General features: G+C 39.0%; 3 protein-coding genes across 4 annotated transcripts; 2 read left to right on the plus strand and 1 right to left on the minus strand.

Moving 5' to 3' along the window:
- Positions 1–397: 397 nt before the first annotated feature.
- camk1b (calcium/calmodulin-dependent protein kinase Ib) lies at positions 398–38,086 on the minus strand. The gene is made up of 12 exons (XM_053484023.1): positions 37,991–38,086; positions 31,348–31,458; positions 14,263–14,394; positions 9,631–9,705; positions 5,665–5,803; positions 5,167–5,293; positions 4,909–4,984; positions 3,893–4,005; positions 3,483–3,561; positions 2,738–2,825; positions 2,344–2,497; positions 398–2,085 (listed from the first exon to the last, which is right to left on the minus strand). The coding sequence occupies exons 2-12, from the start codon at positions 31,431–31,433 to the stop codon at positions 1,979–1,981; spliced, it is 1,176 nt and encodes a 391-aa protein (XP_053339998.1). The 5' UTR covers positions 31,434–31,458; positions 37,991–38,086; the 3' UTR covers positions 398–1,978.
- A 5,442-nt stretch (positions 38,087–43,528) lies between these two features.
- Positions 43,529–59,547, plus strand: nek4 (NIMA-related kinase 4). 2 transcript variants are annotated; one of them, XM_053483567.1, is made up of 16 exons: positions 43,529–43,762; positions 45,693–45,959; positions 46,052–46,249; positions 47,594–47,701; positions 49,257–49,411; positions 49,490–49,616; positions 50,262–50,804; positions 50,884–50,937; positions 52,250–52,369; positions 52,455–52,601; positions 53,503–53,569; positions 55,553–55,659; positions 55,805–55,896; positions 55,976–56,193; positions 56,851–56,984; positions 59,206–59,547. In XM_053483567.1, the coding sequence occupies exons 1-16, from the start codon at positions 43,676–43,678 to the stop codon at positions 59,302–59,304; spliced, it is 2,523 nt and encodes an 840-aa protein (XP_053339542.1). In that variant the 5' UTR covers positions 43,529–43,675; the 3' UTR covers positions 59,305–59,547. The 2 variants fall into 2 exon arrangements, with proteins under 2 accessions (XP_053339542.1, XP_053339543.1); XM_053483568.1 differs by lacking the exon at positions 43,529–43,762 and having other exon boundaries at positions 45,774–45,897.
- Positions 59,548–68,474: 8,927 nt separating this feature from the next.
- Positions 68,475–70,756, plus strand: LOC128511016 (MAD2L1-binding protein-like). The gene is made up of 3 exons (XM_053483623.1): positions 68,475–68,485; positions 69,883–70,106; positions 70,226–70,756. The coding sequence occupies exons 2-3, from the start codon at positions 69,894–69,896 to the stop codon at positions 70,754–70,756; spliced, it is 744 nt and encodes a 247-aa protein (XP_053339598.1). The 5' UTR covers positions 68,475–68,485; positions 69,883–69,893.
- Positions 70,757–72,089: the final 1,333 nt, after the last annotated feature.

Here is a 72,089-nt window from a genome sequence, read left to right on the forward strand (position 1 = left end):
CTCAGATTCAGAACGGAGCATGTGGTTCAAACTGCTTGGACATCTTGAACGGCAGACATTTTGAAAGTGATGCATGAAATTATATTCTAATTTTAAAAAAATGTAAAAAGCGTGTACTCCCTGTACAGTGTACAGTACAGTGTACTCCCTGTTGTCCCTTTGTTCCAGATGTACACCTTGTGGTTTTCATCACTGGTGACGAATTGTTCTAATAGTATATGATCTCATGTGACACAAACCAAAAAAGTAAGCACGAATAATAATAATAATAATAAATATGCACAACAGAGCATCATAAGGTTGTAAGAACAAAAAGTGATTTAGTATATACAGTAACCTGATGAATGCATGACAGAAAATGGTGTACGGAAAAACAAATCAAATGGGACGCATGAGGTACAAGAAAATTTCTTTAATAATGCCGTTCTTTTTTTTTCTTTTTCTTTTTTTTTTTTTGTATAGATTCAGTGGTGCAATAGCATTATTAGAAATATTACAGCAGACCCCCATGTCAAGGGCAATAATAATTTCCTGTGTGTAAATATATATGTGTGTGTGTGGCAGCCTGGGAAAACCCTTCACATGAGGACAGTTTTGTAATTTCTACTGTAAGTAGTTCTGAAAAAAGTTTACCTGATTTAATATGCATGTTCCTCTTGTCTCACTATGAAACCTGAACAACTTGTTTTAAGCGTTTAAAGCACTTATCTGGTTTGTTTTTATGCTGTTTCAGTGAAATATATTTACAGTTTTAACCATAGTGACAGTTTTATTTTGTTTTGTTTTTCCCCAGGCCACCACACTAATATTTCATATTAATATTAATCTGTCATCTAATGAATCCTGTACCATTTATTTAAAACCCCAAAATCCTTAACATACCTTCATCCCCTGAGTAAAGCCATCATTAAAAGAAACAGTATCATATAAAAACATTTATATGAATGGTAACAGACAAACATGCACATACTGTACAAACACATACACGGGTTTAGACATTTCAAGCATCCTGCACCCAGGCGTAAAAACCAAGCATAAAAAACCTGAACAACGGCAACCACGAAGGCACTGAAGACTGTGTCTGACGCGTGACAAACAACAAAAGAAGTTCCATGAAGCAATGACGCAGACACTATTGATTAGAATCAAACATGGACAAGATGTGTACAAGTATAACTCTGCACAAATAATGTCACATAGACCAGGTGCATGTTTGTGTAATGGCAGTGTTAAAATGCTTTCATGTGCATGAACTAATGGGAATTTCAGCTTTACCTTTGGTGCATAAAGCCACAAGAAATATTTGTAGACCAAATCTTCCCACAAGGATAGGAATATCTGACAATGTTGATTAATTTGGGTGGTTTATTAAACTAATAATAAAAAAATAAAATAAAAGCATGTAAAAGTTAGATTTTTTGTTGCTGAAGCTGAGGTTCAGGTTAGATTTACGTGCAGCACAGCATTAGTTATGATCTCAAGGTAACACAAAAGTGTGTACTCTGAATCGCATATGAAACTGCCTTTGATGTGCAGGCGAAATAAAAATAAATTAAAAAATAGTTTGAGTGAAAATTTTTTTGGACCCATTTTACAACCCACCTTAAAACCATTTTTTTTTTTTTAACCAAGACAGAAGGATGAAACATTATGTAGTTTGCTAAACAGAAGATAAAACTGTCCAGTCTCAGTCCGTTACCCATAATGCAGCTGTGGTACGCGCCTCTACTTCCTTTTTTCCTTTCTCCCTATCTTCCCTTCTTTTTCAGAAACCCATAACTCTGTAAACAGAATCCGTCTGTTGGCATAGCGACCCCCTTTCCCACCTGGAATTCTTTAGACTGCGGCGCCACCTAGTGGCCAAGCGCTGGAGTCCTATAAACTCAGTATTCCTGGCCAGACTGGGGGGTGTGTGGTAGGACTCCAGTAGAAACACGGGACAGTCAAGTCATTGGTTGGAGAAGGATGATTGGCAGGCTCAGACCCGGCTGGTTGGGTGGACGCGGAAGGCACAGTTCGGGATGCTGTCGTGCCCCGCCCCCTCGCCGGCGCTTTCGGAGCAGCCGTTATTGTCCCTCTGGGTGGCTACAAAGACACAGAAACTTATTATTAGATTATTTCATTGTTTTGTTAACAGTTTCCTACATCACCCACAATGCACTGTGAGTACGTGAGGATAGTGGTGCAGCCCTCTTTAATCTACCCAAGCATCCTACAAAGATTCAACTTATTATGCCAATACCACCATCACCGACTGCAGCGAGTTTGTGCCAATGTCTCCACTACTCCAAAACGACTTCTCAACAAACTTAATCAGTATACGAGTTTAGTATGGGAGCTGACCGCTTTGCTCGTCCTCTTCCTCCTCGGTTCCCTCGGGCAGCAGGAGACGCTCACTGCAGGGGCTGTGGGGTGACAGCTGGCTCTGCCCCTCTTGACTGGTGCCCAGCTGGAGGCGACGCATGTGCCGGACCACGGCCGTAGCATTAAACGCTTGCTGAGGGAGACAGATGAGAGAGAGAGAGATGGAGATTAGACATTAGAAGCCTGTGCTTAGAGAGGAAATCTCCCGATCAGCCGTGCTTGTCTTGTTAATCAGATAGGATTACATCTAAACATGATTCATATGTTTATTTTGCTATGTTATGTTGTATTACCTTATGAATCCGGCTCTATTTTCGACCCACTGTGTCATTTAGCAGTAAAGCACTATACAAGGATGATTAACAGCACTGACCTTCCATTTGCTCTTGGCGAAGTTCTTCTTGATCTGAGCGCTCACAGACTCATGGATGTTCTTGTCCAGGGCTGTATCACCGGCAATCCTTAAAAAAAAACACAAAAAAACAATAATAAATCGAATTCTTCTGTCAGTTCCTCTCAAATGAGATCCAATTTAGTCATCTGGCTGTATTTCTGCCAAGGAAAGCAAAGGCTTTAAAGCCGCTTGGACGCGGCCAAAACAGAACCGGATCGAGGCGGATTAGCAATGTGTTCTGTTTTGAGGAAGAAAAAAAAAAAAGAATATTCAGCTCACGTTCAACAGAACAATTATTTTGACAAGCGATGAAAAAGTGATTTACAGCGCTTTGCTATGAAAGTCATTAAAACGCAAAGAATTTTCCTGTTTTTTGGCTTAAAGCTGCAGTTTGTTATTTTCAATTCTGCCCTGTAATTGCTCTAGATATGATTTTTTTATCAAAGGCTTGTTTTGATTTTTTTTTTTTTCTGGGCTGGAATTAGCCCCGCCCCCACAGAGTTGGGGATAAGTCAAAAGGTGTGTGTGTGTTCACATGGGCAGCAGAGGGCAATAAAAAATTATAAACTGCTTTTTAAATTTTTATTCAGTTAATCTTCTATTTTTCTGCTCGTTAGTCACAAAACATGAACACAACAAATTTCAACATAAAATAAAGACATGAATAATTTATACGCTTCAAAATGAATTATCAAAAGTTTTACTAAAATGTACGTTTTCATACCATGGATGCTGCAGGGCTTGGTCGCACGTGTAGCGCTGATTCGGGTCTCTCTCCATCAGATGGACGATGAAGTCCTTAGCTGAGAATCAAATCACAATTACTGTACAGCTCAGTCCATGATGTCAGTGTCTGACCCTTTTCCCTAAGGTCACCTTCTAACACAGACCAGGTGTAGGATGGGAAAAAAAATTTAAAAACTGGCCTGGATTCAACATCTGTCAAAGTTTAATTCTCCCTAAGCCTGATTTAGTAATAAAATCAAGAGTTCGAGACTATGTTATTATTACTATTATTATTATTAATGAGCTCTTTGGCATTAGTTCAAAGGGACAGAGCAACGTCTGGACAGAAATAATAAAAGAGGCCAGATGTAGAGCAGAGAGACTGTGAGAAGATGGAAAACCAGCTACCTGAATCAGAGATGTCGTCCCAATATGGCGAGTCGAACTCGTATTCGGCTTTCAGGATCTGCTCAAACAGCTTGGCATCGTTCTCGTCGTAAAATGGAGGATAGCCACACAAACTGAGAGCGAGACAGAGAGACGACGTGTGAGGACTTAAAAGGCTCGATCTTATTTACTGAAAACAGGGACTGAAAGACAGCACATCTTGCATTTTTTTTAAAACAAAGAAAGTGTTTTTTTTAGGGAGAATATTCATGATGCAAGAGGAATACAACACTTTATAATGTACTATTATCCAAAACACAAGAATTGTTCAAGTCAAACCGGGACTTTGGGTTGTGCAGAATAGAAGATCGCAGTTACAAGACTCAAACCTCCCTGTATAGAATCCCCTGCTACACTAATACACTTATCCCAGGGCTTGGACAGCATCATGATAGAATGTTTTCTCAGTACCCCGGAGCCATGACCAGACTGCCTGCTTCTAGTCTGAGACGCTGGCCTCCCAGGAACTCCTTTAGACATGTAGAAATGGCTTGGGGCGAGGTCAGGTCTGTTGCAATAACCCCAGCTGTTACGTTGGAGTTCTTGTAACGTGCAAGTGGTGTTCATGATTAATTGTGTGTACAATTCACACCAAGAGATGTGTCTCTTTCACAAGCTGTCGACAAGTAATCCGTCGATTTTAAAAGGATCAGAGGTTCCACTAGATGAATGTTCACGGGAACGACCGACAGACGTACAGCTTTTCTTTAAAAAGTTTGCACCATTCAAATGTTTTACTCAAGACTCATTACCATACTGTGCTTGAAGTCTTCTCCAACGTAAATCTGTTTTATACCTTTATTTTATCAAAAGTCCCGGTTTGACTTGAACGCCCCTCAGGATGGTAACAGTAATACTGTTTTGTCTCAAGCCACATGTACTAGTATAGTTTACATTATTTTCCAGACAAAGCTAATCTTGCTGACATTCAGGTGTTTATTATTATTATTATTATTATTAATATTAATGATACTTACAGAATGTATGCAATGACACCGATGGACCAGCAGTCCACTGCTTTACTGTAAGGCTTCTGAGCCAAAACCTCCGGAGCTGGCGATCGACAAAACAACTAATTAACCCTTCACACATGTACTGTACATGAGAGTTCATTCTGCCATGATTGTTTCTATGGCAACAGTGGATTCCAATAAACGTGTGTTCCACTTCTGCGTACAATTTTCCGCACCTACCCACGAGTAAAGATGTGATAAGTGTACCTTATAATATCTCACCTACGTATCCGGGAGTGCCACATGCCGTGCTCATAACGCTCCCCGAGCCCTCGATCTTCGACAAGCCGAAGTCACTGATCATGATCTTCGAGTCCTCGTCCATGCTGTAATACAGCAGGTTCTCCGGCTGAACGACGACAACAACAACAACAACACACCATAATGAGACATGCAAACACACAGTCACCCTCGCTCTCGTTCAGCCTCTTATGTTCAGGGAGAGGCTTAATTAGTTCAGCCATGCACAAGAATTAATCTGTACGTCCATCACTCCACGGCATGTAAACAAATGAGCTTGTTAAGCCCGCAGGCTAACAAGACTAATATCAGTGACCTCAAAAACCCGGAGAGGGACAATAAACGCCATGTTCATTAGTTACAGTACACGCAGAAACAATGCAACGGACAAGAATTTCATTCAGCAGGGAGAATTTCGTTTCATGTGTGTTTGCTTATGTTGATACGCTCTCACACACACACACTTCCTTCTGGTCCCACCTTCAGGTCTCGGTGCACTATGCCCATGTCGTGCAGATACTTGACGGCATCCAGGATCTGCTGGATGAGCTTGCTGGCATCCTTCTCCGTGTAAAAACCTTTTTCCACAATCCTGTCAAAGAGCTCGCCGCCAGACACCCTGCGAAGAGAGAAATATGCTGTTGAAGCTGCGCGCGCGCACACACACTCACGCGCGTACACTTACACTTCAGACAGACTGCTTCACAGTACGGACACTTGTGGCCAGCTGGTGGTGTTCCAACCCTGTTTCACCAGCAGGAGGCGCACTTAAGCTCGTTTTTTTTTTTTCCCTTCTTTTTCCCCACCTCCTACTCTCCACTCACGCAGGTTAAAGTCAACTCGAGTGTGAATCAGAGAAACATTTCACTTCGCTATAAACCGAGTGTCGTTATGTGTGCAATCTGTTTCTCCTGTTTCAATCTGCTCTAGCGGAGTTACCGTGAATTAGAAACGCAACCAGCTCGCAGTGAGTGATGCAAGCACGAACACACACAGACACACAGGGATGCAAAAGTGATCTTTAGCTGAGATGAAAGACCTGGCACACTCAGCGCTTTCCAGCTCGTATGTTAATCCCTCCTTCACTAAGTCAGTACACTCCATCCATCTCTCTATCTGTCTCTCCATCTTGTCCATATCTTTTCAGTTATAGTTTTCTTTCTTATCTCCAATCCTTTCTTCCTCTTTCTCTTTAACCCTTGTCCATGTTTCTTTATCTACTTCGACATCTCTCATCATATCCCAACTGCTCTCTCCATCCCTCCAATGGTCACTTTCTCCATCTCTTCTGACCACTGTTCGCTAATCCTCCTCCATCTCTTGACCGCTCGCTATCTCTCCCAGACCTTTCTTTATTCCATCATCATTCCATCACTTTCCTTTCTTTTTTCCCATCCATCATCTCTCTCCATTTATTTTTCCCTTCCTTTCCTCATTCATCTTTTTTTTATACTATTCATCTCTTTCTATGTCTTTCTTCTTCATCTCCACCCACCTCAATCCTCCGTCTGTCTCCCTTTCCCTTTCTGAATCTCTGAGGCTATTCCTCCCATTCACAATCCTATTCTTCCTTTCATCACCTCTTTCTTTATCCATCTCTATCACCATTCTGTTCCTTCCTTTCCTGCCCTACCCCTTTATTCCTGCTTTAATCTACGCCAACCTCCCTCAATGCTGTAATCCCACATTTATCCCTCTATTTATCTATCCATTCTCGCCCTCCTTCCTCCATCCATCCCTCCGTTTTCACCGACCGCCTTTTCTCCAGATGTTCTAATTATTATCATCCTTTGTCTCTATTGTAACCTAAACCTTTACATACAGTACACACTCTGTCCATGTGCTGCTGCTGCTGCTGCTTAGTTTTCTCTTTCTCTCCATTCGTTTCCTCTCCCCCGTTCCTCTTTCGTGACATTTCAGCTGACGGGTGGGAGGACACAGGTGTGGGCACATGCTCCCAGGGCTGCTCAGTGGGTGGCTAGTGTGTGTGTGTGTGTGTGTGTACTTCAGTGTGTTTGTCAGCCTTGTGCCTTGATTTCTCAGTGGACGAGACAATAGAGAGTCTCCAAGGCACGTGTGTAATTAAAGGGCTTTGACATCACACGTAGGAGAGAGCATGGCGATAGCGCTAGACGCACACGCACATACATACATACACACACACACACACACACACCATCATCAAAATATTAAAATCATCATCATAACCTCTGTGAAAAAAATATTATGTTGCACCAATTAGTCTTTGTAGTTAATGTACAGCAAACTAATAAGTAAATACTCCTTCTACAAGGCATTGTTCATAATTAGTATTTAGTAGGATTTAAGGCCTGTCCTGGGAACAAAGTGGGAATACACCCTGGACTAATCACCAGTCTAATGCACCTCTACATGGCATTTACGTTCACATTGTTAAATTCAGTTTTCTGTTTTGTTCATATTGGATCTTTATATTGTGACTGTTAACATTCATATAAGTGACTTTTATTTGTCTTTCTTCTTCACGCAGATGGACCTCGATCTGTCTTTGCTCATGTTATCTGGGTTAAAACACAACATATTTAGGTGACTGCTCATTCATTTCAAACAATACATGTTATTTTAGCAAAAGTGTACTTGGGACTTTGCTATGGAGGACGGCAAGCAAGAAGGAAAAAAAACAGATGCTTAGCTTTAGCTGTTTTTTAGCAGATTTTTTTTTTGCTAGCACTGCTAATACATCCCCGCGCTGCCTGTTCTGACTGATGACCAGTGGAGGGGAGTTTTAGCACTTACGTACATTACCATATCTGTACTCGTACTTAAGTACATTTCTGCATCGTCCTGCGTTACATAAGCGTATTGGTGTGTGATATTTAAAGTGGGAAGTTCGCCACCTGCTGACTATTATAAGTCATTACATGACTTGCCTTTGCGTTGAGACACGCCCAACCAGAGAGAGAGAGAGAAAGAGAACGAGCGAGAGAAAGAGAAGGTGATTAAAAAAGGGCTGTTAAAGCTTTCCTTTTAGCCAAGCTGCAGAAGAAGATTCAGGAGAAATCCTAGCTGGATTGAGGCCAGCGGTGACACATGGCCTTGCGATGTGTTTTCTTTTGAGATGAAAGTCGCTCTTGCTAACATACAGCTCTGAACTACAGTAGCACAGTGCTTGGATAGAAACACAATCCAGAAAAAGACAGGCATGACTTTCTTTAATGCTGCTGAGCTACAGTATGTGAAGAATATTATATAAAGGTTTAGGATTTTAAAAGGGTAATCATCACCCAGCTAAGTCTGGATCCATAAATCAAGAGTATAAGCGTATGGGTTCCTGTTTTCAGGGTCGCGGGGGCCTGGAGTCTATCCCAGGAGACTTAGGGCATGAGGCGGGGTACACTGGACAGGGTGCCAATCCATCGCAGGTAATGGTGGGTGAGTGTTGTAATTTGGTTGTAATAATGTTGCGATGAAGTTTACTGTCAGGACAATTTTTTTTTTTTTTTTTAAAGTTAGAATGACTTTTTTGGATCATTTTTGGAGCAGGGTTTGGGATTCTGATAAAAGATTTGGACGGACACATCCCCTCTGTCTAATTTTCTTTTAAAAATTACAGTAAGGTGAATATAGGCTCCCAAATTAATTCAACTTCATACCATCGTCTTATAGTCAACGTATGTCACTTTAACTTTCAAAAACAAACTAATGAACTAATAACCCCAGCATCCTTAATGGTGCCAAATTAACATTATCGCATTGTTTTGGCAACCAAAAATTCCTGCTGGGTTAGTACTACTGATTGAGCTAAACATCTAATTGGATAATTTGTACAAAACATTTTTGTTACTAGTTTATTTAACTGAAGCTAAATTCTTTACAAAAGAAAAGCAAGCGACTGAAACTAATTAATTAAACGTAACAATTTAAAGAAATGAAAAACAAAAAACAAACCTACTAGCTAAATTAGACACAACAACCAAAAAAATAACAGACAAAACACAAACCAACCAATTAAACAAAAGAAAACATCCAAAAGAGTCAAAACAATCAACCCAAATAGACCAAAAAAAAAAAACACAACTGGGTTTGGTTTACATCTGGCCAAAAGTAAATGGATCTATACCAAATTGTTTCATTTAAACATCACTTCTACATTAAAGAAACTCTCATACATCGCGTTGCATTTTGTCCATCTAAAGCTTGGCTGTTGCATTATCCACCATGCAACAGTCTCACTGACTTTCTAACAACTAAAATTCTCAGCCGCAATTTTAAGCAACCTCAAACACTTATGCACACACGCACCATTCTGTCTTGTGTAAAAAAAAAAAAAACGCAGTCAGGATTCCAAACATTAAAGTCGTGTGAAACTGCAGGCTAAAAGAGGCAACTGAACTAGATCATAGGTGGCTTCTTTTAATTCAGGCACATGCGCGCCGTCTATTCAGCCCGAAGAGAAATTTTACTTACAGCTGCATGACGAGGTAGAGGTGCGATTTGTTCTCATAGATGTCCTCCAGAGATACAATGTTGGCATGTTTTATCCTATAGGAAAGAAGTAGAAAGAGGGAGAAAAGATAAATAACTTTCACAACAGACACTGAAACATTCAAGAAATGACATGAAAGGACAAAGTTTTTGAAATGTTCCTTGATCTCTGTGCTGACCTAAAAACTGCATTCTGTATTATAATGTTTCATAATAATATGGATGGAACCTATAGTTCGGTGTAATGTTCCTATTCGGGGCCACCTGTTCCTGCTAAATATTTGCTGATGAGTCTGAAAAGCTTTACAGAAAACCCCGGGTCATCTCATGCCTCTTAGACGCAATGTAAACTGTAAAAAATGTAAAAATAAATAATAAAAAAAACCTATGTAAATGATGTTCTGCAAATAAACCATGTTCCTGTTTATCTTTGTTTTTAAAAGCGAGCTAATCCAGGATACGCATACAGTATCAGCTAGCAAAGCGCACCTCTGCTGTGGGTTATGCGCTTCACTATAACACATCAGACATTTGCAGTTAAACAACAGACCCTGAGGTTAAAGTGGAGTTTTTCCCTCCCGGGTATTTACATCAGTACCGGTAAATCCGTATGAAAATTAGATACAGCCCACAACATTATAAAAGTGCAAAGGTTATTTAGTCATTTTAGAGTTTTTTTTTTTTTTTTTTGCAACCTGTGAACCAATGCTTCATTTGTTTAGAGTCAACAGATGATTCATCTTATGTAGATAGAAATATTCCCAAGCTGAAGATGACATCATGCTGAAACAGGAGCACGGTCAGAAATCAAACAATAGCCATGAGGTTAGAGAGCTCGTTCTTGTTCTGGCTGTATCAGGATAGAACAACACCTGACCTTTAAACACAGGTGATCGATTGCATTAAAAAACTAATGGATCAGATTTTGCACCTCACAGATGTATTCTCACCTCACGTCTAGTGGGCATGGGTTTTATGGTTTTTCTACCGTGATCATGATCCATCATGTCTTTTTACAATATTCCCAAATCATTACAATAATTTTATTTTCACTCCATTTGTATTATTTTCCATCCTTGGTAAAGCACTGTCTTGGTCAATGCATTGCTATTTACAGTACAAGTGTTTTTATTAATGACCTAGAGAGGTGTGACATCATAGTCCACCTCGTCATTCCTTTCTCCCCCTCTTCAAGTCAATAATCATTCCCTTTTACCTGCTGGGTTAAAAGTGTGAGACAGACAGAAAGCTATGTGTAGGTTCTCTCTGGGTCGCCTTGTGGATTCCCACACACGCCTGAGGCACATAACACGACCGACACACGCAGGGTGAGTCACCAGCCCACTGAGGCTTTCATTCCTCTCTCACACACACACACACACACACACACACACTCATTCTTTAACTTTTCCTCCCCCCAGGCACCGGTCACGTCCTGTTCATGCTGTCAGTTCCCCCCTGTCTTTGTCTCTCGTTTGCTCGTTGACTCTCCACCCCCTCTGTGCGTGGGGTCCGGGTCGACTCCACAGGTGGTGGGTGGTTTGAGGCACGGCACCAAGGAACTGGAACAATATTCCCTTATAATACATGCAGAGGTTTCTCATCAGAGGTGACAAAAAAGAAAGAACGAAAGAAAGATAGATAGATAGAAAGAAAGACACACAATGATGAACAGAGAAAGAAAGGAAAGAGAAACAAATGGACCAACAGACATAAAGAAAGTAAAACAGAAAGGCTAACATAAGAGAAGAACGAACAAGAACAAGGAACAATGGAAGGCCATTAAAACTAAAGAAGAAGAAAAATGAGAAACTGATGGAGAGAAATGAGGAAGGAAAGATTAAGGAACACATGATACAAAAAAAGTAAGGTTGACGGAGAGATAGAAAGGCCAACAAGGAAAACAATTAGAGGACATAGAAAGAGGGAAAAAAACATAGACGGGCAATGGAAAGGCTAACAGATAAAAGAACAAAACATAAATATCAACACCGACAGAGAAAACGAAAAAAAAAAAAAAGAAATAATACAGACGTAGACGTTTTTTAAAGAAAAGAAGGAGGAAAGAAAGACAGCTTTATGGATAATGAGCTCCAACTCGATAAAACTCAGTTATTTTCTGTTTTCTTTTTCTTTCCCAAGCAATCATGTTAAATGTGATATTCAACGGTACGTGCCAAATCACGAATTCCTTCACGAACAAAAGTGAAGCATGAGAGATCTTGGCGTTAAATTACAGCTAGGATGACAAGCAATGTTCTCTAGAAAAACCGCAAAGAATAAACAACACTAGCATTCACAAACGTTTATGGCTAGGCAGGTTGTTTAGTCTGGAAATGTATCAAGTGAGAATTCTGTGGTAATGTTGATTCACTGATAACATTTCCGATTAAGATGCGAGGTGTAAACCATACACCTGAGGACAAAGTAAACAGTGCCGAGCAACAGAACAACGAATATCATCTGACGTGAGACTCGAATAAAAAGCTAAACTAACATAAGACGACAAGAACTAAACGTGTAAAACCGACTGACGTTTCAAAAAGACTTCGAAGCACGGTACGAGGATGAGACTCTTACTGTAGCCATGGTAAAATATCTGAACGGTGCAAACGGTTTAAAAGAGGCCGTACGTCCGTGAGTCATGATTCTGGCCGAGGAGTCCACCGCATTCGTTCCTGTGAACATTCAGCGGGTGGAATACCTTGCAAATCGCTAACTAACTTGCTGGAGATGCATCTGTCTGTGTAACAAGAACACAAGAACACATCTGTACACACAATCATTTACCAACACCACTTGCACGACCTGAGAAGTTGCATGACTTCCTGACCTCGCACCAAACCATTTCTTAATTTTTGTGCCATTAAAGGAGTTCCAGTGATTCAGACATGAAGCAGCCAGTCTGATCACGGCTCCAGCGTACTGAGAAAACTTTCTAGTGAAATGCTGAGATGAGTGCATTAGTGTTGCAGGGGATTATATAGAGAAATAAAGGGAGTTTTTACTTTAAGATCCCACATAATTAAAAAGTCCCTTGTAGTAAATTATCCAATGCACTTTGAATTATTTGCTCCAGGAAGTAAAAACTTATTGATCTTTATTATACTTACTATGAAGTGTTAGGATACTGGAAACTACTAAGAACTTGAAAGGAACAAAACCTGTTTTATAAACTTGACTGTCTGCCATTAAAGGGGACATACAGTATAATGGAAAAGTCACTTTTTACTCATGTTTAGACATTCACATGGGCCTTCGCCATACGGGGGGAAAAAAGGATATAATGCTTTTAATTATTTGTTCCAAACCGCTTACATTTTCCCCCTAATGTGACCTCATATAAGAAGATCCACCTCCCCCCAGCTCACTGCTTAGCTCTACTGTGGTCCAAAGGGGCGTGGCTCAGACGTAGCTCATTTACAAAAACACTGAACCATCTCATTTGGAGGAGGAGTGAAATAAAGGGAGTTTAAAGTATTTCAGCTTAAGCACTAACACACGCTCTGGGTAACACTGAGATCTGTGTTAACTTCTCATAATTTTTTATGCCAACAAATACGTCACCTCAAGAAACACTCTGGAGTTGATGCTTTAAACACTGAAGAAATTTTGGACTAAACACGTCCTTGTATAAATGAGCAGAAGGAAGGAGGGTGTTCCTCTGGCACACGTTCGTTCTCATCCCTCTCTGATCTGCGGGTCAGTATGGCGGCAGTAACCCAGGCAACGTGTGCACGCACACACACATCCTAAAAATAGCCTTAGCGCCTTCGGAGCCAGTCGTTTCCGGAGCGCCTGTGGTTCAAATAGGAGATCCTTTAACTATAGAGGCATCAATGAGTGTGTGCAAGGGCATGTGCAGATGAGTGAATTTTACCTACCATGGTCAACATATACGGTATTAGCCAGCTATTTTTTTATTTTTTTATTTCAAAGCTTAATCGACCATATCAATAATTATACATCAACAGTAGAAGGTCTTTAAAACTCAGAACTCTTCTATCGATTAATATGCATATTTTCAGATTAATTATAATCAAGATTTCACTGAAATATCAAATGTGCAGGGGGAAAAAATTAAAGAAAAACTTTTTACACTCATGGTTACACCTTTCATAAATTTAGATACTAAAATCACAATTTTTAAATTACATAATTAAGATTTTTTAATTCGTTATTAATATTTATTTTGGCCAACGTTTTTTTTTGTTGCGAAATGTTTTTCAGTGTCAGCTGGTTGGATCACAATCAAGTCTGGTGTTGCGTAACAATATTGTCAGACACGCTCTTTTTGACAGCGTCTGTCCTCCCTGGCCTCCCATGATGCAATGCAACCAAGTGAAATGTACCGTAACTGTAAATAACTGAGCAGTCATTTTATTTAGCTATGTACTAGCATCTTAAACCGTGTAGAACGTAAATAGATTGAATGTCTGCCGAGTGTTTTTGAAAAAATAAAACACACAGCGAACAACGAGAGAGGGTGCGAGCGTGAGAGCGCATGCATATCACTCTGAGGACGAGTGCGACTTAGTATGAAACTAAAAACAAATATAAATCTAAGTGTGTGTGTGTGTGTGTGTGTGTCAGCGTTTGAGGGAAACTTCTCACTTGTGAAGAACGGCGATTTCGTTCTCGATGCTGTTCTCCTTCCCTTCCAGCGCTTTCTTCGGGATGCACTTTATCGCCACCAACCTTGTTGTTCGCTTTTCCTCGGCTAGGACGACCTCGGAGAACGCGCCGCTGCACCACACACACATAAACACACACAAAGATTTCAAATTTAATAAAGAGATCATCAAATTACAAATAATTAAGACACATTTGAAATAATACAAAGTTTAAGATAAGAGATAATCATCAGGGCTGGACCTCACAAGCTCCTGTTTTTCTTGGCAATTTAACAAAATTGATGCCGATTCAGCAGCGACCATGAACGAGCATAACCCTGACCTGAAAAACACTCAAACGGCATCTCCAAGAATTTAGTGTTTGTTTACATATGTCTGAGGAGTTCCAGAGAAACGATCAATCTTAGATAACTTGTTTTTGTGTGCCCCCCCCCCCCCTTGTGTTTCCCCTAAGGGTTCGTCTAAGCATAATGGAGCGCTTAAAGACAGGCGTGGGGTGAGACTCGTACACTAACGCAGATGTGCAATCTGACAAGTGGGCTGGACTAACAGGAAGTGCAGCTTTTAATGAGAATTCCAGCAGCAGTGTTGTCACAACATGACATTACTGTACATATAAAAGAAGTAATGGTTTTCCCTAGAACATACTTAAACTTTAACATTGTATACACCAATCAGTCATGACACGTAAACACTCAATATCTTGTAGGTTCCCCTTGTGAAGACTCCACCAGACGTCTTGGGGTGTGCTGTGGTGTCTGGCACTGAAACATTTGAGTGCTGTGGGTTCTATTATAACCAGCATTGCCTGTTTTTTTAACAATATGTGCTACATTGGCTTTTCTGTTGGATCGCACCGGTTAGCCTTGTATCCACAGGCATAAATAAGTCTTGGGTTCCCATAATCCATTAACCAGTTTACTGGTATATAATGGATAATAAATGTTATTCAGTTCACATAGTGATGGTGTTAATGTTATGGCTAAGCAGTGTATTATAGAATCTTAATTTATTCAGTAAAATCTGTAAAGCAAACATATGTAATTATGATACTTTTACTAAAATACACTGAATAGGACATAAGTCACTTGGCATGTATGATTTTGCAGTAGGGCTGTTGGGTATAACGACTTTTATGTAGGCCAAAAAAAAAAAAAAGGTAAATTCCAATCTGACTGTTCTCATTCAAGTCACATGACCACGTATCCGCTATACAGTATATACTGTACAATGTATATAGCCGAGCGAAGAAAACATACAGTATGAACATGATTCAGATCTTATCTGAAATACATTTGATTTGTGATTTCAGACAGAAGAAAAAATCAGCTCTGTGTTTGATTATAGTAAAAAAAAAAATTTAATTGTGCCTGCCAAAGTCTTTTTTTATTAAAAGTGCTTGTGACCTCTCACATGTGGTTGTGATTTTCTTAACACTTATCTATGCTGTGATAGATATTCAGCCTAAAATACAGAGATTATCATTTTGGTGCATATCTCAAAATTAATTCTATGACTTTTTATATGAGACACTGTATTTTAAAGCGTGCTCTGGAGTACAACATAACTCCTGTTAAACTTGTGTTGTTGTTTTTTTTAATATTAATTTACTGATTTCCAGTCATTGCATTCCAAACTGAATCTGGAAATCTGGAAAATTCTTAATCAGGGATCACTGAATTGTAAACAGTTCATGAAATGACGGATAATGTTTGCATAATATTTCTCCGTAGCTAATATATTTATTAACATCTAAACTACTAAGCTGATATAAAATTGGACATTCATTAGTATTTCTTTTTACCGATCAATGAAGATGATCGGTTTTGCCGACAGCTTTATTCTTATGATTGTTATTTGTTATTTGTATTTGAACTATTTGTGCCTCATTAATTTCACGCATAACTTCTTTATGCTGCTAGAATTATTTCAATAAAACAAAAAAAAAAATTATCCTATTATCAATATAAAAAAATGATTAACTGTTTATTGATATTTAACCTGTTTAAATGTCACTCCTAGGTAGCAGCTAGTTTTCCTAGGAAAGCTAAAGTGACAGAAATTTCATCTGATACCATAAGTAAACGATCCATGCTGCTGTCTGTTTGAACAGAGAACAGACAAATGATCAGGCAGTGAGTGTGTGTGTGTGTGTGTGTGTGTGTGTGTGTGCACGGGTGTATGTGTTTGTCTGCGTGTGTGTGTACAGTATGTGAGCGAGAGAGAGGGGGAGAGAGTGAACTAACTATCCTAATTGGTTAACAGGACGTGATTATGGCTCTCAGACCTACATCCGGCTGGACACACGTACACATACACACTCGCTCGGATCAGATAGAACACTAGACAAAGTTGTGTGTGTGTTAAACCAACCAATTCAGTTTGTAATCCTTGTGACTGTATATGAGGTGAAACACAAAAGGGTAAGACGGTGTGTAAGGCATGCTATAGGAGAAATCCACTGTTCAAGTCAAACCAAGACTTTTGATTGTGTAGAATAACAGAACACAGTTATAAGACTAAAAATTCCCTTTTATTTCTCTATATAATCCCCTGCTATACTACTGCTAAGACACTACACTACCACTAATGAATACCATCAAGGTAGACAGTTTTCTCAGAACGTCAGAGCTATAATCAGACTGCCTGCTTCATATTTGAAACACTGACCTCCCAGGAACTCCTTTAATGGCCCAAACATGTAGAAACGGCTTGCAGCGAGGTCAGGACTGTTGAGGTGTGCTAATAACCCCAAGTCGAGTTCCTGCAAAGTGCAATTGGTGTTGCAGATGCATCTCTTCCGCAAGCTGGCAATAAGTTATCCATTAATTTCCACTTGCTGAATGTTCATGCAGTGGGCTCCGAACCACCTCGGCCAGGATAATCACACACAGACGTACAGTCTTATTAAAAACATTTGCACCTTTCAAATGTATTACTGTGGCTCAGTGTCTCATCACTGTACTGTGCTTCAGTAAATGTCAATCAGTTTTATGATTTCATTCACTAGACATTAAAGTCCTGGTTTGACTTGAACACCGCTCGTAACTGTACTTTATTACATTTACTGTAGTAATAAGGTTAATATGGTAATCCAGTAGTTTAGTTCTGGGGATGAGATGAAAGTTGTGGAGTTATTTTTGGCGTGTTCTGTTTGGAGAAAGGAATGCATGAACACACACAACATACTGCTTAAAGTCCTTGAAAAGGCCATTTAATCTTTTCCTGCCAAGTTTTAGCAAATGCTTCAGCCATGTAAGTTTTGCATTGCATATTTGCATATTTGTTTTGCAACAAATATTCTGTGTATGCATGAGTGAACTGTACATGCCCTAATCATGCATCCAGCCCGGGAGAAACCAAGTGACAAAAAAACTAAAAAGTGTGTGGTCTCTCGAGTGTCATAGTGGAATCTCAAGAGAAGCCAGTTTTAGGCAAACATATCCAGATGTGCTAGATCAAGAACGTCCTGAAACACAAACAGGAGAAGAAAAACGTGGGGAGAAGAAAAAAAAAAAAAAAAAAACACTTTTCATTGTAAAAAGGTTAATGCCTATTTTTGTGCAGAGTTGGTGTCCAGACCCTGTTGCTAACGGCAACCTCCGGCAACCACGATGCACTCTTATTACCTCTTAAACGAGCTACGCTCTGTCAACAGGCATTTCAAACACACACACATATACACATGCATGTTGAGATAGAAAGGGAACGCCACTGACACACGTTTAATCCTGCAGATAATTACTTTTATTTCTATGACACGTTGATAATGAACATGCTCCACCAACAGCAGGAATGCCTGGAGTCTCTCAGGCTGCTCAGACACCTGGGGATTAGTCCTCTCGTCTACCACTTAACACAAACGTCTGCGACTGGTCACATCTTTCCATCACTGTCTCCTGACATTCCTGGGAATGTGTCAAGGACATTGTCTGCTTCATAGGATTGTAAAAAATAATAATAATAATAATAATCTCTCAGGAGTCAGCCACTTTAAAAGTTAATGCTGAAACAGTGTTTAATATATGAAAAAACAAAAATAAGCCAAAGTTGTGGTGTTGAGACCAATGATGCAGCTCTCGAGACTGAAAAGAGCCAGGCTATAAATTCCACAGAGATTACAAGCGGAAAGGAAGAGGCAGTTAGGAGAAGCAGAGCAGCTGGACATACAGTACAGTAGGACCATCTTACAGGGCTGTTAGAGGTGACGACATTTACCAGAAGCTCTCATCACTTCCCTTTGGCGAAAGCGGTTATGCTGGAAAATGGCTTATATTAGGGATAACCGAATGGATTAATATGACAGCGCTGTCGAATTGGGCTCTTACTCTCAGTCATCATCTATACTGGTTTATCCAGTATACAGCCAATCCCTAGAGACTAAGGGCATGTAGGAGGAAACCAGAATACCCGGAGGAAACCCATCAAGCACGGAGAGAACATGCGAACTTCATGCACACAGACTTAAGGCGAGAATCCGGCTTATGGAGGTGCGAGTGGACAGAGCTAACCACTGAGCCACTGCTCCACCTTTGATTGGTCAGATGTTAATTTCATAAATTCATGTCGTACAGGACGTTTTGTATTATTTCTAATGTAACATTATTATGGTTTCTATAGTATTGATTTACATAGGGACTCACTGTACATAGCAAACTTTTCACATTATCTAAGAAACAAAAATGGAAGGGTCGACGGTTCGAGTCGTGCCCTCAGGAGTGCTTGTTGGGTTTCCTCCCAAAAGTCCAAATATATGCAGGGTAAGCTAACTGGTGTGAGCATGTGTTTTGCATTGTGGCCCTTGACATAAATCAAGATGTCTTAACATAAATACACAAAAATGTAAAGATATACTGCATGTATATTAAATGTTCCTGCTACTATGGATCACCATTTGTGGAAGAAAGTGTCATCAGCAAATGTAAAAAAAAAACATAAGCAACTTGCAGACTAAACTAAAAGCAGTGAACGGCATAAATCCTGTTCATGATGTCCACAGCAAGCAAGGAGGTGCATGAGTGGAGATTATACCGCAGCCAGCCAAAACCCACTCATGCATAAGCTGGATAAATTTAGTTAGTTTGCACAAACTCTGATAAGCTCTTTCCATCAGGAGACCTCCGTTTGTTTCTCAGCTTGCTGGCTTGAAAGCGCACAAACCCCGAGTCGGTACTTAAGACTGTTAAACACGGGGAGAGGGAAAGCCAACATCAGGTCAGTTTTTCCGCCGGGAGAAAAAAAAAAAGCAAAGAAACCTTCTAGCTGTCACAATGGAAGCTGTCTAAAGATCCTCGTATTAGTAAATACCTTTAGAAAAGCCTAAACTTCTCCAAACATCGAGTCCTCTCCTTTCTTTCTAGCTCTAAAGCCAATCCTATTAACATGCTTATTCATTCTCTCATATTCTAGTCATTATTCTTTTAGCAGCTGTAACACCTGCAAGACCTGGAAGCACACATGCAGAAAGCCCAGACAGTACTCCGTGCCAGACAGGAATTTATGAAACTCATTAAATAAGAAACGACACACATAAATGCATTCTGGATTTGAACTAGGTGCTATGAATTCAATGCGATCTGGTTGCCAAGGCATTTATACCAGCAAACGCGAGCTATTCACTAATACAATACACAGAAAGCACCTCCCACATGCGCATACACTCAATAACCTCTCTGAACGAGATTTCTGTCCAGGTTATTCACTTGACACCACGAAGAACATGATGTCCTTTCTGCAAATGTCGCCACTGACTTGGAACCAGTTCTGAAATTGTGCAAACGCTCGCTCATAATAGGACTCGCTGTTATAACGGGCATACCAGATTCCACCCGCTCAAAACCCGCTCTGATATCTGCATTGTTTTACAACTGATCTGTAGTGGTGGGCAAAGCTGGATATATGGTTACATATTCAAAAAAATAAAAAAATAAAAAACACGGACACAAAGTTGCCTTTTCTTTAGCCAGATAAAGAACGGAAGGGAATGGCAGCCACATTCCAGCAGGGCAATGTGCATTTCCAATTTTTCTCCAGACAAGAGCCATCAACCCCAAAGCAATTAAATGGAAACGGTTGCTTGAGGGACACAATTCACAGAGGCAGTTTTAAAGCCTAAAAATACTGCACAACCCCACGAAGGAAACATTCCGAGGCGGTGCTGTGAGATTTTCTTGCTTATTACTTACCGCTATCTCGCCTGACTCTTTCAAAGAGAAAGATAACCAGTTGCTCTTTATGGTGTACGTTTGGATAATGGTTGAACAAGCAATTTTAGCGAACATTTTGCTAGAACTTGATAAGATTTACTGAATTCACAAAAGGAATGCATGCATAGCTCACTTAGCCCAACAATCACCATGTATACGGATACAGTAAATCATGGAACCAGTCGCATTCCAATTCAAAGTTCATCTCATGTCTCAGAATGATCCCCCCTTGTACAGTGAGAAAGAAGTTATAACCAAAAGCTTTTTCAACACTAAACTAATTGATTTTGTGGTCTCAGCCCATGATAAAGACACAAACAATGTGTTTTCACCAATGACTAATGCCATAATTTTTGATAATGCTTCGCTAGGATATGAAACCCCAATGTACAGTATTATAATTTGATTGGCTTGGAAACTTCTCAGTAAATCCTCAGCAGTGGGAAGTGATTTACCTTGATGTCAAATTTGTCAGCATGCAACAGCTACAGTATGTAAAGCCAAAGTACATGGGTACATGTTCAGAGAAAAATGTGACCAAACTCGTCTATGCATGTACCTCGGCCAGAAATCAACATTGTTTAAAATAATCTTAAACCTCAGGCACCATGTGTATACTACAGACAATAAATTTAAGCTAATTCCATTAATGACAACTGGAATGTACAGATACAGATATATCCTGCGGGTTACTGTCATACAAGTGACAGAACACATTCATCTCAACTTTCACCCCTATGGAAGAATCTGTGTTTACTACAGTACCTCCAACCTCAAAAGATCCCAGTTCTCCTCTGGCCTGCGTACTCACCAGACAAAACGTCCAGCCATACTGTAGCAAACCAGTAACATAAAGGCACCACAGGCCACAATCAACTTTATGCAAAGGAGATGTGTTGCATTGCTACAGAAAAATAATCACACCAGATACTAATGTGAGAATTGGGGTGCAAGGGGGGTGTTTCATGATGTGTGTGTTGCTAACCTCGAGTTACTGTCTTTGTAAAGCTTGGCAATAGTTTGTGTGGGTTCTCCTTAAGGTTCACAGGTTTCTTTCCACCTACCAAAAACATACCAGAAGGTGCAGTGACAATTACATTAAGTGTATGCAAGTTGCAGTGTTGACCCTGCTTTTTTAAGACCTCAGTAATGCCGTCCATCAACTTCTAAGCCACATCCTAGCTGATGGCAGCCCATTCTTAAATAATCAATGCAAAAATTGTGTTTTTTTGCTCATCAACCCATCTCTACAGGATTGACGCTTGTTCTTCAAATTGGGATTAAGGTCTGGGGAGTTTCCTGGCCATGAACCCAAAGTTTCATTGTTTTGTTCCCGAAGCCACTAATTATCACCTTTGCCTTAAAGCAAGGGACTCCATCATGTTGGAAAGGCATTGTGCATCACCAAACTGTTCTTGGAAGGTTGGGAGAAGTTGCTCTCGGAGGATGTTTTTGTACCATTCTTTGTTCATGGCTGTGTTCTTAAGTAAAATTATGAGTGGGCCCACTCCCTTGGCTAAGAAGCATTTAATGTTTTATTTTTCTTAGGGACCATCCATTTTCTAGGACTTCACCAGGCAGGACAACATGAACTTTACTGCCAAAAAATGGTTAACAAAGAATTTACTGTCATATTAAATTTGGAATGTACAATCTACTCCTCGTTAATGTTTTTGTTTTAAGTTCATTTTAACATCTTCCATAACAATTTGGTCCAGATCATCCACTATACGGTACAATCTCTGGCTAAAACTCAACATCCAATCAGCAGAGAGAATAATCAACTGGAGTCCAAAGACATGAAAAAAATACTTTTAATCTGATCATTCCAAAATTTAGCTTTTTGGAAACAACTGTAAGTATTTAATTATACAACATCAACTTTCAGCACTAACCCAACTCAAGAGCTGCAAGAGCACAAAGTTCTTCTATGTAAAAATGCATGCGCAGTATATATTAAACAAACAAATCATCTTGTATTTATTAGCTGTTATGTCGATGACTGATTACACACTCAAGCGACCGATCCCCAGGACACATCCTGTTGCAAACCATAAACTAACACATCTAATCAAACATATATCAAGACTTGGCACAGAGCATGCCAGGGCAACTGCATTCAAACAAATCTATCCAAAATCAATCCAAAAAAAATGATATTTAGTGCACTACAAATATAACAGCAAATACATTAGACTATAATAGTGCACTACACCTACAGTCAAGAGCCCTTCTCTGCCTAGCTAGGGTCAAGTAATCTCAAGCGGTACCAATCATACTATATGTTTGCGCCTGTGTGTGTGCAAGATTTTCACTGGATGGACTGCTTCTCCCACGATGTTTTGACCCACGAAATCTAATCCCCAAAGGGACTGTAGGCGTTTCTACAGAAACTTGGGCAGAAAAAAAAATAAGTTTCAGGCTTTAAGTGTAATTGTGAAGATGATGACTTTTCCACAAATGTAAGGTTCAATAATATTCTGAGCGTTGGTGGAAGTATATTTATTCTAAATAGTTACTTTAAAAATATACCAGATTTTACCTATTAAGGAAAAGCGTATGTTGGTTATACAGTCATTCTACAGAAACAGTACGTGCATCCTATGACTCACTTAGCTTGAAAATTGTCCTAATGTGGCCAAATTGACTATTTTTCTGACTTGTGCAATTGAGTAATGACTAAAAACCATTATGGTTAACAATAACTGTTTTTAAATGAATAATATTAATAAACAAATCATAGTAAATTAGTACTGTCAACTAAGACAGAACTTCAGAACTTGGTCCTAAGAGTCAAAAAATATTTGTCCCAACGCCAAGTGACCTGCAACACATCTCATTCTTCAAGGTAGGGAAAAAAATGTTTCCTGGCAGAAAACTTACAGAAAACTCTGTCCGCTAAGTTTTAATACATCCCAAAAGAAAAATATGTTATCCTTTTTCTTTTTTACACACTATGGTAAGTGTGTTTACAGTTTACAGACTTATTATGATTTTAATTCAAATAGGATGTTCAATTAACTCAATCATCGACTATCCCCTGTATCCAGAATTGCGAGGGTCTGGAGCCTAACCCAGGGAGAGTTGGGGCACGAGGTAGGGTATACCCTAGACAGGGTGCCAATCCATCGCAATGCACATATACACACGCTCATTTACTTACTATGGGCATGCCAATACTATGGGAAGGCCAATTAGCTTAATCTTTGGACTGTGGGAGGAAACCGGGGTACCTGGAGTAAACTCACCATGCACACAGACCCGAGGCGGGAATCAAACCCAGACCCTGAAGTTGCAAGGCGACAGTGCTAACCACTAGTCCATCGTGCTGCCTATAATGGTAAACTGTCCATGAAAAATAAGAAAGCATTGCAATCAACAGATATGTTAAACTTAAGGAACTTACTTACCTGAACCACTATCTGTACTATCAAGACAGAACCTTGTTTTTGTAACTTGTTTTGAAAATTTACCCCAAATTATAGAATGACTCTAATGTTGCATTAAAAACAATCACATTTATTCTAAGGTCCTACACTGAAGAAGCAAGATTAGAAAAAAGAAAAAATATATACTGTTTAGGTTTAAGGAGACAAGGGTGTAGGTTTAAAGCCCAAATAAGCAACAAATAAGTAAATAAGCTCGTAGACAGGCGCCGATGTGGGTTTTAAAGTGTTTCATTTGTTTTAATTTCTTATTCTAGTAAGCAGGATATACTTGCGTGCATGCATGTGCAGGCGAGAGTGAGGAGGGAGCAGGTGTCTCTAGCAGCCTGGTAAACACACAGGGTGGCGTCTCAATGTATAATTTAACCATCCATCCATACAACCACACTCACACACACCACTACCTACTATATCTTCAGCTTACAAAAGCGCTTCTTCACGATAAATGAATACCACATTATATACGCTGTGCAACTAAATGTTATTTAGCATGTTATTCCCAGGTCTAAACACTTTCGTTAAATATTGAACAGTCATATTAATATTCATGAGCCGGGACTGTATGCACATCCATCATCCTGTCCAGCCGACAGAGCTGTGTGAAACGAGACCACTGGGGTAATAGAATACTCCACTGTGCGCCCATTTCCCACAATGCAGTCGCTAGAAGGTTCCGAAACTTTAGCCGTGAGAACCGGGCTTTAACGTCCAAGCACACCCGGACTGTTTAACTACAACACGATGGCCTGTCCGGTTAGGCGATAAATTAGAAATGAGTCTGAAAGGGAGGTTTTAGCTGATAGGAAGTGAAATTACCATTAGCACACCGAAGTGAATTATCCTATGATGATGTGGAATATCTGAAAACAAAGTTCCTGTTATTTCTTATATGTTAACAACTGTTTATCAGTCATTTCCTATGGCATTTCCTTTTTTGCCCTCTATTAAAGTTAACTAGGCAACAAAAACTGCTTCCTGGCAGAAAACCTAAAGGAAACTCCCTCCACTTAGTTTCCATGTATACCAAAAGGAAAATATATTATACTTTGTATAAAACACAAAGAAAGCTCATGTACACGGACAATGTAATTGCTACATTTTTGCTTTTTATTATTCCTAGATAATAACAATAATTATATTCCTAAGTAATATAAAAGTGTTGTATTTAATCAAAATCTGCATTCCATACTTTGAATTTGTATGTAATGCTTTAAAACTTCAAAATTCACATGATGCAATTTAAAGTTAATTTATCGAATCAGTTTTAAACGCACAAATACACTTATTTCATTTTCTAAAGTTGCTCAGAACTAAATTAGAATCTAATTTTGACAAACAATACTTTGATCATTTTAAAAGTGAGTTTCTAACAATGTACAGTACATATCCAAATTATGGAGTGCATATACAAATGGATGTAGCTTAATTAAGCTTGATGACATGATATGCAATTTTGGAGGAAAGCACAAAAGATTCGCAAATATTGTTTTACAGTTAGTTAGCCTAACTTGGTTTCTTGCCTGCCACACTGAAGGTCCGGGTTTACTTCCCATCCAATAACCTAAACCCCAGCCACTGGATGCAGTGCAGGTCCCATGACCGGATAAAATGGGAGGGTTGCATCAAGAAGGGCATCCGGCATAAAACCTGTGCCAAATTGTGTGCGGATCGGATGGTCCGCTGTGGCGACCACTCAACAGAAGCAGCCGAAGACTAACAACAAACTTAACTTTAAAGTAGGACTTCACGATTTAATTTGAAAAAAAAGAAGAAAAAAAACAATGGGTGTGTGTGAGAGTGTGTGTGTGTGCCCTGCAAAGAATTGGCACCCATCCGGGTGTACCCTGTTTTTTGACCCAAGTCTCCTGGAATAGTATCCAGGACCCCTGCGACCCTGTACGCAGAATAACGCGGTATAGACGATAAGAAAGAGAGAGAGAGTGAACTAGCCAGCTCAGGATATAAGGTCATTAACACCATGAATAAAAAAACAAACAGGACACCTTTTAGTCTTGAAACTAAACCCACTTTTCACCTACACCTTCATGCACTTATTGATTTTCACAAGATGCCTAGATAAAGATATATATAGGCCATTGGTCATTGGCAGGAAGTTACAAAACCCCAGTCAAGCAGATAAAAATGTTTCACACTTTATTAAGTGTTACAGATGGGGAGATAACGTTGTGGACAGGAAAGCCACCAAGGTGAGCGGTTTCCTGAAGTTTCACAAAATGGTGCTATTCTGTGAAATTTGTACTAGGCTTTATCTACAGTTAAATACCAAGATGTAAGAAAACATCGCTCAAGGTTAACAAATACTGCATAGAAAAGCAGGATCATCAGTCAAAAAGCCACAAAAACTGGTAAGGGTTACATCTACGAAATATGGAATGGTCCAGTGTGACATTGTATAATAGGATATATTGTCAAATCTCTTCACAGTACAGGAACAAACAATTCTAGCAGCACTATCACGCTGCATTCGGTCACTGCAAAATCACAAAGTTAAAATGTCAAATCTTTTCTATGTAAGAACTTCCATGTGTCCACATGCATAAGAGATGGACTGCTAAAAAGCAGAAGGGCAGGATGGTTTAAGACACATTGGAACGATCAAGACACAACTGATCAGACAGAAGTGGGTAGAGCTCCATGACAATCGCTTAAAAATGAAAAGAGCTAACATAATCAGCTTTGTGAAACATAAAACAGGTTACACCAACAACATCACGAGCATAGCAAAGAACAACCACCGTGTAGAAAGAAGCAGATCCATACTCCGTATTGATTTTTAAATAATTCTCTTCCTGACCCCTGCCAACCGTCATCTGCAAAGCATGCTGGGAATTGTCACGGATCATGCCGCGTCAGTGTGTTACTCCGGGGAGTTCATTAGCCGATCCAGACCGGTCTACTGGTCACGCCAGCAAAATCGATAGTGCAGATCATAGATCTGTGGTGGCCGAATCAAACTGGGTCCTGGACGACAGCATCGAATCCTACTTCAATTCAGTTTCAGGAGACTATAGAAGAAATCTCAGATATTTTGAGAGAAAGATTTCAGTGCAGGTCTTACACGATCTTGCATCATGATTAAAGTATATCATGCAAACTGAAAACCCTTATAAACAGATTGTCCCTCCTTGGCCACAGCCGAGTAATAAATGACCAAAGATTCAGTTATGTATTGCGATTCATTTGTGTGGCAAATTCACGTACGGCGATATTGACTCCAAAAATATAATTTTAAAGATTAATTTATGTATGTTTACAGATAAGGTGGTAAAATTGCCATTCTTTTATAAACATGCAGGTGATACAGTCTACACTATTCAAACAGCACAGTATCCTGAGCAACTTTTGTTTATAATTGTAACAAAAAATAGAATTGTGATTGTTTCTAAAATCTCCATACTTACAGAATTGGCACCTGGCCAAGTGATCCCTGGGGATTCCCATCTGTATGGTCTTGTGTTAATAATGCAATCTTTGTAATAACTCATGCATACAGTAATAATGTGCATGCGTCATAATATAGGATTATTAAAAGCTACATTGAGTCGTTTTATTTCTGTAACGATGCTGATGAAGACGTGACCAGTCTAGATAAATAGAAGAAAACAAAAAGATTTGCTACTTGGAAGGAGTGCCAACACTCATTATTTATTTTCTGTTTTAATTACAGAAGCTTGGAATCAAAAAACCTAGAAACAGAGCCACACAGCCCACTGCCTTTGGATACTGCAAAACCCTAAAGGACAAAAGCACATTTGTTAACTCATCTCCTAACAACCTGGAGGCGATTACACAAGCACATCCACAATAGTTTACTTACCCAAACATTTACTCAAGAAAGTAATTATTATAACTGTGGTTGTTTATTAGTGGTGTCATAACTAGACTTAATAAATATGACACCGGTCGAACAACAAGTTTACATTTTACTTTTGAGCGAAGTGCTCTTTAACAGGATGGTACACAGGAGCCACCCAAAAACTAAACATGAAAGTCATGAGAATGACTATGTCACATTAAGCAAGACTTTTTTTGACATCCTTGCCACACACACACACACCCACACACACATACAGACATGCACGCACTTTTATACACCTTTCGATTTAAGTGACTTACAGACTGCATGACATACTGACTTGCTCCAAGCAAAGTGTTCTTTTCGAGAAATGAAAAGTCATACGCAGCCAGTCATAACATGTCACCAAAAAGCCTATCCTGGTTTCGGTAATGAAAGCAGTGTGGGATGAAGAAACTCTATTTGGAATTTAATGAATATATAGAGGGATTGTGTAGTAGAGTAATATGAATTAGAAAACAACAGAGGAAACCTGGTGCCTCAAAACTGTTAAGGACCACTGAGCTGTCCATTGTTAAGGAGTAAGTAGACATAACAGGATATAATTTGGACACAGTGAGGGAATATTACGGAACTGGATATGTTTGTTGTTGGTGTTCCCAAAGTTCAATCTAAACGGACCTAACTAACCATACTAACGCTGTACCCAGTGGTACCACCCCAGTGCCATGCATTTGTACTACGAAACCTCCAGCTTTTTTGAAAGTTTGCATAGGAAAAAAGAAAAATTAAAGAGGTCTATTTTTTCCTGAGGTCAACAATTCTTTTGTCCATCTATCCATTTAATTTTATCCAAATTAAACAACTTAAATTTTTTTTAATTCAACCTTCTGTAAGGACATAAAACTAAATTTGCTCCATTATGTCTAATTCACAACTAAAATAAAATAACAGATGTGTAAGTACATGAGGAACCTGGACCTCCAAAAGTCCCTGTGAATGTGAAACTAGTGGAGAGTGTGTGAAAAGTCAGAGGGGGTTCCTGGAAACTGCCCCTGTCTGAAACAAAAATCATTTCAGCAAGATTAAACTGAGCCTCGCAAATGCTCACACATTCGTCGGCAAGATTATTAATAGAAAATAAAACTTTGTTTCCATAGCAACTGTTTTAGTCCATATGGAAAGTGTCTGCTCCAGTTGCCAAGACAACCAGCCCACGGTGAACTCGAAGCTAAGCGAGGCGGTGAGAGCTGACGCTGCTTCCCTCACTGTGCCTGGACAAGAGGAGGGTCGGTGGGAAAAAAATTACATTACAAACATGGTGCGAGGTGAGCTCGTGAGGTTGCAACGCGGCACACATGTCTAGGCTTGCAGTGTATCCAGGAGATCATGTGCTGGATTTGAAAATGATACCTTCTCAGAAATTAGTGTGCAAAGTTCTATGGAAATCTTTCACCAGTAAGAACACTTGAGAATTTAAAACGGCTTTGTGTAAAAGAGAGTGCAGTGTGTGGAAGTCAGAAGGTGATTGGTTGAAACCCTAGACAGCCAGAGAACCATTTTGTTGTTGTTGTTTTTTTAAAAAGTCCCTTACTGCTTCAGATCTCTGACTAAATGGTTATTACATTCTGATACAGTCATTTTGGTTTAAAATGTCAAAAAACAAACCACAGGGTCAAGTGCATTTTCATCTCATCCCAAACACATACGTATACACCGAAATAAAATGTTTTGATAGGGCCATGGTACTGTTATTTTAGACAACCCCTTAGCTTGCTCTCTCCCAGGACCTTTGAACAGAGCATGCCTCAAAATTACCGCCTGATAACGGAGCTCTCGTCTGGGAATGCCGGTTTGGGAAACCTAGACCTAGAAATTCTTAACACAGGGGTCCGTACACGGATCTATACACCAGAGGTTTTACCAGAGTGGCAATATGGCTGTTGTTAAAACTTATGAAATCCTTAGAGATAGTTCCTGTACCAGTGGTTTCTCTTTCTCTTCTCCTCATCCCTTTGTCTATGAAATGAAATAAACAGGGGGCCATGATTTAAATTATAATGCAGTTTTAACTTTATTATGGACTGCATAACTTTTGAAAGTGGAAACATCTTCACGCAAGACCAGCAAGGTTTGTCAACGGTTTTGAGTAAAACAGATGATAAAATAGTGAAGACTTAACAAGTGTGTGTGTGTGTGTGTGTTGATCAATAGAATCCTCATTACCTCAGCACTAAAATTTACTAAAATCAATAATTCATCAACAGTGTTTGAATTGGCTCATAGATAGCTATGCTAATATTCTCTACCGGTTCATCTGAATCCTGTGCCGACTCTAGGTTACTAACAGATCCCACTATGTTACTATGGTACTTTATGATTATTATCACTTTACTCTGGTGTTTAAAAATAACTATAAATTTTGTGCTTTTGACCTGAGAAGGGAAAACACAATATGCTCACAGTTCATGTGGTTAAAGAGAAGACTGTTGCTAAGCAACTGGCCAAGCATATGCTAGCTAATGACTGAGGCTTAATTTAACTAACTAGCACTTCTTTATAGAAACAAAGAAAGGCAGAATGACGCTGGAAATGGGACAGAAATATCGTGAATGGCAACATTTTCCTCAGATGTGCTGGTAGATTACCAAAAAAATTCTGTCCGTGTGTCTAAAATTACACCACTCATACTTAGCATGGTCGATAGTGTATTATGCTGTGTCATAACCCACTTTTTAGAATTTTACTTGAAAATTTCAATTTTGGAAGGACGAAATACCATGATAAATTAGTCGCTCAGGTATTTAGCTCATGAACAATATGACACATAAGTTTGTTGCATATTTAACTATTACACATAGATTTCCTATGGCGGTTAAAGTGTTGGCAAGAAGATTATCACAGTTATATTTTGATTCTTTTATTGACTTTTTCAGTTAAAACTGGTGGTTAGTGGTTAGCACCTCCAAGGTCTACAGTAGGTTCAATTCCCGTCTCGGGGTCTGTGTGCATGGAGTTTGCATGCTCTCCTCGTGCTTGGTGGGTTACCCAAAGACGTTCAGATTAGGCTAATAGGCGTTCCTGTTATGCCTGTAGTGTGATCATGAGTGTGTGAATCTTCAATAAGCATAAAAATGTGAATAATTACAATGGTCATCATTGGCCTCTAGAGGCCCTAGTTGGACAAAAGAAGTTCTTCGATGGATGGATGGAATTCAAACTATAACAAAATATCATCATAACTGGTGTAATCATAAACTTACAATATTGTTTAATCATGTTTTAAAAATGATATCTCTCTTATTGGTAATTTATATTGTATATTAGAATTTTCATTATAAACGACTGTTGTAGTGAACCCCAGAAAAACCTAAACATCAGTTATATCACAAGTCTGCATACAAAAATTAATAGTTTTACATTCAGTGTTTTCTTTCTATGTCATTGTTATCACTATCCCCAGCCACAAGCTGCAAGTTTACATTCTAAGTGTGAAATTTAGCGTCACACAAATCAAACGGAAAGCACCAGTAAAAATAATTTACATTACAATGTCCATATCTTAATAAGAGTGCCAAAACATTAACAACACTTACGTCCCCAAGACATCCTTGAAGTCATAGATTTCCTTGATGTTAGACGTCTTTTCCTTCCAAGAGTGTCCATCTTCACCCAGGGGCATCTTGTTGCGATCAAATAACGTGTAGCTGAGAGACAGAAAGCACAGTTCAGTTACACATGGTACTGTCATGCATGCTTTTGTCTTATGCATTTTATAGATAAGGAAAGGACTGTTGACAGATATGCGCTTTTATTTAGTGGTCTGTAAACCGGTGGGGGTGGAGGGTAGCTGGGATTGGGTAATATGAGATGTTAAGTCACATTATTTCACCATTTTCCTGAGGGACTGCAAATCAGGGCTGTGATTGCACAGGTCAAAGTTTGAAACTAAAGTGCATTTTGACAAATCTCAAGTGACGTGGCTTAAAAAAGTATTCTGGGTCAATCAAATGTCAGAATCTGGGAAATCCAAATTGTGGTGACAGCAAATGGTTTAAAGTGCATAGTGAACAGACATTCATTAAGAATAGCATTCTTTATTTTGGCTTAGACCAGGTTATAAAAGGATATTCAAATCAGCTGACAGGCCTGTTTAGCTCTTACGCATGGATAAACACATCTACCAAATGTAAATTGATGTAATTACAAAAAGGTTTTACCAAAAAGGAATAATGCATTGCAATAATGCATACAAGACCTACCTTTTGCATGTTGGTCGGTTTTCTTTGAATGGTTATTTTACGAGATGGGTTATTTTTTAGGCAAATGGGTAACCGCGCCTAATCGTTTTCAGACACTCAGATGCCTCACAGGTCATCAGTATAACCAAAATTGCCAATCTATATTTAATTTGGAAATAAACTTTGCAAGAACTTTTAAGAATAGGTAGGACCACTTCAAAAGAATTGCCAGGAAACATCATTAAAAAAATGGTGTTAACATTAATTTCCTAAAATGCATTAAGCAGTTTTCTTACAATTACCCAGTGTTATTTGACTCGACGTCAAATATCTGGGAAGATGAAATACATGGGCTGTTCCATTATACAGTAAAGATCAATGAGATGACGATCAATGAGCTGAATGACTGAGCTCCTCTTTGCGATAGTCTCGCCTCCACACACTTTCCCCACAAGAGCTTTCCTATGAGTTCATCATCCATTTAAAAAATGCATTAACTCCAGGATCAGAGTGACTCTCGTAGGCCTCTCAAAAAATGCTACAGATATAAAATGATATCGCATGATACTGACTGCATGCTGAGAGAACTTTCCATTCAAATAACAGAAATATACATAGAGTCATAGTGCTTGTGTTAGCATAAAATTGTGAAATTTATCACAACTTGCTAGGTCTACTAAAATCAGCACTAAAGTATTGTACATGTAGTTGGGAAAAAATCATGGATGACCATCACTAAAACACTTGGTGAAGTTGCATGGTAAAGGAAATCAACAGTAAAAGCCATAGCTATGTTTAATAATGAAAGTAAGAGTAATAGTGTAAGGAGATAACCGCACCCATCATGCATATTGCTCACTTTACAAGCCAAGTGTTATGATCTGGGGATGGTTCAGTCGGTCAGGTCTGAACTCAGCAACGTTATGTGGCAAAAAAATGACGTCTGCTGATGACCTGAATGTACTAAGTGACCAGGTTATCACATCTATTGAGTTTTTCTTCTCTGCTGGCACAGGCATATTCCAGGACTTAAATTATAAAAATGTGGTTCTAGGAGCATGAGGAATCATCTTCACACACGAACTAGTCACCATATTGTGTGCTATAATCGAAGATAAAGGGTGACTGGATGAAATCTTAAAGTGTGAGACTTTTTCTTTGGCCAGGCAGTGTATTTTCCATCTAGACCCTAATACACTAGATGGAGTTGTGTTGTGTTGAATATGTGCATTGTGCCTATTTTGGGCACAAATAGTTGGCACATCAGTCATCACGCACACACACACATACAGCCTTTCAAAGGCAATAATGGGAGGGCTTCTCAGACCAAAATAACCAGCTTAATAACAGTCCGCTTTTCAGGACTCTGGAGATAGATGCTGTGGGAGATGTGCCAAATTTTGCTTCTTCGGGCCTACACTGGCAGATTGACCCAGTATACAGTTAACGAACTGACGAAATGAACTACTAATCTTGTTTGGCTTTTAAAAATTGTGGTGCTCCAAAGGAATTGGTAATTGTCTTCTCGAATGAGAATGAATAAAATCCGACATTTGTTGATCAGATTTCACTCTGACTGCGTATTTAAATGCTTGCAGCATCTTTATTGAGTTTGAAATGGACTTGGTATTTGTCTAAATTACGGAAATCTTAAAAGAAATCTGTCCTTATGGGAAAGTATTTGCCGCAAATGATTGCTCTTAAACTTCAGGGACGTACCAATCTTTACTATTCTTAATAACTTGGACAAAAGTTGAGAATGTGAATGTTGGCTCATATCAGATAAAAAGATTTCAATTTGAAAGCCCGCAGAAGCTGATAAAAAGATGTGCAAAGACATTATGACTGAAGTCATTCCTTCTCTGATTACTGTGTGCTTAAGATAAAAGTAACGGCCTTCTTAGATTGGATGAAAAAAATTAAAGAAAAGAAAATCCCACGTTTATGACAGGTATGATGTTTATGGATTGGATGTATAAGGTCAGAACCACAGCAATAAACCTGCGGCCTGATCAGTGAGTAACCATTTAAAACATTGCCTACTGTACACACTGAGTATTGCGGTATGTAGACCTTTTACGGATTACCACCACATGGATAAGGTAAGATAAGATAAAGTTAAACATTAATAATTTAACATGACCAATAAAACATGGCAAAACCAATACACTGCTATAGCTCTTGGGTCTGAAATTATCAATAGGTAGAATGTGGTGTCTCAGTGCAGAACGAAACGCAGTGATGGCTGATTTCACTGAGGCAAATAAAGGCATCTAGGGTCTCGCCGCTGATAAAAAAAGGCAAACCAGGAAGTCACAGACTGAAGAGGCTGAAGTTACCAAGTAAGCCGCGCTGCTTCTGTCTCAGGCTGACCGCAGGATGTGAAGTTTCACTTCCCTAAATGAGCACACTGGTGCAACATAAAGGCATGATATATTGAGTATTGTCTTTTTAGACTTTGTAACTGACTTGGTTGAAAGCTACACGTAGTAAATCACCGTAAAGAATGTTTAGTCTGAGACCTGACATACATTACACAGTCTTGACAAATTGTAGCACGTCTTGTAAATGTAGTTCGTCTTGTTCAACCAGTACGTAGTGAGTGATGATGTGTGTGGTCTGATATCAGACGTTTACAAGCCCCTATCACTACTGGAGCAAGATAACCGACTCAATAAAGGCTGATTGTGCTCCTTTACTAATAACTGAGACTATTTCTTTAGAATCGCTTTATATTGATTAATGGATTCCTTCGACTGGAGTTTATGATAGAGATACTGCACACAAATATATAAATTTCTATTCAATATGAAAATAATGAATGAAAATAAATAAGTAGTAAATAAAAACAGAAATGCCATGCGTTCTGTTCCAGAAAGTTAATTTTAAAAGTATCATAAAACCGTTTGTTTTATTTCCCGCCACACCACAAAACAGCAAAACTCACGAAAACCTGATTAGTTAAAAATGTAACTTCATTGAAACTTTTTTCTTTTTGTAAAGTTGGCAAGCCAAAGACATTCATTTCAACAGCCAGAGACGGCGAAGAATAAAACACACGCTTGAATTTTTGATCACACTTAAACATGCAGGATGATGCCAAAGATATATATACACTGTCTGCTGCATGAGCTCTGCAGTCGTTTCTTTCCATAATTACTGTACAAATGCTCCGGAGGTGTTTCCGAGCTATACCGAGATTAACAGGCACAAGGACAGTTCTGAGGCACGCAAAGACATGTAGACAGGTAGAAATGCTTTGGCATGGCTCACATCAGGTTCATCCAAAAATAAAAACATGGAGCTTAAGTGCTTGTTGTGCATGCAGGGTGGAAGGTCATAAGGGTTCAGATGTTCACCGGTCAGCGTGGACCGAAGATAAAGAAGGAGAAATCGAGAGGTATTGGGCACTAACCGAGTACCCTAGAGTTGGGACAAATAAGGGGAAAGTCGTACCCAGCATGCAGCATTCAGAATAGTTGGAGCTCATCAGAAAGAGGAGATACTCACTGATGTCCCATGGCTGCTCAGAAGACACAAGAGACACAAGAAATCACACCTCAGATCTGGGTGGATAAAGCTCTTCCTGCCCCACCGCCCCACAGATGTGTGTTAGTAAAAGTGGAATGATATTGAAATAGCGTTGTGCAAGTTGGGAAAACCATTCTAACCAAAAAAACATCACTCTCTATCTCTCTCTCTCTCTCAATACATGTAATAAGTACATTATATGTAAATATGCAGAGACGCCAACATTCAGAAGTGTTAACAAGAAGATCCTAGCAGGCAGAAAGAATTTACTGCAAAACCTCAAGAGGCTAATTGTTTTTTTTTCTCCCCATCTGTGCGCCAAGCAACAGCGAGCAAACTACAACACAAAAGACCACAACTTACAAATAAGCACATACTTTATTTTTGGTTTTATTTCGATTGACCACAGGCACATCTTGTTCTCTACCAGCTGACGATCGAAGGATATCTGCGAAATTTCTGTAGAAACGCTCTACAGATAACCATGACGTTGCGACCTGAGCGCGAACGCTGGTTTTTTTTTTTTGGTCAAACTATTGTGTTATTTTCATAAGTGAACAGCCTGTCTTTAACAGACAGTGTCTGTATTTGATAGTTATATTAGTTCTATCACTGAAAAAGGGTTTGTATTTTAGGTCTAGAAAAAATATTCTTTAAAAATATTAATTTATTTATATTTTATAATAATATGCTGGCAGGCGGCTTAATGGTTACCACGGTCGAACTGCATCTCCAGATTACGGATACAATTCCCACCTCGTGTCTGTGTGCATGGAGTTTGCATGTTCTCCACATGCTTGGTGGGTTTCCTCTGGGTACTCCGGTTTCCTCCCACAGTCCAAAGGCATGCAGATTATGGTGGTTTGGCATTCCCAAATTGCCTGTGGTGTGTGAATTAGCATGTGACTATGTGTGCTCTGCCTCGTGCCCTAGGATAGGCTCCAGGGTCCCTGTGACCCTGTATATAGACTAAAGCAATATATACGATGAGTGAATGAGTAATAAGACTATACATAAGTGATAAACCTTCTTCACACCACCTGTGTGAAATTTGCTAGCATCTCCCTTGTGTTATGTAAACTAAGTTTGTTATTTTATGCATGTTTTACAGCCATTTCCTTGATCTCTAACCAAACTATTGATCATTAACAACCTCATAAACATCGCAAGCAAACACACCACATGCTGAACATTTCCTTTATATTATATTCAGCATGGGAAAGGGGTGGACATGTGAATTTGTATTTTCGTTCCCAGCATTTTTTTTTTTTTTTTTACCAAACTTCCCCATCAAGGTACGAAGGGCACCGAACTAAGGGGCTTTTGTGGCAGTTAATGACAGCAGTCTGCCACAACAGTCCCAACTTTTATGATTTGATAACAGTATATCTTCCTGCTCATGTGACATTTGCAACATACTTTGCATTAAAGCATAAAACAAGATTGTAGGTTTGCCCTGATGAGGGATAGTTTCAAATATCAACTTGGCAGAAAAGGAAGTCCAGCTTCTGTTATGTCAATTATGTTACAGGCCAGGGGGAGGGGGAAACATTCTCAGTGCACTTCCTTGATTGTGGTGTTGAAATCAAGATAGAGACATGTCTCTGTTTAATGTGTCCTTTGACATGCTGGTGTCACATGACTTGCATATTATGCATGCCAGACCAGTGTAGCGGCAACTGATAATAGTTTGACCTGCAGTTCATGTGAGACTAATAGTCACACGCATTTGAAAGGCAGCTCAAAATTGAAAAACAGAACAGAATACATTGATGCAGCAACATAAGTCATATGGAGAGACACTGAGACAGACAGAGAAGAATTCCTTCGACACACTGTGAACTGTAAACCCAAATATTTATTATTCTTCCTTCCAGAAGCCCTGGCTTGCATTTATTTGACCTTTTATGGAGCTGGAAAGATTGAGGAAACTCCTGGGTGTTTCCAATTCCCTTTCCCTAAGGGTCCACCAGCTTTCCTACTGTCACACTTAACATCAGGCTTTTTTTTAAGTCATGCTTTTTGTTTTCTTATCCGAGTAGGCGTGTTCACGACTAAATCTAGTTCATTCAGAAGCTTTCCTTCTTGATTGCACTGCATCTGTCTCTTTGGCTTGGAAGATGATCATTGTGGATGTTTATTCCCTTATAGTCATCGAGATCTCTATGCATTTTATAATGGAACAATAAAAAGCGTTTTAAATTAAGAACAGTAATAACGCACGATCATTTCTATAAACATAAAACATGATCTGACCTGAATGTGCATAGCCTATAATAAAAAAAAAACATATATATTAAAAATGATCCACAGCACGTGCATTTCTCTTCCTCTATCCAGAAGGACATGCATGTAAATAAATAACTAGCAATGCAACCCAAGTAATCAGACCATGATCCTCTCCCATATTTGCGTTGGATTATCCCGGTGTCGGAGTGGGTGTGTACCGGGCAGCGCTGCTTCCTACCTGAACGGCCGCGATGAGACGAGCTGATGATCCGACGTGCGCGCGCCCGACCCGCTATGTGTGCAGTACAGCTCCGCTTCCTCTCACAAGCCCTCCAAAAGCAGCGCACCGCTGACGTCATAGAGTTCTATAATAAAGTGGGAGGGGGCGCGCGCGCGGGGCGTGGTTTATTAACTGTTAACCAATCACCAAAAGACCCTCAGGTACATCAAAGAGCTGTTGTGGTTGGCTGACATCTCAGCTTTTTTTAAACATGTGTCGTGGCACTGAAGAAGCGTTGCCAGGTCCTCCAATTTCTTGTTTGAACATTTATCCAGTTTTTCACAGAAAATTTATGTGTTTTAATATGATTACCCTTACCTATTCCTCAGCCCAACCACTGAACCCACATACAACCAGGAAATCAGAGGAAAAGTCCATCTATCTATTATCTATACTGCTTTTCCTGCCTAGATCCTACCCCAGGGAACTTAGGGTGCAGGACCCTGGATGAGGTGCCAACCTATTGCAGGGAAAAATAATAATTATTATTATTGCACTGTGGCATAGTGGTTGGCTCCAGAGTTGAGGATTTGATTTCCACCTCAGGTCTGTGTACATGGAGTTGTGCATGTTCTTTCTGTGCTTGGTGGGTTTCCTCACTGTCCAAAAACATGCAGAGTAGGTTATTTGTCTTTCCCATTGTGTGTATGTGTGCCCTGAGATGGACTGGCACCCTGCCTCATCCACTATGACTCCTGGGATAGGCGCTAGGCTCCCCCCGACACCCTCTATAGAAACTGATAATAATACTCCATATATACTCCATATATACTCCAATAAGCTTATCCTATGTTGGTTCACGAGGACCTTGTGCCTATCCCAGGGAATGTACGATACAGGGCAGGGGACACTCTGGATAAGCTGCAAACCCATCACATGGCTCAGACGTACTTTGGAAACACCAATCAGCCTACAATGTATGTTTTTGGATTTCAGGAGGAAACCAGAGTACCCAAAGGAAACCCACAAAGCACAGAGAAGAACTGCATGGGGCACAAGTCGGGGGTAGCCCAGTGGTTTAGGTTTTAAACTGCTGATCAGAGGATCCCTGGGTAAAAAACCCAGAACCACCAAGCTACCACTGTTGGGCACTTAAGCATACCCTAACCCCCAAATGTCAGCCAAGTGCCATGAATGTCAGCAAGGAAAACTCCACAAACACACAGACTGGAAGTAAGATATGAACCCCCCAACTCTAAGGGTGTAAGACAACAGTAATAACCAGTGAACCACCATGATACTAGAATAATCATAATTTATAGCCTTCAGGGTGAAGCCAGAAAATATATTTTAAAAAATGGCCTTGTTTTAATTGCTGTTAGTAATTTTTTATATCCACCCATATTTTAATATCCACCCACTATAAAGTTAGTGCCCCCTCTTTTAATTCTGTGTGGGTTTTTTTGTGTGTAAAAACATATTAAAAATCATCTGATCATAACGCATCTGAGTATTAGGCAAATACAACCTCCGATGAACAACAACATAATTTTGGAACTTATTTTTAGAACAAAAATGCACCAAAAAAGAAGAAAAAGGTGAAAAAAAAGCCTGCAGACAATACTAAGTACCCCCTTACTTCTTGTACAGGATTTAGAAGGTGGCCAGGTGCTGCTAATAATCAGGCCTTGATTAACTGCCAAATCATTTGCTTTATTAAAAGCAAATGATTTGGCAGTTTGCTGTAATGATGGTCAGATGAAGCCTCATATTAAAAAAAAAAAATTAATTTGGGCAAATTAACGGGCTTGTTGTACTGACATCTAGTGGACACATTTTGTGTAGCAAATAAATGGTAACATTTGCTGGTCTGGAGCATTCAGGTGTGTGTTAATGCAATGACAAGAGGGAAAGACATAAGCAATGGTCTTAGATAAACAACTGTTGCTGTACATCAATTTGGAAAGAGGTATTAAAACCATTTTCAAACTATTTGGAGTTCGACATTTTATAGTGAGAAAGATTATATAATTACAACAAGAGGCATGATTAAAATATACTAAAATATAAATGGTAAAATAGATCCAGCAGATCCTGCAGTAGGTTGATGTAGTTGTAATCATCTATGCTTCATTTTTTTAAATATTGAATAATCGGAGACAATTTTAAGTCTCTGATGAAAACAGATATTTAGGCAATCTGTATATTGTTTTTCTTCAGTAAAATGGTCTATTGCAATAGATTGCAAGAACTGTCAAAGTTGTCATACTGTAAAATTTTTTTTAATAAAAAACAAAAACTGGAATGGATAATTTAAGCTTTAAATCTGGCTCGGTGCTCTTATACATGCCCGATAAGAGTTTAATTATCCACTGGGTGAATTTCTATTTAATGCAGACAATAACCAGCTTTATTATGCTGTCTTGTTTATTCTGTTTATATTTTTTTGGGTGACTACAATTTTTAGTAGTATGTAGTATGACCACTTGTCATAGCCCACCTCAAACAAATAAAATAAGTGTATGTCTATTTATTAATCCCTATTAATTGCTACCTGAATGCTATTTGTGACACTGGTGTGACACTTTTACTTTTATGGCATTAGGCAGACACCCTTATTAGAGCAATTGAGGGTTAAGGGCCTTGCTCAAAGACCATCAGTGGCAGCATGGTGGTGCTGGTGTTTGAACCTTGGACCTTTCAATCATCAGCCCAACAATTTAACCACTAAGCTGACCCCTATGTAGTAAATATTTATGAATTAGGTCCCCTAGTGACAAAAACAAACTTTAACATATTAACAAAATTATATTGCAATAAATGCTAAACTAGTAAATTTTCCTCAGATTATAAACTGACCTATGGAAACAATATTTTTCTTTTAACCAAATCAAGTAAAGTATTTAAAGGTATAGAGTAAATCTGAGAATCTCTCTGACATGTGGGCCTTCCTTAAACTGTTGCCACAAAACTTGTAACACACTATGGTCTTAGGAAGTGGTGTCCAATCTTGGTGTCCAGATTCTGGCTTTTGCTTGGTTGGAATGAAAGCCTGCACACGCATGGGCCCTTTTTGGATAAGGGTGTCTTTGTATGCGGTTACATTAATTTCCCTTCACTGAAACAATGAAGCTCCAACCTGTTCCATGCACAAAGAGAGCTCCATGGAGATATGGTTTGACAAGTCTAGAGTGGAAAAACTCAAATGCCATGCAAAAACGATCCTGGTGTCCTGCCAATGTCTGGTTGGAGTTCTCGTCGCATGGCGGCCTCTGGCTTGCTGCTGAGGATGGCCCAGTGTGGTCTGCTTGGTATGTGCGTGGTGAATGGGGATGGTTCTATTTGACCATGGTATCTGTGGCAGGCCGTGCAGTCACCCAATAGTTTAGGACTGAAATTCCCTCAAACAGTTTTGTTCCTGAGCCTCCAATAAGCCAAACACATACTATGACTGCAAGTCAATCAACAACCCTGAGATGACAATAGTGAATCAGACTCAACAGGGAACCAATCCTCATTTGGGTGATATCAGATAGCAGATCTGATATCACCCAAATGAGGATAGGTTCCCTGTTGAGTCTGGTCCTTTTTAAGGTTCTCTGTAAGTTTTTCCTTACCACCATCGCCCTCAGGAACAATCTGATCATTATAATTCATACATATTTCCTCACTTCATAATAAAAACTGATTTGTACTGAACCATGACCTCAACCTCACTGAACACTTTTTGGGAGGACTTTTTGGGAACGCTGACTGCACTCCAGACCTCCGCATATGAGAGACACCAGTGCCAGACATCAATAATGTTTTTTATATCTGAATGAACACAAGGTCCTCACAGCCACACCCCAAATCTAGTGGAAAAACCTTTTTCAGAAACGTGCAATGTCAATAATAATGTCATAAGAAGGACTAGATTTAGGATCATAAATATATATACTGACTAGATGTCACCTTGGGCCTCTAAGCATACATCAACATCGCCGCCATCTTGTGTCGAGGATCTGAAGGATGCGCCAAAGTTAACTGTGTAAGGTAGTGTTGTTGCAGGGACACTATACACTTAGTTAGATGTTTTCAAAGAATGGTTAACCTGTTTTATATGATGTAGCCTAATCATTTAATCGGTTAAGGCTGTGGGTTACTGAGTTACTGATCGGAAGGTCGGGGGTTCGAACCCCAGCATCGCCAAGTTGCCACTGTTGAGCAAGGCCCTTAACCCTATCGCCTCCAGGGGCGCTGTAACCTGGCTGACCCTGCGCTCTGACCCCAGTTTCCTAATTGGGATATGCGAAAATTGAACAATTTCCCTCTGGGATTAATAAAGTTCTAATTATTATTATTATTATTATTATTATTATTATTAATAATATTAATAAGCTGTTGTAAATACTGGAAGATGTTTTAAAATGAGAGATGTTCACACTATGTACGCACGTTATGGTTTATTTTTTGTGTTATATAACCATTTTACGCTGGGTCATTGTATTGCAGGCTTGCTGATGTACAAAATAAACCAGTACAATTCAAATGTTTTAACTAACATGTATTTTTAAGTATGGTTATCACACCATTGTAGCCATTTTGTGTGCAGTAGACTAGGCTAAGGTAAGTAACAATAGTTCATTTTAAGTTCACTGAAGTGGAAGAATAATAAACTTACTCCTAGTTTTGAAGTAGATTAATATCAAAAGCTTCAATTTTCTCTGGACTCGATCATAAATACATGTCTGTCAGTTGGAACAAACCAAAAAACTAAAAAACTTTGAATTTAAATTATTTGAGATTTGGACGATTTATGATGATTTAATTTCTGCCTAGATGCAGATGTTAGGTTCCCCATCCCAAGAGTCTGAGGTCTGTTGGTCAAAAGGCTTTGTTTGTTTAACTCATGCCTTTATTAATTTAAAATTTGCTCTATTATTTATCTATTTATATATATATATATATATATATATATATATATATATATATATATACTTCATTTTATATTATTCATGTCTTTTTCATATCACTATCAGCATCCTTGTAATTGTTTTTGTGCATTGTAGAACAAATTAATTACTTATGTAGGTGTGTCTAAGTATTGTATTGTATATGATATATCACATATTTATAATATAACATAGATTAATTAATTATTTTACTAAGTAAAATAATTAATTAATCTATGTTCTATCATAAATATACGTCTGACATTTATAATAAACCAAACGGCTTAAAAATCAGTTAAAAATTAAGCAAATTAAATAGATTTTAATCGTTGCTAGTTCTCTGCCAATGTTAACTAATGCAGAGTAGACGCGGCTTCCCCCGACCCAAGATGGCGGCCGCGCTGACGCATCGTTCCTATGGACAGACAGCAGCGTCAGAGGCGACATCTAGTCAGTATGTATATCTATGATCTAGGATGAGGTGAGTAAAAAGCACATGAACATCCGCGTGAACACCCTCCTCACTTCCAGAGGGCGCTGCGAGGAAACTCATCTTCAGCATGCAGTCGAGGAGGAGATAAGTTAGTGATCACGTGGCAACGTTGCTTGGTGACGAGGAAGCCTGGCATGACAGTTTCCTGTAGCATCGATAACACATAGAAAAAATAATAATAAATCAAAGTTTGAACTCGGATAAAATACGAAAGGTAATGCGGCCTCGCGATTAGGCGACTGATCCGCTGTGTAACAGTCAGATTTACACGGAGTTATGGAGAGCTATGTGTTTATCCGAGTGGTGGGGAAAGGGAGTTACGGCGAGGTGAACCTGGTGCAACATAAATCCGACCGCAAGCAGGTACGACGAGATCGGATAGCTTGAATCTAATCATTGTGTGTGTGTGTGTTTTTAAATCGTATGGGTTATCTCTGTATAATCTAAATGTAAGTATGATTATACCAAGACTTTAAAAAAGGTCAATTCTTTAGCTAGTATAATCTCTATAACTTTATTCGTTTGCTTTTCAGGATGACGGGACAGCTCTGCAAAAAAATTAAAAATAACCATCACCCTTTTCTCCACATCAGATTTTGGTTAAGCTGTAATTAACGGTCTGGGTTCTATTCCCACCTCGGCATCTGTGTGCATGGAGTTTGTGTGTTTGTGTGTGTAAAAGTGATTTAGAAAACTTCTTAGAGCAACTTTGAGTGAGGAAAGTACAAAAACCTTTATCTTAGTGAGGAGGCGTGGTTGACCCCGTTGCTAGGGATGATGCAGCAATTCAAAAAAATAACCTCTGACCTCTGCAAAGGTCTTGAAATACACTTTTTGTGAAAATAGAATACATGATATCATAATGTTTGTATAGACTAAATATGTTAAAGTTAATTAAAACCAAATGTTGAAAATATGTCTACTTTAGAAGCAACCAATTTCCACACAGTAGTTACTATGTTAAAGTTCTTACATTTATTTACCATACTGATTTTATTATTACTTTTATTATACCATTTCAGATTGATGGGAGCAAAATGGCTGACCTTTTACCAGTTTACATGATTGCATGTTTTAAGTTGCACTTTTGGAGATTATGTAGCGAACAATCCAAGAGAGATTGGAAGTAAAACAACAAGAAACCCAAATTGGACAGAAAAGCAGTGTTTTCTTTTATCTTTATGTTCAGTATTTGGAGAATATTTCCAAATATTTTCCAAAGTGTGTGTGTGTGTGTGTGTGTGCGTGCGTGTGCGCGCCCTGGTACCCTGTCCAGGGTATGCCCCACCTCATGCCCTAAGTCTCCTGTGATAGGGTCCAGCCCCCTGTGACACTGTTCACATGATATGTGGTATAGAAGATGAATGTATGAATGAATGAATGAAAGGTTTGGTTAAAAATCTGATTATAACATTATAGGATGAGAATGTTTTAGACTTGATGTTGATTATTTTTCGTCGTATTGCTATATGCAGTGTTTCTTGTTTGTTTTAGATCTTGTCCTGGAACTACTACTGTACATATGCACCTATTATTTTATTTCTATGAGAGGTGTTCAAGTCAAACTAAGACTTTTGATCATGCAGAATACAGTTCTAAGAGTAAAAACCACCTTTATTTCTCTATATAATCCACTGCTACACTTATCCCAGCATTTCACTAGTGCTTGAATACCATCATGGGTGAAAGATTTCTCAGTATGCCAGAACCTTGATCAGACTGCCTGCTTCATGTCAGAAAAGCTGGCCTCCCAAGAACTCATTTAATGGTGCAAATGTGCAAATGGCTTGGAGTGAAGACAGGACTGTACAGAGGATGTGGCAATAACTCACAGTTGAGTTCCAGTAATGTGCACCTCAGCCGGGATCGCCATTCACGAAAATATGGGCTTCTCTAAAACGTTTGCACCATTTAAATGTTTTACTGCTGCTTAGAGTCTCATCACTGTACTGTGCTTGAATCTTCTAAATCTCAATTGTTTTACGCCTTCATTCATAAGACATTTAATCACAAGTCCCGGTTTGACTTGAACACTTCTGGTATCTTAAATATTTCTTATTGTACAGGTGTATACATGCTTGCACTTTTGTACTCTGCTATTGATATTGCAAAAAGTTTTTTATAAGTATATCTCTAACAGTATTTTGTGAAGGGAATTCTTGCTACATATACACAGCCTCCACTATCGTGTGTGCTTTGTTAATATTTACAGCTCCAGACTGAGTATCGGTGCTAAGCATCATGCTATATTACTTATACTGATCATCTAATTTTGCTTTTTTTCCTCCCCCAGTACGTCATCAAAAAGCTGAATCTGAGAACATCTTCGAAGCGAGAGCGCCGGGCGGCAGAACAGGAAGCGCAGCTCCTCTCGCAGCTCAAACATCCCAACATCGTGACCTACCGGGAATCATGGGAAGGGGATGACTATCAGCTTTACATAGTAATGGGCTTCTGTGAGGGAGGAGACCTGTATCACAGGCTGAAGCAGCAGAAAGGTGAGCTGCTGCCTGAGAGACAGGTGGTGGAGTGGTTTGTTCAGATTGCCATGGCACTTCAGGTAGGTTCAACACCAGTCAGAATTGAAAAAATAAAAAGCATGCATTTTATAATCATATCCACTTCATGCTTCTTTTTTTTTGGCCTTTTCAGTATTTACACGAAAAACACATCTTGCACCGAGATCTGAAAACGCAGAATATCTTTTTGACCAAGACCAACATAATCAAAGTTGGTGATCTGGGCATCGCACGGGTTTTGGAGAACCAGAACGACATGGCCAGCACCCTGATCGGAACGCCGTACTACATGAGTCCCGAGCTTTTCTCCAACAAGCCATACAACTACAAGGTATGGAAATACCCCATACACCATACACTCTGTTATTAGTTTATTGAGGTGCGTTCAGGTCAAACCAGGACCCGTTGATTGTGAAAAAAAAAGAACACAGTTATAAGAGTAAAAACTCCCTATATGTCTCTCTATAGTCAGCATATAGTCCCATGCTACACTAATGCACTTATCCCAGCATGTCACTAGTGCTGGGCAGTGTTGGGGCACAGTACTTTTTAAATTATTTTCATTGCAGAAAAGAAAAAATCCTTTGTGCTTGGTGACGAGGAAGCCTGGCATGACAGTTTCCTGTAGCATCGATAACACATACAAAGAAAATAAAGCAAAGTTTGAACTCGGATAAAGTACGAAAGGTAATGCAGACTCGCGATTAGGCGACTGATCCGCTGTGTAACAGTCGAAATTTACATGGAGTTATGGAGAGCTATGTGTTTATCCGAGTGGTGGGGAAAGGAGTTACGGCGAGGTGAACCTGGTGCAACATAAATCCGATCGCAAGCAGGTACGACGAGATCAGATAGCTTGAATCTAATCATTGCTGCTGTTGTGTGTGTGCGTGTGTTTAAATCGTATGGATTATCTCTGTATAGTCTAAATGTAAGTATGATGATACCAAGACTTAAAAAACGTCAAGGCTTTAGCTAGTATAATCTCTATAACTCTATTCGTTTGCTTTTCAGGATGACGGGACAGCTCTGCAAAAAAATTAAAAATAACCATCACCCTTTTCTCCACATCAGATTTTGGTTAAGCTGTAATTAAGGGTCCGGGTTCGATTCCCACCTCGGCATCTGTGTGCATGGAGTTTGTAACAAATTACATTACAAAATTACTGTTTTTAAAAGGTAATCAGTTACATTACATCGTTACTTTCTGATAAAAGTAACTAGTTAAAGTACTTTTTCATTGCAGAAAATAAAAAAATCCTTTGTGGTTCATCATGCATGTTGTCTTAGTCAAAACCTTTATAATTATTCTACCTACCTATTATACTACTCTTACCTGGTTCACGTCTGAAACACTGGCTTCCCAGGGACTCCTTGGATAAGTGCATTAGTGTAGCACTGGACTATATTGAGAATAAAGGAGAGTTTTTACTTTCATAACTGTGGTTTGTTTTTCTGCACAATCAAAAGACCCGGTTCGACTTGAACGTCCATTATTAATTAGTGACTGTGGTCCGTTTACTGCTCTCTGTTATATATCGCCCTCACTCTGTGCTGTCAATCATCAGAAATAGGCCACTGATGACCCGGCATTTTGTGAGAGATGGTCCATTTTCAGGACCAATCAGAAGTGATTGAATTTTTTTATTAAGCTGAAGTTGTTCTCTTTGTGCAGTCAGACATTTGGGCTCTGGGCTGCTGCGTGTACGAGATGGCGACCCTGAAACATGCCTTCAACGCAAAAGACATGAACTCGCTCGTGTACCGCATCGTAGAGGGAAAGGTAACTTCTGTAACAATCTATAACAAATAGTATTTTTGATGATGAGATGTAGCCATCATTTTTGTTTTGCTGTACATCTCTGAATGAAGGAATGCTTTCATGATGGCTATTTAGTTCTGGTACTGAAGGCAGGAAGTCTGATAATGAAAGATAACCATATTTAAGAGTTTCCTTTTTCTTCGTAGCCAATGCTTACAACTTGATTTGGATAACAAAATGGCAAATCTAAAAAAATATATCCATAAATAGTAAGGAAGATGAATACAATGAGTGCAAATGATTATAGGGGGTGCAATAAGCAAGGTATTGTATAATATGATAAAGAACTTGCATATGTAAGCAGTATAGAGTGAGGGAGGTAAATACAATGAGTTTGAAGTCACTTCCTGTCACTTACCCTATATGAACAAAAGTATCCTGCCAAACCTGTTATAGAATTCAGGTGTTTCAATCAGGCCCCTTATCCCAAGTAAAAGGTAATCTTAATGCTTTGGCATACCAAGACATCTTGGACAATGCTATGCTTCTAACTTTGTGGCAACAGTTTGGAGAAGGCCCTTTTCTATTCCAACATGACTGTGCCCCAGTGCATAAAACAAGGACTATAAAGACATTGTTTGATGTGTTCGGCGTGGAAGAACTTGACCGGCCCAATCACTGAGCCCTGGAGCACCTTTGGGATGAACTGGAACAGAGATTGTAAGCTAGGCCTTCTCATCCAAAATCAGTTCTTGACCTCATAAATGCTCTACAGAATAAATTCCCACAGAAACACTCTAAAATCTTGTGGAAAGCCTTCCAAGAAAAATTAAAGCTGTTATAACTACAACATTGGGCCATCGCCTTGCACCTCCAGGGTCGGGGTTCGATTCCCGGCCAGGCTAGATTCCCGTCTCTGTGTGCATGGTGTTTGCATGTTCTTCCCGTGCTTAGTGGGTTTCCTCCAAGTACTTCGGTTTCCTCCCACAGTCCAAAGATATGCAGGGTAATTTACATTTACATTTAGGCATTTGGCAGATGCTCTTATCCAGAGCGACTTATTTTTTTTTTTTTTGTTAACTTATTACACATCCGAGCAGTTGAGGGTTAAGGGCCTTGCTCAAGGGCCCAACAGTGACAACTTGGTGGTTGTGGGATTTGAACCTAGGATCTTCCGAACCGTAGTCCAATGCCTTAACCACTGAGCTACCCCTGGCCCCGTAATTGCCCGTAGTGTGTGATTGAGTGTGTGTGTGCCCTGCGATGGAATGGCACCCTGTCCAGGGTGTACCCTGTCTAGTGCCCTAAGCCTCCTGGCATAGGCTCCGCGACCCTGAATACAGGATAAAGTAGTATAGAAAATGAGTGATAGTGAGTGAGTGTTTTTCTTGGCAGCTATAAACATTAATTTCCTCAATCTTCTTTCCTCATTCTTGAAGTACAGACAAAAATATTTAGCTTGTCAGAACTACAGTTGTGTTTTTTAAAAAACCTGAAAGCTATAAGTTTTTTTTTTTTTTTTTTGTCATACCCCAATACCTTTTCAGTACCAGAATCTCTAAATTCTATTCCTCAGTTGCCTCAGATGCCTGGCAAGTATGATCCTCAGCTAGGAGAGCTGATCAAGCGAATGCTGTGTAAGAGGCCAGACGACAGACCAGATGTCAAACACATTCTGCGGCAGCCCTACATCAAACAGCAGATCGCTGTCTTTTTGGAGGCAACCAAAGAGTAAAAATATTTCATTTTTCAAAAATACGTTTTAGTCAGAGAGCGTGTCCATTTTTTTATAATAAAGCTGTTTAACAGGAAAACGGCCAGATCACGGAAGAAGGCGAACGGCAGACCTATCAGCAGAGATGCACTCGAGGTGCCCGTCCTTCAAAAGCAGGAGTCACAGTGTGTCAAGTCTGAGCTGAAAAGCAGAGGAAAAAGGGTATCACACACTTCTAGTTATTGATTTAGATACAGATATTGATGGAGCTAGCTGATACAAATGATGGCTAACCTCACAAGTCCGACTCGAATATTGGTCTGCTGTTTTAATCAAATATCAAAGTTAAGTAACAAATAAAGCACTCGCAGTAATGTTATAGGAAAATAATCAGTGATCTAACAAGAAGATATTGTTATCTTTCTGAGTTGATCATTTTTCCTTTATACAGCAGTTAGTTCCGACCTAATAATCTGATTGGACGAGAGGCATTACACGAGTGGTGATGGAGAATAAAAGCACTGGGACGTTTAACCATTTGCATCACTCCATATACCTATACAGTATACACACAGAGAAACCACTGATGAAAAGTGCGGCCAATAGAAGGTTTCATATAACCGGAGTGTGGATGATTTTTGACTTACCCTCGTACTTGTTATCCATTTATAGTTCCTGTTACCTAGGAAGATTACATTAGTGCAGCTATAAATTGTGACTGAGAAACCATACTGTCCTGCTTTATACAAGTCCTACATTATATTGTCACTTAGTCGGTTAAACGAGATGATTATAATGTTAGCAGGAAGCATCAAAACCCTCTTCGTTAAACTAATACAAGTACTGATGCAAAATTATATTTTTCAGTCAGAGGAAAGCCACACCCATCAGTCCAAACATCACAACGGCATCAAGGACAATATTCACCCTACCCCACCACTCCTGTCGCCAAAATCCGCATGTCCGGACGTCCTGAACTCAACAGGTCAGAACATAGCAACCATCAGCAACATTGACATTGACATCCAGCCTCAGGAACACAGAGAAAAGGTCCGGAACGCGAAACCTCCTCGGCCTGCGAGTGCGGCGGCCAAACGCACAGAGAAAGAAGAGAAAAAGAAAGAGGACACTAACGTTCCTCGGCCACACCCTAGAAAACAAGTATCAGGTGTCATTATTGCAAAGGAAGAGCACTCAGGTTTGAGTGGAACGGTGCCGCATAAACACACAGAAAGACCCGAACCTGTAAAAGACAGCAGGAGTCCGAATGTTAACACGTCTGTGGAGGAGGACACCATGAAACTGCTGCAGCAGGCCGCGATGGAGGATGTAAAAAACGACAAGCAGGACACTACAGAGGGAAAGAAGGAGAGAAAAGCAGAAGCGGAACATCATTTAGGAGACAGAGGAGTATGTTAGATTGTGTAATGCAATGGTTGCACATTTGCAATTCGAAACATCATTAACAGTCTTTTTCCACTTCTTTCAGACTAGTTTGGAATCTACTGATAAGCTGCTTGAGCCCTTTATTCCAGTGGAGATGGTAAAAAGAAGTTTGGTTTATAGATCGTAAACATCATTTGTATCTTCTTAAAAACATTATTTTATTCTACTTATGTCACATTAATTGGCTAATTATTATTTTTTTTATTCATGTATAGCTCTTGTGGAGGTTTGTGCCTGCGCTAATCTAGGTTAAAGTCTTCTCTTTTTCACCTGCTTCTTATTAAAGCTATTTTGCCGTCATGCTTTAATGAACAAATACTACATTCTTCTTTAAACTGTAGATAAATCTTAGATAAAGCAACTTGTCAATGATTATGCATGACTCCTTAAGATAAGCATGTTTTTAACCAATTTATTGTTACATTAGGTAATTAAATATGACTTAATTAAAACATTTATTTCATTAAGCACTGACCACGAGTGAGTGAGTTAGAGTGAGCACAACACCTCCTGACTAATCAGAATTAAGTTTTTTTAAAAATATAGTTAATTGAAAAGCTAAACATTATGATTATGGGTAAAATATATAAGTTAATGGTAGTTATTTTTCCGTAACCTTTTACTGGTCTGTATGTAACAGAGATGGGCTAAAGAAAATCAGTTCACTTATGTATTATGATACATTTTGTGCCGGATTACGTATCTCCAAACTGACGGCAATTATTATTATTATTTTTTATTTATGTTTGCATTTGCGGTGGGCAAATATTGCTGATTTTTATTTGATTGAGATTGCAAAATTTATTACAGGTAGTATATGCATACTCTGAAGTTTAAGTATTTGTTTATTTTTTTAAGTAATCATAAGTTATAAATATATCTTAACTAGATTATTTTGTGTGATCACTTATTTCGATAAATATATTTGCCTACAAAATGGCTCTTTGTAATAGTCGGTTTGTAAATGTGTCAATCGCAATGTACTGCATGTTTTTGAACAAATCATGTACCCCTAGTTTATATTATTACTAAGTCTAATTACTAATTCGGCTCTAAATCGAATTTATTAGTCTAATTCCATATATGTGAAAGTAGAGGGTGTTAAACTCAATGCCATGTTCATTTACAATGTAAAAATAATAAAGTTTAAAGTATATCATGATGCTCAGGCATTATTCCGTACATTCTCTAGGGATAATTATGATTAATGAGCTGATTTATGCATTTGTAAAGCCTTGTCTCTCATCTTTCTTGTCTGTATTGTTACATGTATTCCACTGCATTATTTATTGCACTATTACATGTGCTACAAACTTAATAATTTTATGTTTATGCCTGTCCATTTACTGTATGACTGTTCATTATTTTTCAGTGTAGTCCCATTTAGTTTAATTCTGATTGTGTAACAGGAGCCTCACAACCCAGAAAACGGCAAGCATCCTCTTTGTCCTCAGTCCTCTTCCTCAGAGCCGTCCATGTCCCGTCAACACAGACAGAGAAAGAGAGAAGTGGCCAATGACGACAGCAAAGTAAGTGATGTCGATAGCAAAACATCAGAATTCTCTTCATTCTCGGCTTGTGATTCTTTTTTTTAATTCTTTGTTTGTTTTTTAGATTAAAGCAGCCAATTCCAGGGCTTTGCCTCCACTTCCAGAAAATTTCCCATCCGTAGGCCTAAAACAGAGAGACAGAGGTGATGTGGAGGCGGCCAAACATCCGACAGACTCCCACTCTGATCACCAGCGTGACCCTGCACCACAGGTGGGACGTGACTCAAGATTAAAAGACCAGAGAGGCTATAATAATACAGAAAATTTAGAATGAAACATGGAGCTTGTTATAATGGCGTACACAGTGCTTGTGCATAAGTTGCATAAGTAATGAAATGGATTTAAGTGAGATTATATGATGCAAAAATCACCCTTGCACAATTCAAATGTTTTACTGTGACTAAAAGTCTCATCACCTTCTAAATGTCAGTCGGTCCATGTTTGGCTTGAACACCCCTTTAATTTAGGTACAATTTCTATAATTTTATATGTATTATATATTTATATAAATGTATATGTTATATAATATTATATGATAAACTTTGAATGTTTACAGTACCATGGGAATCATGCACACGTGAAATTAATGCTTCCTAAAATTTTAATCTCTTATTCATTTTTCATGGCTTACGGGGTGGCTAAGAAATGTCAAAGCTGGCTAAATATCAAGGACAAGTAAATAAATAAAAGCGTAGGTCTTTTCTGAGTAAATCATATCAGACAGAATATTAAATAAAAATTGTATTTGTCACACACAGTCATACACAGTACGATATGTAGTGAAATGCTTAATAATTTTTAAAAACAATTGACAAGAAAAAAGAGAGAAATAGAAAAAGAAGCAAGAAATAAATAAATAGTTTAATTATAAGAAGATAGACCAAAATATAAAAAAATATATATATATATATTAAAAAATATATACGTTTTCAGCATAAGACAAAATAAATTTAAAGTTTTATATTTCTTATATATTTTTGAATTTGTTTTTATTTTGCACATTTTAAACATTAATATTAATATAAATTTCTTTATGTAATTGAACTGACATAAATTGGGACCTTTTCTGAGATTTTTAAAAAATGTTTTATCCTGTTCTGTTTCACATGCAGAATCGGCTTCTGTCAGCTCGAGAGAGGAGGCGGCTGAGGCAGTCACAAGAAAACCAGAGCGAGTCAGGTATAAGCATGTTGAGGCAATCTAAACTAAATAAAAAAATAAATGCAGATATGTACAGAATTTGGGCTCAAACAAGCATTAATGTTTTTAAACTTCTCAGTCTCATGGCTTTGACAGAGGTCTATTCTATTACTGTCATATTCTATTTTTTCACACTATGTCGAATTTTCTAGAACTGCAACTTTGCTCTCAATAATTGTATGGCAAATTACAGATTTATAGTTTATGAGTGACTAAACCTCTTCTTTTTTAAAATATAGTAATTGGGTCTCCAGTGTTAGCACGGATATTTTATTACATTAACTGTACAGTGAAACCTTGGATTACAAGCACAGTTCGTTCGGGCTTGTATTTCAAAACACTCGTAAATCAAAGCGAATTTCCTCTTTAGAAATAATGGAAACTCAAATATTCATTTCACAGCCCAAAAAAAATTAATACATAAAAAATTATTCATACAAACTATAAAGTCAAAATAAAACAAATTAACCTGCACTTTACCTTTAAAAAAATTAAAAATAAATCCAGGCAGATAAGAGTTTCCGTTTATGTGCGCAGGCGCTGTGTGTGTGTGTGTGTGTATGTGTGTGAAGCTAAAGTAAGAGGAGAGGAGGAATCAGCCTCTCCCCTCTTCTCGTCTTACACAGTAACACTTCCTCCTCTCTTATTTGAGTCTCTCTTGACACTGTGCCTCTTCACACACTCCCTCCTTCTCTCGCCTTCACACACCTCCTACCTCCTCCTCTTCGCGCCTTTACACACACACACACACACACACACACACACATTAACGGAAAGACTGTTTTATCAGAAAAATTTGCAAGAAACATCGCTAACAACGGTGCTAACAATCACTGCTGTAAATTAAAAATAAAAAACAAATTAACCTGCACTTTACCTTTGACAGAGCAGTGTTTCTGTGTAGAGCAGAGAGAGAGAGAGTGTGTGTATGTGTGTGTGTGTGTGTGAAGGCGCGAAGAGGAGGGGGAGGAGGTGTGTGAAGGCGAGAAGAGGAGGGGGAGGAGGTGTGTGAAGGCGAGAGGAGGAGGGTGTGTGTGATGAGGCACAGTGTCAAATTACACATGCGCGCACACATAATGGGATGCTGAGGGAGAGAAAGAAAAGGGATCTTTAATCTCTCTAATGAGACTTTCTTTTGCTCTACATGCACACACAAGTGTGTCATAATAAACAGTACACGCGCGCTGTACACACACGCATACAAACACAAAATAAAAGATGTTTTACGCACACACACGCGGTCACAGTGTTATAGTAAACAGTACACGTGTGCACGAATGTTGATTATACCAATTAGAGGCGCGCACTAAGACCCAGCAGGGGAGACGATTACCCACAATTCCGCAGCGCAAAAGAGAGAAAAAACATTAGCTCAGTTGTGATCACGTGACATTTGGGGTCAAAACAAGAAACGCATGCGTGATACATGATACTTGGTACTCGCAAACCAAGACTTGTTCATTTTCCAAGTCAAAATGTATTTTTACTTGTAATTTTTATTTGTAATCTTTGCTCGTCTGGCGGAACGCTCGCAAACCACATTACACGTAATCCGAGGTTCCACTGTATATAAAAAACTTTAGTCGTTCATTAATGCGTAAAAACTGTGTGTGCAGTGAGAGTAAATAGACTTCACATCAGGCCGCATCACACCACCTCACCTTGGATTCTTTTCTTTCAACAACATCCTCTGAAATGTCCTTTCCCCCCCACCTAAATTAGTGCTCAATCTGAAACCTGAAAATGTCCCTTTTTTTTGGAGATGAAAGCTTTAGACTTTTCTTTAGACACTGCCAATGAGAATTCATGAATGTAGAGACTGCTTCAGGCTTTCTGAGGTGCTTCAGGCTGAAAGACGTTGCAGGTGTTCCATGTAAGAGTGCGGATGAAAGGGAATAATTGTTTGGGTCTGTTTTGCACCTGATGTTCTCTCGTTAAAGCTTCTTGTCTTGTTGAAAGCAGCTCCTGCAGCCAGAAGGGCGTCGTGCGATGTTGCCTCATTAAATGCCAACCACACGGACCAGCCTGATCACCCGAGACCTGCCAGCGTAGCTGCAGTAACGCACAAGGTGGGATGACTGATTGTTACAAATGGGTTACCAGTATGTCTAAACAACATTGACTTTCTGTGTTTGTTATTGCATTAAGACATTGCAATAATAATGGCGTCCGAGTCATTACCAGAATCCTTTCATGATCTCTGTAATGGAACAGGAGAGAAAATCATTGCGGCGTCATTCGGACGAGGAGGAGTGCAGCTCATCCACCAGCTCTACAGAGCGCTCTGAGGGAGACTACAAAGAGGGGTAAGAGTGTTCCTATTTGTATTTATATGCATTTCCTGTAGCAAATAAATCAGCCGCTAAATCCGCCATTGTTCCACAGCAAAAGTGAGACCAACGAGATGCAAGACCTGGTCCAGATGATGACGCAAACATTACGAATGGGCGCCAGAGACGTCCCATGTGACCTGGAAGGCTTGCGGTACAACTCAGCCACGTTGCCCGAGTTCAAACTGAACAGGAAGTACAGAGACACGCTGATGCTTCATGGGAAAAACAGAGAGGGAGAGGGTGACTTTCATCTCAGCGACTTCCGCTCAGGTTAGGTACACAAGATGACAGGTGTGCGAAGTATACAAATCCTTTACTTAAGTCAAAGTAGATAAAGTACTTAAATATTACTTGGGTCCTCTATTAACAAATGTACTTGGTTTAAAGTACAAAACTATTTCAAATTTACTTAAGTATCAAAAGTATTGTACTTGTATTAGCTGACAGTAGTCTTTAAGTCATAGTAAACCCCTCTCTCAACTGTAAATGTGCTGTTTTGTACACACTCTATCTCTATCTAACACCTGCTACATGCTTAAGAAATGGGATTGTGCATAATAGTCAGCATGTGCCGATATTACCGCTTCAAATGCTACACACCGCCACAATTATGTGATGCAATGCCATGTGGAAATGTTTTAAAGGACAAAGTACATATATTTGCTGTAGGATGTACTGGAGTGCAAGTAAAAAAGTATCCACTAATAAAAATACTCAAGTAAAGACATGTGAAATATGTACTCCAGTACAGTTATTAAATAATTTCAGTTACCCCTCAGCTCTGTAAAATGAGATTTAATTAAAAAGTGGCAACCCATGTGATTATCTACCATGAAAGAAACACAACTTTAGATCCACTTTTCTCTCTGTAACATTCTTACTCCTTATGAAGCACTTAGCTAATGGATCCCATCCTTCTATCCTTAGATGACTCTTCAGGGCCCGCAAAGATCAGGAGAGCCGTGGAGCACTTGCGCACAGACGTGGTTAAAGGCCTTGGGGTGAAACTGTTGGACCGAGTCTTGGAAATCATGCAGGAGGAGGACGAGGACAAGCGACAGGCAAGTCAGACATGTACTGTATACCTATGCCGAGGCTGGCGTATATTTCAAACTTAAAGTGATAGTTTGGGTTAAGTCAAAGACTGTCTTAAATCAAAACTGAGTTCCAGCCAACAAACTTCACAGTAAGTGTGCAGAGCAGGAAGATTTATAATGATCAAGACCTATGGTAATGAACTTGTTCACATTAGGGGCCTGGGATTGTTTCTGAGAACACTTGGCCCTACTTAACTTTTAATCAGTAAATGTTCTTATCTAGAGCGAATTACAAAAGTGCTTTGACGTTTCCGTCATTAGATAGATTCTTACACAGGTTACTAGGTTACTAACTATTAGTACCATCAGTCAAACAAACCCAAATACCCAAGAAACAGATATAAACACAATGTCCCCAAGCGTAAACAGTGGCGATGAAGCTGGTTCTGCTACGAAGCGCCTATCAATAACTATGGAGACAAAAGTGAAAATAATTGAGAGAATGGAACAAGGTGAAAAGATTGAAAACCTTGCTTATATAACTAGAATCGTTTAACCATCTGCATGATTCTAAAGAACCAGGACAGGATTATAGAACATGTTAGTTTTATACTGTGTACAGTGGAACCTCGGATTACGAGCATAATTCATTCTGGAAGTCAGCTCGTATTCCAAAACACTCGTAAACCAAATTTAATTTTCCCATAAGAAATAATGGAAATTAAATGATTTATTCTACAGCCCAAAAAAATAAATACATAAAAATAATTAATACAAAATATTAAGTAAAAATAAAACAAATTAACCTGCACTTTACCTTTTAAAAAAGTAAAAAATAAATCCCGGCAGATAAGCGTTTCCCTTTGTGCATGCAGGCGCTGTGTATGTGTGTGCGTGTGTATGTGTGTGCGTGTGTATGTGTGTGCGTGTGTGTGTGTGAGGCTAGAGTAAGTGGAGACTCTTGCTTTCAACCCCTCCTGTCTCCGCCTCCTCATCTTACACATTAAAACTTTCTTCTCTCGTTTAAACACACTCACACACACATTAACGGAAAGACTGTTGTTCTCACCTAAATTATTAAAGCTTCTCCGCTTCATTTTAATGTTGCTCGCGACAGCGTAACAGCCTGTTAATTCATGCTCGTGTAATGATGAGAAGGACAAACTGGTCGATGCCTGTTCTTTTATTTGCTGCATTGTTTGCTGCAAAAACTTAGTTTGCTGCAAAAATTACTGAAGAACACAACTCAGGCTCTTTATCCTAGCTTTGATCTCGTCTTCGCGTTCACACACACCGGACTGTATTACCCACAATGCATCTCCCGCACTGGACTACACTTTCGTAAACAGCGGCCATAAATCAACGTCTTTCTCCCGCTACTCTGTTTTATCTAAAAAAAAGAAAAGAAATAAACATCGCTAAAGACACTCGTGTGAGCGCAAACTAACAGAATCACTGCTGTAAGGTAAAACAAAAAGAAATGACGCAGCACCTTACCTCTAAAAAGATTTGCAAAGAGTTTCTTCGGAGAGCAGAGTGTGTGTCTCTTGCCTACATTTCTGTGCGCGCGTGTGTGTTTTTGTGAATGGGTTGTTTCTCACACACACACACACACACAGCCGGCACAGTGTGTAATAATGCTCACGCGCACACACACGCACACGGCGATAAGGAAGAAAATAGACTTTTAACCTTTTAAATTTTTATGGAAATTGTTTTTTGCCTTACTCGTCCGCACACACGTGTGTTATAAGAAACAGTACACGCGCTGTACACACGCGCTACCGAACACAAAATAAAATATGTTTCACACACACACGTAGTCACAGTGTTATAGTAAACAGTACACGCATGCACAGATGTTGATTATACCAGTAAGAGACGAGCACTAAGACCCAGCAGGGGAGACGATTCCGCAGCGCAAGCGAGAGAAAAATCGTTGGCTCAGTTGTGATTACGTGACGCTCGGCGTCAAAACAAGAAGCGCATGCGTGAAACATGATACTCAGTGCTCGTAAACCAAGACAATACTTGTTATCTTTGCTCGTCTTGCGGAACACTCGTAAACCGCGTTACACGTAATCCGAGGTTCTACTGTATAACAATTTGTGCTCGTATACTAGTACAAGTTGAATGATGGGGTCTTACTGTACTGTGACTCCTGCAAATGATTGTGTGATTGCTTCATTAACACTTAAACTTGATGTCTGTATTTGTCAAATTATTGTGATTTCTCTTCTATCAGGTCTTGCTCCGGCAGCAGATGGGAGAAGAGAAGTACAAAACCTATGCCGTTATGGTGCAGCAACTAAAATTCTTTGAGGACGTCGCGTTCAAATGCTGAGCGAATCCAGGGACAAGCAAACACTGATCATGTTTTTCGCGGTTATATTGTGATGCCTTTGTAAATATCAGCAGAATCAATGCACTCTTATGTATTTATGCAACTTCTTCTAATGACCAGAATTTAATTTCTGACCTTCAGATCAGTTCTATATTGGAAGTTAAATGTTTTCTACAGTCTACACAGTATATGTTTTATGTTTCTAAATGTAGGATGATTTCTAATAAACATTTTGGGCTGCCACATGAGAGGTTTAGTCTGTTCATGGTCCATGGAGACTGGCTGCAACACACTACTTATACACACAAGGAGTAAGGTGCATGTGTAAAAACAAGAAAATACAAAAATGTCCTAGCTAAACCAGGCCATATTTCTTCATGAGAATATCGACAAATCTTGTCTGGATTGTCAAGTGCAAATGTTTGCATCTCCCATCTTTCCTGAATGGAGTATATAAAGCTCTCTCGTCACATTTATTTTATGCAAAAGTTATGCAAACATTTCCACATCACTGCATCTCTAATCCACATTAAGCTAATGTGATCAGCCATAACATTAAGCTCAATGTTATGTAGGTTGCCCTTCTGACCCCTCAAGGTATGACTCTGTTTTCATAACGTCATCAAGGTTGATTGTTCTGACTTAAGGGGTTCGGGCGCCTTCTCTCTCTCACACGCGCGTACGCGTCATCCTTGCGTTTAGGATTTTAGATCATAGGGATGGTAAGGAAATTATTTGACTCACTACTGCTCGCGTGTCACGTGATAATGTAACGATCTGCAGAAGAAAAGCGTCGCACGCTCTTCCTAGAGCTGGCCGGCCATCTAAACTGAGCAATCGGAGGAGAAGGGCCTTAGTCATAGAGGTGACCAAGAACCCAATGGTCACTCTGTCAGAGCTCCAGAGGTACTCTGTGGAGAGAGGAGAACCTGCCAGAAGGACAACCATCTCTGCAGCAATCCACCAATCAGGCCTATATGGTAGAGTGGCCAGACGGAAGCCACTTCTTAATAAAAGGCACAAGGCAGCCCGCCTGGAGTTTGCCAAAAGGTCCCTGAAGGATGAGAAACAAAATTCTCATGTCTGATGAGACTCTCTGGCCACTTTACCATATAGGCCTGATTAGTGAAAAAAATGAATTTAATAAATTTCAGATTAAGGCTCTGACATAACAAAATGTGGAAAAAGTAATGTGCTGTGAATTCTTTCCGGATGCACTGTACATGTATTAAATGTTTCACAGAAAAAGGTACTTTTCTTTACTGTGAATGGGACTGTTCAATAATAAAAAAAAAAAGTACTGGAAAATAATTGTTTAGATTATATATGAAATTGTTGGAGTAAAAGTGCCTTTCCAAGCAAAACCGTGTATTTTAGGTAAATATCCACATGACTTTATTGTTAATCGAAAACAGTCACTTGTACTTTATTTTGGATTTCTGCAGGCCAGAAGAATGATAGTCCTTTCTTGGGAAAAAATGGACATGCCTCCAAAACATATTTGGATAAAGGAAATGACAAATTGTATGACACTAGAAAAACTAACTTACAGTACATAGTTAAGGGAATGGGAGCAGAGTTTAAAAGTGTGTGGAATCCTTTTATACAATTTCTTGAGCAAAAGGTATACAAATATTTTAGGTTTGTTGTGTGCACCTGAACTTTTATTTATTTTAGTTTTATTTTATTATTATAGTTGTATTTATTGATTTATTTCGTTTGTATGTCTGTATATAAATATGGGAAAGTAATTCTACTTCTAAATATTTTTAGAAAGTGTCATGTCTGAGTGGATGATATTCTTCATACTTTAGTTTAATTCTTATTACTGGTACTGTCTAGTATTATGTATGGAATTATTTGTAAAACTCAATAAAAATTATTTGTAAAACTCAAAAAAAAAAATATATAGACAAAAAAAAAAGATGGAAACCTAATCACAGCGCCAAAACTTGCGGTGAATCATGATGAACCGTACTTACAGCCATAATGTAATTAGTTTATTTGTTATTATCGTCTTCTAACCTGTTCGGCAGCCAAAAATCTTTGTAGGAAATGTAGATAAGAGTAATAAAATTAACAAAGTGATATTTTAAGAAAAATAGTGATGATTAAACTACTACCAAAAAAATCTCAACATATTTTGTTGACTGGTAGTTGCTACTGAATTTTCAAAGTGCAACTTAAAGTAATTATTAAAATGTATTTAATTAAAGTATTGTAATAACATTGCTTATCTGTAATCTTACGAAGTTTTGGAGTTGTTGGATGAGTTAAACATATCTATATCGTCTAAAATTTTGCGAACTGTAAGCTAAGAACAGGTGGCATTTTTCAAGCAGTAATTTGCTATAACTTTTATTTTAAAAAACATTGTTATAAATTTAGTATCATTTTGTTTCTGTTGTCATTCACTTTTAAATAGAATAATTTTGGATTGGACTTTTTTTTTATTGCCATTAAAGGAGATGGTAAAAATTAATGTTTCAAACCATCGTTGGTGGTGGTTAACTTAGGATGAGTCCAATAATTTTGTAACAATGTTACGTGATTTTTTTTTAACAGCTCAACTGCTTATCTGTTATAAAGTTCAGCTAGCTAATGTCAGGTAGCTAACGATAACTCATTAATAATAGCTAGGTAATGACGGGTAGCAAACGATGGCTAGCTAATAACGAGTTGCTAATAACAACTAGTCGGCAAGACCACCTAAATTGCATGCCTTTTGCACTTTAGAAACAAACTTAAGATATGAAATTTTGAGCTAAAAAATATACCCAATAGTTTTTAGCCACAGACTCTGTGGTTTTAATCCTTTTTAACCAACATTTTGACTTCTTGTTGACAATAACTCTTTTCGTTTTCATAATTTTAACACCTTTCGCTTTTTCTTCTACTTAATTGAACTGAGGCTGGCAAAGTATGTGGTGCGCTACCGCCACCTAAAGGACTGGATGAATAGTACGAATATGATGAATATAGACAGAAACCACTGAACGCTGATGCCTCATTGCTTTTCTTGATAATTTTTTTCTATATACTGCATTTTAGTTTTTTATTGGTTATGGCATTTTTTTTATTCTATATACTGCATTTTAGTTTTTTATTGGTAATAGCATTTTTAAAGTAATGAAAGGGAATGTAAATTATCTTTGCCATTTGTCAGTCTAATTTAAATAAATTCATTAAGGTGTACACATTTCTAAAAGATGAGCCATATGTTGATCATCTAGTGAAACCTGGGTGTAAGATAATACAATTGTGTGGTTGAATTTTTTTTTTTTTACAGGAAGAAAATTATCTATTACAAAAACAATTTTGTCATAGAATTTAGTCATCACCAACCAACATATATACCCTGTATTTGTATGCAAAACGTACTGTAATGCATAGTTGATTCATTTAACACATAGTTGATTAAGAGAGAAACTGCACTCTGTACTTTATTTGTGCTATTGTAAAGCAGTTTAATTAATTTGCACATTGCAGTGTTTCCGTCAGGTTTAAAATATACTTGCGGTGGTAGACAGCACTGCGCGGACCGGCATTTACCCGCCAGCACAGAGGTGGTCTACTGCATACAACAAACAACAAATACATATGACCTTGAAATTAATTAATTAATTTATTTATTTATTTTCTATAAATTTTACAATTTAAGAGTTCCAACCTACTAACCCACCTCTCAATATATCCACATGTAAAGAGGAAGATGAAGTAAAAAAAAAAAATCACAGATGGCACTGTTTGTCAGGGCATTTAGTCCTTAAAAATCTGAGCATTTTTAGCCATTCTTTGCATTATTATGTTTAAATAAATTAGTAGGGCTCATGATTGTGCAATATAGAGTGACATTTTCATTTTACAGCACAACCTAGGCAATATGATAAACAAAATTTTACATTTGTTATTAAAAAGGGAAATAAACTGAAAAAACAAGGTAAAATATCGGGCAGTAAAAGAAGAGATGAGAACATTATAGCACAGTTAAGGATAGGGCGCACAGAATTAAACTATAATCTTACTATAACAGGCAAAGACCCAAGTGGAAAATCTGAATTGTGTAGACAAATGGAAACACATGCACTGATTAAGTGCACTAATGGCGCTTTTCCACTGCGTGGTACGACTCGGCTCGGCACGGCTCGGCACGACACCGCATGGCTCAGTTAGACTCAGTTTGCGTTTCCACTGCAGTTTAGTACCGCATTAGAGTGGCCGTGAATATTCACGTGTCGTCATAGTTGCGCCGCCTCTACTGCCGTGACATCATCTAAACGCGCCACAACAAACACACAACAATGGAGCATATGGACGGAATGGTGTTCTTCATTCTCGGCATGTGGATGTTTTTAACAGCAAGACGAAGGAGTTTGTTTCAAAAGAGGCTGATGGCAGCCAAAGAAAACACAGCTAAAAAAGACAAGCGAGTTTGGGAACTTTTACAACAACACGAAGACACCGACAACTTGTTATCTCGGCGACGCACAAGCGTAAGCATCTAAAAAAAAGCTCATCACTAGCTAACTTTTATCACTGTTGCTAAGCATATAATAAACTTAACTGCCAGTGTAACATTAAAATGCACATTCTGTATATTACAGATCTTCCACATTTCGCAAAAAAGTCGCCGGAACAGACCATCTGTTTGGACATTTAACCGTGCTTCAGAGTGGTGGGATGTGATTGTTCCCGGTTTTACAAACACTTAGTGGCTGGAGAACTTTAGAATGTCTGAAGAAACATTCATCCACTTATGCAACAAACTGCGTCCAGCGATGGAGCGACGGGACACAAACTTCCGTGTGTGTGTACCTTTAAAGAAAAGAATAGCCATCGCACTGTGGAAGCTTGCAACAGGTGCTGAGTACAGAAGTGTTGGACATCTTTTTGGTGTAAGCATAACAACTGTGTGTCGGTGTGTTCAGGAGTTCTGTGCAGCAGCAGAAACCCTGTTGGTCCCAGAGCTAATTCGTTATCCAGATCAGGAAAAGTTTAAAGAAATGGCTGCCTACATTGAGAACAGGTGGGGGCTCCCACCAGGGGCGGACTGGCCATCGGGAGCACTGGGACATTTCCCGGTGGCCTGACGGTCGTTCTGGCCTGCCGGCTGCCGCTGTGCAGACGATCAGCCTGGCATGTGATAGGCTGGTGTATAACTACGAATTAATTGACGGATCTCTCAATCTACGAATCAGGCAATGGAAAGGGAGGGGAAGATTAGAAGATCAGGAGGGAAAATTACACTCCCACATCACATGACCCAACGTCAGCGACGCACTGCCTAATATCTGGCCATATCCAGAGACAGGGTATATCTGACTAAATCGTTTAAAAAATGGAGCGTAAACGCAAAGGAGGAGCAGAGAGTCAGCGTAAAAAAAAAAAAAAAAGCCCTGGCCGCAGACGCAGCAAGCTGCTTCAAAATCCCAGCCATGTTCGCCAGTAAGGGAACAGGTCGGTCAAGATTACATCTACATTATATTTATAATAATTTGGCAGACGAACACTTTCATCCAAATCACTTACATAAATCATCACAATCGATAAAACTAAACCAACAAACGAGCAACAATATGTAAGTGCTGCTGTGCTGTGTCAAGTCTCGTTTCGTCTGAAAAGGTGACGAAGGAAGCAGCCGTAGCACTAGTGCTGTAAATGCTCCTGCTGTTGAGCTAGAGGTGGTGGACAGTTCAGCGTGTGAGTCAGAGCAGGGACCTTCAGGTAAAGTTAAAGATAAGCAAAACTAAACATGCAGGCAGCAGGCTATACTTTTTAAACAACATGTGCTTTTTTATGATTTATAAGATCAGTAGTAGGACTGTGATTTTGGGGACATACTGTACAACTGATGGCTGCACAATTATAAATACAGATTATTGAACACGCCTATTTCATATTGCAGAGCAACTAGATGTGCAGAGTGAGAGAGAGAAGGATTCAGGGAAAGATTAAGGAGACAGTGAAAGCCTTTATATCTCTTTTGATTATTTTGCCTGTCCACAGTCTAAGGATTAAGATTTTTTTTTTAAGTATCACCCAATTCAAATGCCTACTGGTGTACTAGTCGTGCTAATTACTTACTGTTTACTCTTACTGGTCTGTTTCACATAATGCCATAATTGAGTAAACATTGTTATCTGTTACTTACGCTGTTATAGGATTTGTTAAGTTTATTTGTGTTTGTGTTTCTGATGCATTTGATATATTAGAGTTGAGCACTGAAAATACATAAAATGTAAATACTTCAACATGTAAATGTGTCTCTTATTATCTCTTTTAAAAAGCCAATTTTCTATTTGTCATTGGTTTGGTAGTATAAATAGTGTATTCCTAGTAAGTATTTAAGGGCTATTTTTTTATTCATTTATATTGCATCTGGTAGTCTACCTGTTACAATAATAGGGTTAGCCTACAAGTTTATTAGTCCAGTAGATTACATGAATAGGGTGGTGGTGACTGCAGCAGCAGAGGTGGCCTGGGAGTGGAGTCAAATTCCCGGCCTGAATTATTGTCCCAGTCCGCCACTGGCTCCCACACTGTATTGGTTCTATTGATGGATCACACATCCCCATCATAGCACCAGAGGAATATCACTGTGACTATTTCAACCGTAAAGGCTGGCACTCCATCATCCTTCAAGGTGTTGTGGATGGAAAGGGACTTTTCTGGAATGTTTTTTACAGGACTGCCTGGAAGCCTGCATGATGCTCGGGTTTTGAGACTTTCAACACTGTGGGAGTTGGCAAGCCGTGGAAACCACATACCAGCTAACACCAGAAACATAGGTGGGGTGAATGCTGGCTACTACATTCTAGGAGACTCTGCCTATCCCCTGCAGAACTGGCTCTTAAAACCATTCATTGACACTGGACACCTGACAGCAGAACAGCAGGTCTACAACATGAAAATCTGCAGAGCACGCGTAGTTGTTAAAAATGCCTTTGGTCGATTAAAAGGAAGATGGCGATGCATTATGAAAAGAAATGACTGTGCTGTTAACCTTGTGAAGTCCATGGTGGTGACATGTTGTGCTTTACATAACCTTTGTGAGAGTCATGGTGAGGCCTATGAGAATGCTTGGGATTTACCCCCAGCAGCAGAGACTGTGGTGGCAGTGCCACAGGCTGTAGAGGAGGAGGGCAGGGATGTCCGTGCAGGTCTGATGCGTTACTTGAGTAGCTAACTATTCACGTAGCATGTTCTGTAAAGTGTATTATCAATAAATTTTTTAAACACCGTTTCAAACTTTACAATGTACTCCTTGTTTTTTTTGGTTTGTATTGTGGCGGCATTAACCATTTGTCTTTATCAGGAGGTACTTTACCTGCTCATACAATAATAAATCTTAAATATTGTCTTGGGCTACATGTATCTGATCAGATTTTTATTGAAGCACAGCACAATTTTACAGTTAACAATATGACCAAAAAACACTAAAAATCTACAAAGTGCAAAAAGTAAAAATATAAATAGTGAAAATATAAACTGTAAACTTTAAACAGTGTGCACATGTACGTAGTGCACAACGGACATACAACAGACACAGACAAGTAGAACAAAAATTTTAACGTTAACAGAAGAAACTGTTAACAGTGTGCAGACATGTAGTGCAAACATTATTAAAAAACAAACACAAAAACAAAACACCTATGGCATTAGTCAGCGAGAGAGTTTTCTTCCCGTCGGCCACTCATTGCCTGGACAAGCATCCCCATAACATTGAGGAATGCTTGATTGAAAGCAGCCGTCTGAGAGTGTTCCTCTGCCCTCAAGGCCGCTTCCTGCTCCCTCGCTTGTTTGGCCTCTTATAAAAACACAACGTACCATCCTCGATCGTGTTCTCCAACAACAATGGCGTGGCCGAGTCCAGGGCACCCTCCCTTCCTTTGCTCATTGGTCTGCCTCCATAGATTGCGTCCATTTGGTCGAACCACTTCCACGACCGCTTGTTTGAACCACTCCGGCTGTTGTGGTCCTTTATACCTCTGTAGTCGCTCTTCATTTTTTTTTACTTGTCCCTACACTGTTTGTAAGTCCGATGGTAGCCGTGTGCAGCCAAGAGCTTAGCGACCTCCTGAAAAACTTTTTCATTCCACGTCGCCCCATCAAGCTCTCGCTGGATCCGCTCCTCGGCTACAGCCATTTTTTTTAGTTAATACAGTACAAAAAAGTGCGTCCGATCCTTCGCTGGCTCTGCTAATAATACTAGTGGTTCTGTTGTGTCTCGTGTCGCAAGTTCAGTGACGCAGTAATGACGATTTTTTCCGGCCAATCGGTGACCAGCAGAGTTTACACGTCACGTTTTGGTAACGGTTCGGCGCGCTTGGAACCTCGGCTGAGGTGGTACTAAAAAAAGGACCAGGTACCAGGTACTGTTCCCAGTGGAAAACCCCCCAAAAGTGAGCTGAACTGAACCGTGCCGTGCCGTACTATGCAGTGGAAAAGCGCCATAAGTAAGGCAAGGAGAAACAGGATCTTAAAGGAACCACGAAAGAAGCTGATCTAGAAATAAAACCAGAAAATATCCTAGGGAAAATTACTTGGAAAATGTATAGTAGTCTGATTAAAGTATCTAAACGAAACTGGTTTAGATAGAATCTAATGCAGAGTTTTTATTAGTTTTTTTTTTGTGTTCCTGCCAATCTGATTTTACAGCAGGTGGCAGTAATGCACCTATAGGATGACTGTCAGCCGCCAAAACCCTCAAAGAAGAAGAAAAAGAAGCGCTTCAGGTTTTTAAGTAACGGTATTTATGCAAAATATAGGAGACATTCACAATTTGTTAAGTTTTATTATAATGTTAATTAGAAACTAAGAAAAAGACTGTTTAGTTGGTTTTTGGAATGTATGACTAAAGTGATACTAGCAAGTCTTAATTCGGTCAATAGGGCGTGGCACTCTGAGAAGTGACGTCAGGTCGCCATGGTGACGATAGTTGTTTACCGATGGCGTCCCAACGCTCTGACGAGCTGCTATGTGAAACCAATTTCACTCTGCGACTGTTATAACAGATATTTTCTCTGTGAGCATTGATCATTTATTTCTACAGAGACTTTATTGTTCCAACACTACAGAAGAGATGAGTTTCTGGAGGATGAGAGACGCCTCGCGACTCCAGCAGGAGGAAAACGAGCCTCAGAGAGAGGAGTTAATTACCACCCGTGAGTTAATTACCGAGGTTTGTTTGCCGTCTCTCTCGCGCGCGCTCTAGCACAAACAGCGTTAAAACAGGAAATTAATAAGGAAAATAAAAAGTAGTGGAAAACAGTGGGCAGAAATAAAACATTCTGCTAATGGTTTAAGATAATGTTCTTGGCTTGTTAGCGCTTGATTTTACTTCAGTTAAATCAAATAACTAGGTTTCTAAAGGTTTACTAAAGTCATATAGATGCACTCTGCAGAAAAATTAGCTAAGCTTACTAGCCTGAAACATTAGCACACTATTGTGTTTAAGTATCTAATGTTTAGTATTTGTTTATTTGTTTGTTTATTTTTAAATATTGTCACCTAGCTGAACAAATGCTGACAATAACATTAAATGTGTCTCAAGCATAATCTACAAATTTCTGCTGTGGCTCTAAACCTAATACGAAAGAAATTAGTGTTAATCCATGTTATGCTTTTTAATAAATCGTTAGTTTTGTAGTCTATCTGTAGATGAGATAAGGTCGGTTAACAGACACCCCTTTAACATTAGCGAGTTAGCTAACGACCAGCAGACTTTCATGTTCCGTCCTTCAGGCACAGAAAAGCGAGACAGCTTCTTCTGTCTGTGTACATTATGTCCTGTACGCAGTAAAATCCAAATGTGTAAAGAAATGGTCAGTGTCTCAGAGTTAGAGTATTGCTCCTGTCTCAGAAACTGTTTACATCTTTTGCATGCTCACTTTTGTTATTTTAAATGGATACTCGCGACACTCATGTTTTTCATGCACATCCACACCACATTGAGATAAAACTGTATTTTTCAGGATGCCGCAAGTGCATCTTGGCTTAGCTGGTGAAATTCTGTGTTTTCTTTGTGCTTAATAGATCAACAGGACCCCAGCATGTCATTATTTACTTTCTTGTTTACAAATAAATTTAGCACTAGAACTTAATACAATGGATTTTAGATGCTGAAAATCCATTAAATTCATCCAACTTCCTCGGCAGATGCCACACCACGCTGCTTGGGGAAAGTGTTTTTTTTTTCTGTCTCTCTGCGTATTGTTATACAGGACATAAATAGGCCCCTATAGTGCGATGTCTTGTGTGTTGTTCTTTAAGGTCAGTTTGTTTGGGCAATTTATTCAGGCATGAAGGTAAAAAACATTTTTTTCACTAGGTTTGAATGCATTGTGTCTCAGATCTTAAACGTGAATGTACATTGCTCATAATTTATAAGCATGAAAAAAGAAACAGTCATTTTCTTTTCTTAAATAGAAATCAGTTTCAGACCTTTGAAAATTAAGAAGCCCTGTCCTAGATTATGATATTCACATTTATTAATTAAAATAAAATTTATGATTAAAAAATAATCAGGATAAAAAGGATTAAATGCTTTTCTTCCTAAAATATATTTGTGACTTAAAGGTTTTCACCTCATGGGAGAGCACGAGTCTGTTGAGGAGAGGATGGAAAGCAGATCCCTGCAGGACGGCCGCTTGAATGTGGTATTTGCTGGGACCGTGATGCACTATGCATGTAACGAATTCATCTGTGAGCTACTAAAGTGTGTCCTGTACCAGAGACAACAGCTGCCCATGCCCTATGACGAGATAGTCGTCTTCCTAAACCAGCAGCTTGCAACCACACAGGTGAGAGAAAGGCGGAACACAAAGACTTAAAGAGAATAAGCCAGACAGTAATGTTAAATAAGTTTGTTCAATTATTATATATAAATATTACGGCCATGACTACTATTCTTTGCCCACAGCTGGAGGGAGGAGCTGTTATGAAACCCATCACGTCATCAGGAGACACCATGTGGCAGCGGTGCCAGCGGTCACTGCTAGACCTGGACGAGGTGCTTGGTCAACTGGAGGAGCTCTTCTCCCTCAGCTACGTCCCTCGTGTTCTCTTCATCCTCAGAGGCTCTGGAGTTCTTCCTACAGAGATATATGAGGTCAACATGGAGGGTTTGGTGCTGAAAGGCTGTGACAGAAGTTTGAAAACTTCCGACTGTTTGAGGCAGCTGTTTCGCACACTTTTTATGGAGGATTTTTTTTCGAACATTAAGCCAATGCGCCTTATGGGCACCACGGTCATGGCGCTCGCTCATCGGGACTGTGGGGTGGAATGGTTTAAGCCTAAAGTTGATTTCAGGTTTTCCACTAAGGTAAATAGAAAGGTGATAGCATTGGCCAGTGGTGGGATTGTAAGTGGCCAGAGAAAGCCTGACACTACAAACTCTGATGATTATATATGGTTACAAACACCTGTGAGTATTAGGGGTTTTCTTAAGTGATACAGCAATAAAGACAGAATTAAAATGTAAATTATTATTTTTTTTATTTTATTTTTATTTTTTTACAAAAAATGTTAAAATGTTACTACGTGATAATATTTTGTTCATTTAACACCCATCCTGTTATAACAATAGAAAAAAAACTGTCATTTTTGTTTATTATTATTCCATGGCATCAAAACGATTCCATGCATCTCAGGACCAGCTGCTGGTTTTCTCACAAGATGGGCCCACCAAGAAAATTCCAAGATGAATTCTAATAAAAGAGAATGCCACTAAACAGATAATGTAGAATATTTAGATAACTAAATGTAGAAACTTTGCCCTCTTATTTTTTTTCTCTTCAGAAAAAAAGCTAAAATTTTATGTTTAAAAAAAAAAAAATCCAAAAGTGGTTATTTTGATCCTGCTCTGTTTGGAAAAAAATCAGTTTAGTAATAATTAGCATCTTCAACAGCCCAAATTCTGCAAAAAGAATTTGTAAAATACTTTAAAAACAACGTTCCTCAATGTCAAATTGCAAAGGCTTTGCAAATCTCATAATTTACAGTCCATAACATTATAAAAAAATTCAGAGAAACTGGATAAATCACATGGCCGAAGACCTTTGTTGGTCTTCGGGCTCTCAGACAATACTGCATCATCGGCACGATTGTATCATTGACATTACTAAATGGGCACAGAAATACTTCCAGAAACCACTGTCGTTAAACACAATCCTCTGTGCCATATGCAGATGCTAACTGTTGTGTTATCAGCATTCAGTTCAAAAGCCAGCATCTCTGATTGTAAGGGGAGGGGGGAGGGTTGCATAAGTTTATATGGAATGACCAGCTTGCATGTATTGGAAGCCACTATGAATGCTAAAAGGTATTTAAAGGTTTTAGAGCAGCATATGGTCCCCTCCAGACATCGTCTATTTTAGGAAAGGCCTTGTAAATGGTATTTATTTAAATGCATATTAAAACTCATTCTCAGTAAAGCTTTAGACTTTTTTTGACAGATGCTTCATTATCGACATTCACTTTCACACTAAATCAATTTAAAAGAATATAGGAAACTACCCATCAGTAGAGTCAGTACCCGTTGTTGATGGATGAAGTGTTTAGACGTTGTTAAAAGGTTAAAGCTAAAAATAAGCTAATCAGCTTTAATGTAATCAGTAATATATTATTTCAGGTTGAAGCCCATGTACATGTCTGCCTGTCTTTCTGTACAGCAGAACACTCAGAACAGAGTGTAACAGAATACCTAACTTATTAATACAAAGAAATAAAATTTTGTAAGGTTGAGTATCTTACACCTATGTTATTCTAAGTTGTACTTCTTATCA

Source organism: Clarias gariepinus, chromosome 23 (assembly GCF_024256425.1).
Source record: "Clarias gariepinus isolate MV-2021 ecotype Netherlands chromosome 23, CGAR_prim_01v2, whole genome shotgun sequence".
In the NCBI taxonomy this organism is placed as follows: domain Eukaryota; kingdom Metazoa; phylum Chordata; class Actinopteri; order Siluriformes; family Clariidae; genus Clarias; species Clarias gariepinus.

Bases quoted from the DNA above. Each gene is read 5' to 3' on its own strand.
- LOC128511016 (XM_053483623.1), top strand. From the start codon at position 69,894: ATGGGAGAGCACGAGTCTGTTGAGGAGAGGATGGAAAGCAGATCCCTG. The intron at 70,107-70,225 runs GTGAGAGAAAGG...CTTTGCCCACAG, and splicing joins AGCAGCTTGCAACCACACAG to CTGGAGGGAGGAGCTGTTAT.
- camk1b (XM_053484023.1), bottom strand. From the start codon at position 31,433: ATGCCCCTGGGTGAAGATGGACACTCTTGGAAGGAAAAGACGTCTAAC. The intron at 4,985-5,166 runs GTGAGATATTAT...GTCGATCGCCAG, and splicing joins TGGCACTCCCGGATACGTAG to CTCCGGAGGTTTTGGCTCAG. The intron at 3,562-3,892 runs GTAGCTGGTTTT...TTTGATTCTCAG, and splicing joins GGACGACATCTCTGATTCAG to CTAAGGACTTCATCGTCCAT.
- nek4 (XM_053483567.1), top strand. From the start codon at position 43,676: ATGGAGAGCTATGTGTTTATCCGAGTGGTGGGGAAAGGGAGTTACGGC. The intron at 45,960-46,051 runs GTAGGTTCAACA...TGGCCTTTTCAG, and splicing joins AGATTGCCATGGCACTTCAG to TATTTACACGAAAAACACAT. The intron at 56,985-59,205 runs GCAAGTCAGACA...CTCTTCTATCAG, and splicing joins AGGACGAGGACAAGCGACAG to GTCTTGCTCCGGCAGCAGAT.